The following is a 64,841-nucleotide window of genomic DNA, read 5'->3' on the forward strand; positions in this document are numbered from 1 at the left end:
TGGAAGAGAGAGGAATGTGAGAGTAGAAGGAGATGAGGAAGTGATCCGAGATGGCCTTGTCCACTATGCTGAGGGCGGAAATGTCAAGGCCGTGGGTAATGACGAGGTCGAGGGCATGGCCATGGTTCTGGGTCAGTGAGTTTATGTGAAGGGTGAGGTTTAGGGAGGAGAGGAGGGCAGTGAAGTCAAAAGAGATATTGCAAGGGAAGTTTAGGTGGAGGTTGAAATCGCCCATTATAAACAGGCATTCGGAGCAGAGGGACAGGGAAGAGAGGAGAGTAGAGATGTCTGTGTGGAAGGAGCCAGGGGGCTTAGGGGGACAGTAGACCAGGAGGATTTTGAGTGGGAGAGCGGGGTGGAAGAGGGTGAAGTGTTCAAAGGAGGGGAAACAGCCAGAGGAGTAGAGGGAAAGACCAAGGGAGGCTTTGGAGATGAGGGCCACCCTACCGCCATGTTGGTTTGGACGGGGGTGTGTGGTGGAAGGAGTAGCCTTGAGGGGAGGCTTCAACTAGAGGGACGGGGTCATTGGGGGAGAGCCAGGTTTCTGTGAGCCCAAGAATGTCGAGGTGCTCACCCAGGATGAGGTCATGGATGGTGAGGGCTTTGTTAGAGAGGGAACGGACATTTTGGAGAGAAATGCGGGTGGGTTTTCTGGTGGGAGGAGAGGGAGGAGAGAGTGATGCGGAGAGGATTTTAAGGTGTACAGAAGAGATGGTTGTGATGAATGGTGGGAGTGGAGAGTTGGGGAGAGTAGGTATGAGGGAGGGGGAAGTGGTGTTTGCCTTAAGGAAGCGGTTTGTGCAGAGGGAGTGAATGATTGGACACTTGGGGTTGCTGCTCTGGGACAGCCAGTGCCTGGAGCCACGATGGGCCCGGCGGAGGATGCCCAGGCTGGAGCAGAGGGAAGTAGTGATGAAGTCGAGGAGAACTAGAAGGCGGGGGGCACGGTGAGAGAGAAGGACAGCGTGGGAGTAGGGGATAGAGGGGTGTGTGGGAGGAGATACATTTAGAGTGGAGGGGGAGGTTTGGGTCGGGGCGGCAGCCAAAACGCGCACGCAGAGACTGGGAGCGAGCGATTAGCAGGACGGCATCAGATAGCCATCTGTGTGGTCATGGCTGGGATGGCAGTGACTGGGGCAGCCAGGCCATTATTGTTGTTTTTTTAATTATGACGGCACGCCGACATCACTTTTGTAAATCAGCCCCTCACCTCCCGCACTCTCCTGACTCCGCTCCGATTTTAGAGTGTACAGGAGAGATGGTTGTGGAGAATGGTGGGAGTGGAGAGTTGGGGAGATTCAAAGTTAATCCCTTCTGTGACAGGGAGCCAGTGGGGTTTGGCAAGGACTGGGGTAATAATAAAAATCCTTGCATTTGATATAGCTCTTTTCTCGTCTTCCAGATGTCTCAAAGCTTCACAGAATATACTGTAAAGTGAATTGACTGTATAATTGTGGGAAAAATTGGGGTGCGGAGTTTAGTGTAGGTGAGAATGCGGGTGGCGGAGTTTTGGATGGATTGAATTTTGTGAATAGTGGAGGATGGGAGACCGGCGAGGAGGGCATTAGAGTAGTGCAGCCGAGAGGTGACAAATGCATGGACAACGATTTTGGCAGCTTGTGGAAGTGAGGTATTGTCGGAGACGGGCAATGTGGCGGAGGTGGAGGAAAACAGTCCTGGTCAGGGACTGGATGTGGGGGGAAGGATAACTGGGGATCAATCCCGACACCTAAGTTGCACTTGGGTTCAGAGTGTTTTAAAGATAGATCGGGTAGGTTGATGAGCTCGGAATCCTCTGCACAAACCACCTCCTTAAGAAACTAATGAGAGGAGCCAAAGAGTATGGCTTCTGTCTTGTTGACGTTTAATTGAAAGAAGCGGTGGAGGAGGATGGAGTGATCGACTATGTCGAACGCAGTGGAGAAGTCTAGGAGGATGAGGAGGCAGAGAGAACCCTGGTCACAGATAGAGAGCATATCGTTTGTGATTTTCAGGAGCGCTGTCTCTGTACTGGGGACAGGAGGAAGGGAGAGGTGTGCGCGGAATTGGCAACAATGCATTCCAAAGCTTTGGCTAGTAACTAGGTTTCAGATAGGGCGGTAGTGCCCGAGCTTGGAGGGGTCAAGGGTAGGTTTTTCAAGGAGGGTGTTGATGACAGAGGTTTTGATGGGGAGTGGGACTGATCCTGAGGAGAGGGACTGATTAATGATGTCTGCCAGCAGTTGGCGGAGGAGGGGGAGATGGGTGATCAGCAGCTGTGTGGGGAGGGTTCGAGGTAGCAGCATTTAACTTGTGGAGTCCTGTAGCATAGTGATTAGCATGCTCGCCTCACAAGTGAGATGCCCTGGGTTTGATTCCTGGGCGGGGTGAAATTTTAGGCAAGTTTACTTACTCAACACGCCTGTGTTTACCTAGCAGTAAATTGGAACCCATTTGTTAGTCAATTGGCAAATCACTTTCTGGAGGTGATAATCCCTCCAAAAAATGTAGTCACTCAATCCCTGACTGTTTGCGGGACACTGTTATGCACAAATGGCTGCCAAAATATAGTCAATTCACTTTACAGTATATTCTGTAAAGTGCTTTGAGACATCTCAGCAACATGATAAGGCACTATATCAAATGCAAGGATTATTAGTATTTTCCTTTTCATCCACACTTTCCTCTTTTTTCTTGCAAACCCTTACTTGAGTATTGGTTTGGGATGCTGTCTGACTTGATTAATGAAATTATGAGTGCTGTCTCCAGTACTCTCTCAACCCACACTGTCTCCTCTCCCTCCCTCATGCCTGTGGGCTGACCGCACCTGCTGATTCCTTCACTCTGAGTCTTTCACCCGTCCATGACATGCTGCTACACCTCTGTACTTGTGGCTGCCTTATAACTATGTCCCCAAGTCACTGATTTGACCAATGGAAATAACTTATCCTCATACCTCTTTAAGCTGCTCTATTTCATATTGCTCCTAAGTTCTCCTTTTGCTGTGCTTTTAGCTATCATATCCCTATCAATGGAAATAGCATCTCCCTTTTTAACCTGACAAAATGCCTTAAAAATTTGTACACATCTATTAGATCCACTCCTCAACTTCCTCTGCTCCAATAAAAATTGACCCAGTCTCTCCAACCTTTCCTCAAACTGAAGCCCTTCATCCCTGGAATCATTCTCATAAACCTCCTCTGCATCCCCCCAAAGGCCTTTGCTGTTCCTTGCCCTCCTCACCTTCTCTCCCTCCTGAACCATTCCGTTGTTTGCCTCTGCTCCAGCCTATGCATTTTCCGCTGGGCTCATCGCAGACTCGTGTCCCAGAGCAGTCACCCCGACTGCCCCATCCCCCATTGTTGTCTCTGCAAAGTTCACCATTTCCACCTATTGGGGCAACCCTTTCCTCCCTCGTCCACATCCCTAGCCCATCCAACTCTCTCCCCCACTCTTCCCACAAACTCTACTGTTGATTGTCCCCCGGTTTTGTGCCATCTGCCCTCGCTCGAGGGCAGATGGCACATAACTGGCCTCATGGTTCACCATCAGATCTGGCTTGAGCATCTTCAAACTTACTACCACTCGCTCACAGAAAACAACAACACCTTTTACTCCCAAGCTGTCTTGAAGGCTAAAAATAATACAAAACTGCTGTTTTCCACCACATATCACTTCCCCCGCACAACCCCTCAGGCACTCTCATTCCTCACTTCAAACACCAAGTATAATGAGGTCATGGACTTCTTTTTGTATCAAAGATAGACAACATCTTCTTGGTTGCATTCTCTTCCTCTCCCTGTCCCCCAGCACTTCCTCCCATGTCTTTAAACCCCCTACATTTTCCACCACTGCTTTGTACTGCCCCACCCTTTGCCCCCATTTCTCCCTCCTCCGTCTCAACCATCATCACCCACATGAACTCCACCACCTGCTGTCTCGACCTTTTCTACCCAGTTGCTGGTCACCCAACTACTCCATCTCTTCCTCCTCCTCGGCCCCCTGCTGAAGACACAGTCAACCAGTTGCCCTTCTTAGCCACCATCCCCACTCCCCTCAAAACCACTGTCATCATCCTTTCTCAAAAAATCCACCCTTGATCCTTCTAATGTTGGAAACTTGTAGCCCATCTAAAACGTACCCTCAATTTTCAAAGTCCGAGCATTGTAGCCAACTAACTTTGTTCATACCTTTCCCTCTACTCTCTACTTGAGCCTCTCTAATCTGGTTTCTGCCCTATCCACAGCATAGAGACAGCGTTCGTCAAAGTCACAGATGATGTCCTCTCTCTGTGTGATCCTTCTGCCTCCTTGTCCTTCTGGACCTCTCCACTGCTTTCAACAAGGTCAAACATGCCATCCTCCTCAACTGCCTCTCCTTCCTAAGCCACCTCAATGGGATGGCACTCACCTGATTTGAGTCTTACTATGTTGCCACAAAATACTTTCTTCTTGCCCCAGCATCTATGCCATACTTTTCCTCCTTTTCCTCATTTATATTTTCGCTCTCAGTGATATAATCTGCAGACATGGAGTGAACTTCCAGATGTATGCGCACCACACCCAAATCTACTTTTCCTCCTCTATGCGTGTCCATCGATTTTCTGTCCTCTTGCTTGTCAGACATCAAGGCCTGAATAAGAGCCAACTTTCTGCAGCTGAATGTTGACAAGATGGAATGCATCCTCCTTGGTTCCTATCAACATTTTCTCACATGTGACTCTGATTTTTTTAACCTCTGCCGCCTGCTCCTCAAACTCACTGAAGCTGTGTGCAATCTAGGCATCAGGTTTGATCCTCAGCTGTCCTTCTAATTCCATGATCGCTTTCCTCCACCTCTGCCACATCACCCGCAATTAGTTGCTGCTTTCACCCATTAAATACAGTCAATCCACTTTACAATATATACTGTGAAGCACCTTGAGACGTCTCAACAACCTGATAAAATGCTATATCAAATGCAATGATTATTATTGTTATTACTTATTTACAATCAATTCACAACCTAGCACCTCTCCAACCTGCTTTCACCCCAATTCACTGCCCGCCGCTTTGCTTAGCTGGTTCCGGCCTTCTACATGTCCATCATCCCTCCACTATCAATGGCTGTGCTTTCAGCCACTATCCCCTAAAAGTTCTTTGCCAAAATTGTTCTACTTTGCCCCCTCTTGCCCATTTTCAGATTGTATCTGAAGACCTCCCTCTTTGACTGTGTCTCTTGGTTGAGCCAGGAAGAAAGCCAACTGTTGGCACAGTCAAAGCTCCGCCATTGTTAAGCGCTATGAGATGCTATCCTGCCTAAAGGGTGGTATATAAATGCAAGTTGTTGTTGTTATAAATCAAAGTCTTCCTATCCAGGTGGATGTTAAAGATCATGGCACTATTTGAAAAGAGAAGTGAGTTTTTCCTGGGATCCTGGGCAACACTTCTGCCAATAAAATTGTTTGTTTACTTTGTGCCTCTTTGTGGGTCATTGATGTTCATAAATTAACCGCTGTGTTCATCCACAAATTACAGTCACAACACTTTACAGAAAGAACATCATGTGAAGCGCTTTGAGACATCCTCTTAATGTGAAAAGAGGATGTCTCAGAGCACTTTGAAATAGCACTTATCACATTTCAAAGCGCTTCACAGAATAAAAATAATAATTCTTGTGTTTGATATAGCGTCTTATCACATCTTCGAGATATCTCAAACTGCTTTACAGAGTATAGTGTAAAGTGAATTAACTGTATATTTTGTGGCCGAAACACGGCAGCCAATTGCGCACAGCAGTATCCCACAAACAGTCATGGATTGAGTGACCAATTCATTTTTTTTTAAGGAATTATTACCCCTGGAAAAGTGATCCACCAATTGACTATCAACCGGGTTCCTACTTACTGCTAGGTAAACAGAGGTGTATGGAATAAGGAAACTTGCCCAACGTTTCGCCCGGACGGGAATTTAACCCAGGTTGTGAGGCAAGTGCTCTATCTACTTAACTACAGGATTCCACTATACTGTAAAGTGGACTGACCATGTATTTTGTGGATGAAATGCAGCAGCCAATTGCGTACAGCAGTGTTCCACAAAGAATTGTGGATTGAGTGACTAAATTATTTTTTTTGGAGGGATTATTAACCCAGGGAAGCAATCCGCATAACAACAGTATTCCTAACTTACTGCTAGGTAATCAGAGGCATTTGGAGCAAGGAAGCTTGTTTAAGGTTTCTCCCCGCCTGGGAATCGAACCCGGGTCCTTTCACTTGCAAGTTGAGTGCACCAACTACTATGCTGTGGGGCACTGGTCTTAGTAATAATAATAATAACAACCAGAGATTGGCAATAAATACTGGCTCTACCAGCATTGCTGACATCCCAAGACAGTGCAAAAATGTTAATAATTCTTTCTTTTGTTTCTGTCCTTCAGAATAGACTTTTTTTTGCTGAACGAGACACTCTGTTCCAACATTGGGTTTATACAGTTTCAAGGAGTGAAAGTGTGCTGTCAATAACTGATTGACCAGCAATAATTGGACATCAAAATTGACTGGGCCAATGATATCTGATTTCTATTGTTCAAATAGCTGCTGAATCCACATATATATGTGTGTATTTGTGTGTGTGTGTGGGGGTGTGTCATCACCTGAACTTCAACATACTGGACAACTGAAGGGAGAGAAAGAGAGAGGTAGGAATTGGAATGGAAATTTCTGTTTAAAAATATTAAGTTGCTTTGATTTTTTTAATTGATTTTATTATCGGCACAGGAAAGGATCTTTAGTTTGGAGACACGATGCTTTAAGTATGTGAATGACTTTGGTATTACTTTGAGGTCTGTATCGAAGAGTTAGTGGAGGTTATTATTCATTTTCTTTTCGTCAGGCTAGTGTCTGACATATGCGGAAACCCCTCATCAGGCTTTAGATTACCAAACCAGACTGGGAGTTCCACATATGAGTGTCATCTATGGAAGGTTTCTTCAGTCCGGATGGAATATGTTCTCTCTCCCTGGAGGAATTGCCTTTCCAAGTCCTGCTGATGAAACAGGTTGGCTGTTCTGTCATCAATAATGCCCTGTGACCCATTCTGGCTATGTGGATTGACTTAATTCTGGCATTATGTTGCCAGCCCTGGAGCTAGCTCAGCTCACGTATAGATTATTGGATATTGAAAAATATTAAATAAGTTGCTCAGACTTATTTGAATAAGTTATATAATGAACACTCTCATGAATCCACCCTCAGCATATGTTTGTTTTCTGAAGTCCCCATTCTATTGTATGTTTTCTATAGTCCCCAAAACAATATTCAGCTGCAACCTAGTCAATATTTCACAAACATTCATTATCACTTCCTTGCTTTTCAATTTAATGTCTGCATATAAAACCCCAGAATTTTGTTTATCCTCCAAATACTTCTCCACCTGTATTCCCACTTCTAACAATCTATGTAATCATAGATTCCTCTGTTCCTCCACAAAGTTGTGACCTTCATCACAATAGTATCGTCTATTGTGAGGTTACAAATAGACAATTACTGCACTTCATAGTAAATCCTATTTTTTGGTTAGGCAGGCGACTGACACATGGAGAAACCCATCAAACCAAACTTAGAATTCCATGCATCCCACCTACACATGAAAATCCCAGAGACAGATTGTTAGAATGGCATGCACACTTTCCCCCCTGGAGGGACGCATTCTGCTTACCTATATCCGAAACGTATTAGGCATAGGTAGGCAGGAGCCAAGGCTGGGGGACACAGAGTGTATAATGGAATATTCCTGGAGTCATAAGAACATAAGAATTTGCTAGGCCATCAAGGTCCATCCAGTTCGCCTTCCACCATCCAAAAGTCGCATGCACATGTCATGTCCCAAACTATATATTGTATCCTGAGATATTCACTAAAAGTAGCAACGCAGGTTAATAAGGCCATAAAAAAGCAAACCAGGCATTGAGGTTCATTTCTAAAGGGATAGAAATGAAAAGCAGGAAAGTTATAGTAAACTTGTATAGAACCTTGGTTAGACCACACTTAGAATACTGTGTGCAGTTCTGGTTCCCACATTATAGAAGGGATGTAGAGGCATTGGAGAGGGTGCAAAGGAGATTCACAAGGATGATCCCAGAACTGAGAGGTTTACCTATCAGGAAAGGCTGAACGTACTTGGACCCTTTTCTCTTGAAAAGCAGAGGGTAAAGGGCGACCTGATAGAGGTCTCTAAAATGATGAAAAGTTTTGATAGGGTAGACATAGGAAAGATGTTTCCACTTGTGGGAGAAACCATAAACAGGGGCCATCAATATAAAATAGTCACAAATAGGTCAAATAGGGAAGTTAGAAGAAATTTCTTCCCACTGCGAGTAGTGGGAATGTAGAACATGTTACCACAAGGAGTTGTTGAGGCAAATAGCATAGGTGCATTTAAGGGAAAGCTAGATAGGTACATAGGGGAGAAAGGAATAGAAGAATAGAATAGAGAAAGGAATGTCATAGCTTGACATTGAGAGCACTGTCTGGCTTATTTGAGGAAGCGCAGGAGGAGGCTCATGTGGAGCATAAACACCGGCATAGACCAGTTGGGCCGAATGGCCTGTTTCTGTGCTGTATTCTAATGTATATTATTTCCTAACAGAAATCTATCTAATTTGTTCTTGAAAGAATCAACACTTTCTGCTTCCACCATCTCCCGAGACAGCATGTTCCACGTGTCTACTACTCGCTTACTGAAGTAGTGTTGCCGCAGATTTGTTCTGAATTTGCCCCCTTCATTTGCACACCATGTCCTCTGGTTCTACTGTTCAGTAAAAGAGAAAACATTTTATCATGGTCAACATTATCTTGTCCCTTTAGAATCTTAAAGACCCTAATTATATTGCTTCTCAACCTTCTCTTCTCCAACATGAACATGCCCAGTTTTCTAATCGCTTCTCATAGTCCAGTCCCTCCATCCCCTCAATCAATCCCCTCTGTATCCTCTCAATCGCTACAATATCCTCTTTGTACTGCAATGACCTGAACTGCACACAGTATTCCAACTATGATTTCACCAATGATTTATAAAGTGGCAGGAGTACCCCACTATTTCAGCTCAATTGCCCTTTTAATATAGCCCAGCATCTGATTTGCTTATTCACTGCTACCAAGCACTTTTGCGATAGCTTAAATTTATTATCAATCAGGACCCCCAGGTCCTTTGCATTTTCCATACAAATTATTTTTTTTCCATTTAAATAATAGTCCCTTCCTGGATTTTTTGTCCCCATATGAAGCATTTTGTATTTCTTTACATTCAATTCCATCTGCCATTGATCTGCCCAATTCCCAATGTTCAACTCCTCCTGCAACCTTTTCTGTTCATCTTTGCAGTCTATCATCTTCATTAATTTTATGTCATCTGAAAATGCAGTCACTGTGCTTGTGACTCATAGCTCCAGATCATTTATGAAGATGTTAAATAAAAGAGGTCCCAAAACAAACCCCTGCAGAACTCCATTGGTAACATTCTTCCAGTCTGATGACATTCCCTACAATACCACCCTCTAGGTTCTATCCAGCTAAAACTAACTAAAACCGCATAGCTTGACATTGAGAGCACTGTCTGGCAAGCTTCCCACTGCTTGTCCAGCTAGGACCATCCTATCCATCAGGGCTTTGGCTTGCAGAGTTAGTAGTTGAGTGAGAAGATTTCCTGCATTCCCAAAATGAGATGGACTGAATCAATTGCTTATGTGCTGCAAAATTACATTGTTCTTGCTTTTATTTCAGGTACAGGAAAAGTTCTTCACGCTGTAGCCATGTTGCTTTCAACGTGTGAACATAAAGTATTATTATTGCTTTTGTTTCAGGTGCAGGAAGGGTTCTCCACTCTGCACATACATTCTTTAAATGTTTAAAGTTGCTTTGATATTAACGTTTTTGCTCTTATTTTACGAACAGGAAAGGATTTCTGCACCATCACTCTGCAAACATTATGCATGCTTCCTTCCTCTCCCAGCCTCCACTCAACTTCCTTCCACTCCTTCCACCCTCATCCCTCTCCTTCCTCATCTCCTCATCGCTCCATCTCCCCCATCATCCCTCTCCCCCCTCATCTCCTCATCCCTCTCCTCCTTCATCTCCTCATTCCGCTCCTCCCTCAGCTCCTCAACCATCCATCAACCCCTTATCCCTCTCCTCCCTCATCTGCGGCATGAAACTCCACTTGCTCCCTTGACCCATCCCCCACACCCTTCCTGGCCACCTCACTTCCCATCTTCATTATTCTCTACCTCTCTCCACTGGTTCAATACTCCCACTTTCAAATCAACAACAAAAACAATTTGGATTTATATAGCGCCCTTCACGCAGGGTAGCATCCTGGAGCACTTGACAGTGGTGGGGTCTGTTGCTAAGCCAAAGGATAAGGGAGGGGGCAGGTGACTGTAAGAATGATCAAAAATGAAAGTTTTTAGGCATGATTTGAAAGTGGGGAGGGAGAGAATGAAGGAGAGAGTTCCAGAGTTTTTGGGGAATAGTTGGTGTAGGTACGGCCACCAACGATGGAGCGGAAGGGACAAGGGACAAAGAGGATGCCGGAGGCAGCCAAGCAGAGGCAGCGGGTGGTGGAGTGCGGGGTAAGCAGATCGGATAGGTAGGCTGATGCGAGGGCATGAATGGATTTGAAAATGAGGATCTTGAAATCGATCAATTGCAAATTGGGAACCGGTGGAGCCTGGCAAATACTGCTGTGATGGGGATACAGAGTTTGTGCAAGTGAGTATCCAGGGGGGCGGAGTTTTGGATTAATTATATTTTGTGTATGTTGGAGCTGGAGGCGAGGAGAGCATTGGAATAGTCCAGTCGGGAAGTGATGAAGGCATAGACCAGGGTTTTGTCTATCATCATTACCCCCTCCTTCAAGAAACCTATCACCTGACCCTTCCATTCTTTCCAATTAATGACCCGTTTCCAACTTGACCTTCCTCTCCAATGTGCTGGAATGAGTCAATACCTCACTCGATTTCTCTTCCAATACTCCCTCGTTCAACCTGGTTTCCAATCTACCCATAGAATGAAACTGTCCTGGTCAACGTTATCAGTGACATTCTTCTATCTCACCCTTTTCCCTCCTCTCTCTCCCTGATCACCTGTATCAAACCCACCACTTTTCCTTGACCCATCCCCACTCTGCTGTTTATAGGATATTGGCTGCCCCATTTGCTTACAAAGTACACAGTCACACCACTTTACAGCAATTCCTGTGAAGCATCTTGAGACGTCTCTACAACTTAAGGCCGCTATATCAAATGTAAGGATTATTATTTTTTATTACCTGTGACCAGGGCTGTCTCTGCCACTTGATGACATTATCTGTAGGCATATGGGATCCATTTTCACATGTATGTGGATAATTCCCTCCAGCCAGCTACCATTTTCCCCAAATGGCAGCGGGCTGGAGGCTGGAATCGTGTGGAGGTCACCAACCATGATTGCAAAAATAGGGGAAAAACCCTGTTTCTTGCAATCTTGGTGAGTGGACGCAATCGGAGTCCCATTGAAGCTGAGCAGGGTAGGGCAGGAGTTCTTGGACTTGAGGCCTCCCACAGCGGGCGGCCTGGAACGGGGACCGAGATGACTTCTTATGAGTGATACCTGGAGCAAGACCTAAATCAACGCATGGAGCGCGGTCTCAACTCGACACCTGGAGCAGGGGCCCTGGCTTACATGCGAGCGAGGTCAAGTGGGAACGAGGCCAGCACCGGCCTGGAGTCTGATGCCCTAAATTGGTGTCCTGATCCAACACGGGGACCGAGGCCCACCTAACTGAGATGTGTGCAGCCAACGTGGGATTAGCTGCCTCGGCCATTGTGGCCATCACTGACTCTCCTGATCAACATCCAACCAACTTCTTTCCCCTCTACTCAGTGACATCATAAACCTTTCCCTGTCCACTGGTACTGTTCCCATTCCATCAAAAACCACCATCATCACTCCTATCCTTTAAAAAAAANCCCTGGACTCATCTCTACTCTCAAATTACCACCCCAGCTCTAACCTCCCTTTCCTCTCCCTGGAACAAGTTGTCGCTTCCCAGCTTCGCTCCTTACTCTCCCACCATTCCGTTCACGAATCCCTCCAATTGGCTTTCTGTGCCGCCCACAGCACAGAAACAGCCCTGGTTAAAGTGACAAATGGTTAAAGTGCTCCCTTTACCTCCTCATCCTCCTTCATCTCTCTGCTACCTTCAACACCATCAACCACTCCATCCTCATCTACTGCCTCTCCTCTCATCCTTCACGGCTCTGTCCTTGACTTGTTCAGATGGTATCTCTCACACCGCCTCCACTTCATCTCCACAAACGGTTTCTCCTCTGGCCCCCACATCATCTCATGTGGCATTCCTCAGGGTTCTGTCCTTGTCCCCTCCTCTTCAATATCTACATGCTCCTCTTGGTGACATCATCCGCAGACATGGGGTCAATTTCCATATGTATGCGGATGACACCCAACCTCACTGCCTCCACTCTTGACTCCAGGACCACTGCTGTCCTGACACAATATCTATCAGACATCAAGTCCTAGATGAGAGCTAACTTTCTTCAGTTGAACATCAACAAGACCGAGGCACCTCCTCACCTCAGGTGCTGACAGCATCACCATCATGGATGCACACTCCACCTTACTAAGCCAGTCTGGAACCTTCGTATCTTGTTTGACCCTCAACTATCCTTTATAGTCCACATCTTTGCTGTGACCCGCTCTGCTTTCCTCCATCTCCGCAACATCCCCCGGCTCTGCCATTGTCTCACACTGCAGGCCGCTGAAACACTCATACATCGTTACATCGAGGCTTGACTATGCAAACTACTTGCTTGTTGGCCTCCCAACTCCTCCCTCCCTGCAGATCATGCCGAACCCTCAGCTCGTATCCTCTCCCGCACAAGGCTCCGCGACCCTATCACCCCCATCCTCGCCGACTCCACTGGCTTCCCATCACACAGAGGATACAGTTCAATATCCTGGTCCTCACCTGCAAAGCCTTCCATGGTCTTGCTTCCCACTACCTCTGCGACCTCCTAACCCCTTACCATTCTGCTCGCTCCCTCCGCTCAGCGGATTCCGGCCTGCTTCACATCCCCACCATTAGTCATTCGGTCATCAGCTATTCGATCTCCGCTCTCTGTAACTCCATCCTCTAGTCCTCTGCCTTGTCCCTTTCCCCACAATCTTTGAAGCCCACATTGAAACCTTTCTTTTCAACAGCATTTTCAGCTTTCCTCATGCAACCCTCCACTACTGATTTCAAAGACACTACAAAACTGAAAATATTTGCAATAATAAGACTAATGCTTGCATTTATTACAGTACTTATCACATTGTTGAGACACCTCAAAACGCCTCACAGACTTTATTGTAAAGTGGGTTGAATGTGTATTTTGTGTGTGAAAAGAGGTGGCCAATTGCGCACCGGGGTCTCCCACAAACAGATGTAGATTGAGTGACCCGTTTTTTTGAGGGATTATTGCCCCCAGAAAGTGACTACAACTGGGTTCCTACTTACTGCTAAGTAAACAGAGGCGTGTGGAGTAAGGAAATTTTCCGAAGCTTTCGCCTGCCAAGGAATTGAACCGAGGTACTCTTACTCGCTAACCATTACGCTACGGGACTCCATAGTTGTTTAAACGTGTGAAGTGACTTTGACATAAATGTTATTGTTTTTTTCAGGTCCGGGAAAGGATCTTCACTCTGCAAACATGATGTTTGGGATGGCTCTGCTGCTCAGTGTGTCACTCTTCTTTGATGGTGCATCTTCTATTACACCCAAAAGTATTGATTATAAATGTAGCACAAATTCAAAAAATTGCATTGGAAACAGAATCCAAAAGAGTAGGTAGCCTGGCCAATTTCAGACCTTTTTGAAGAGGTGACAGACCAAACTGACTGTGGGAAGCCATGTGATGCACTTGTGGATTCCCATAGCATAGTGGTTAGTTCGCTTGCCTGGTAAGCAAGAGGACCCAGGTTCAATTCCTAAGCAGGGCGAATCCTTAGCAAGTTTCCTGATGCCACACGCGTCTATTTACTAAACAGTAAGTAGGAACCCGGTCGTTGGCGGATTGGTTTCCGGGGTTAATAATGTCCCAACCTCCCAAAAAAATTGGTTAATCAATCCATGACTATTTGTGGGAACCTACTGTGTGCAATTGGCTGCTGCGTTTCACTCACAAAATACACAGTCAATCTAATTTACAATCTGTTCTGTGAAGCGCTCAATGACATGATAGGATGCTATATCAAATGCAAAGATTATTATTATATCTAGACTTCCAAAGGGCATTTGACAAAGTCAATTATGAAAGAATCCTTCACAAGCTGGGGTCACTGGCTATCAAGGGCAAGAGGTGGACATGGATTTGGAATTGGCTTAAGGGAAGGGCAACTAGGTCAAAATGGGGAAAGGATTAAGTGTGATGCTTCAGGGTCTGTATAGGGACCCTCCTGTTCCTTGTATATATGGATGATTTGCAGATTAAGTGTAAGATAATTAAATTTCAAATGACACCAAAGTTGGAGGGAACCATAGGCCCAGTGGAGGTAGCAAAGATCTAACAAAGAGATCTTGATAGGATATGCTCATGGGCTGATAACTGCCAATGACTATTGATAAATGCAAAGTACTACATATAGGATCTAAGAATAGGAAAGACAAGTACATTCCACGGATGGAATTGAACTTGCCAAGGCAGAACCAGAAAGTGATCTAGATATTAGTTGTCTTGCCACTTACTATATCACAACACTGTGAGGCATCAATAAACAAGGCCATCAGGATGCTGGGCTATATTGCTAAATCTGTTGAGTTCAGATCCCCAAATGTCATACTCAGGCAACATGCTGGTTAAACTGCACCCTAAATACTGGTCACATACAATTCTGGTCACCATGACATAAGGATGCCGTCTAGGCTGTAGTGGTGGTGCAGAGAAGAGCGGCAAGGATGATTCCTAGTGTTCAAGGAATGAGCTACGAACAATAATTAGACAAGCAAGTATTCTTCGGTCTTGAGAGAAGATGATTCGCAGAGGACCTCATCTTAAGGCCTATTCAAAAAAGGAAAATGCGATCAATATTTTAGGATGTATCAAGTCACTGGAACGAGCAGACATATTTAGATCTAGAGTTGTTAAGTGCAATTTCAGGAGAGACACCACAAAGTTTTTCTTTTTTGCGGAGGGTATTCAACAATTTGAATATGGTGGCAAGAAAGGTGGTAGAGGTCAGTATACTGGACTCATTTAAAAAGCAACTTGATGTTGTGATTGCGGGATGGTTGGGTGGGTGTTCTGGAGAAATGAGATTAGATTGGCTGAAGGGATTTACCAATCTGGTGATTTTGTGAACTGCACTGAGGCCTGATTTTAATCCCCCACCCTATCGGCCCCACCATCAACAGGCGGGCTTTCCACTTTTCTGCCGCCACTCTCTGGAACTCCATACTGGAGTCCCTCCAAATCCCTCCCTCCATCACCTCGTTCAAGATCCATCTCAACACTGATTTCGGTGACTGCGCTTTTGTTCATCTTTCCCCTCCCTATTCCACCCCCTCTTTGGGTGCCCAGTCAGTACTGTTAAGCATTTTAGGGCATCCTCCTGACATGAAAGTTACTATGCAATTGGAAATTCATATTGTCTTCCTGTTTAGTATTTTCTCCGATCTTCTCACAAACTTCAGCTCTGATCTTTTACCGAGTCCTCCCCAGTGGGACAATCTATGCATTCCTTCCTTAATGGAATCTAACAAATTTACCACAGTATGTGAGGAATAGGATTGATGAAATTAGCATGAAAATGGACAATTCCTCTCTCTTTCTGTCCTTCACATATTTCACCCTGTCATCCCACATCCACGTTTCTACTAGGATTACAGAACAGAGCAAATTCGGCCCCAACCATCCTTCCTGGCAACCTATGCCAGTTGTTAGTTATACTCTGGAGTAAAGAAAAACTTCCTAGAATCTGTCCTGAAATTGCAATTTACAACTCTTGTTCTACCGTCCTGAGTTTATCAATCCCATTTAAAATTTCATACACTTCCATAAACTCCCCTCTGACTCATTTTGCTCGAGACTGAAGAGCCCTAGCTTGTCTTATCATAGTGTTATTCATAGCTCATTCCTCTAACTCTAAGAAACATCCTTGTTGCCCTCTTCTGCACTGCCTCTTGGGTCTGGACAGCCCTCCTTATGTCACAGTGACCAGAATTACATGGTGTCTGACCAGAGCACTGTGAGGATGTGATAAAGGAGTGGATGTGGGTCTCGGAGGACATTGGAATCAATCCTGGGCTGATCTCTGAATATAGACACCTTTTCAATGTTTGTCCATGAAGCTATTTTTCTCCAGATGTGGTTAATTGGCACTGCTTGAAGCAAACTTAGTTATGGTTGAAATTTCCCTGCATACGAAGATTGATGCCTTGAATTGTGAGGAAACAATGAGATGACTGTGATTTCCGTTTCTGATTATTTCAGCCTCTCTGTCTCATTTTTATTTTCTTTCAATGAAGATATTGACCATGCGTTTCAGAGCAGAACGGAATTAGATTCCTTTGACTGTCCCTCTGAGTGGGCGCCATTGCTTAGCACCAAGAAATGCTACAAATACTTCAGTAACCCAAAGACATGGGCAAGTACTGAAGTAAGACCTGTTTTTTGAGTTCTTAAAACAATTAATCAGTTTCTGTAATTAAAAAAGGAGCAAAAAAATGTGTTCAGATGTTTTTAGGTTTAAATGGTTTCTGGTATGCCACCAAACTGAAGCTGCAAATTGGTCTGTTCAGACCACAAGTTCAGCACAAAGATCAACAGCACCTGGAATGGGTTACAACAAAAGCTGTTAAAGTCAGGACACTTGAGTCATTTAACAACAACAACAAATTGCATTTATATAGCACCTTTCATGTTGGGAGGATGTTGGATGGAGCTGGACAAGTCAAGGGTTAGGGTGATGGGAAAAGGTGAGTGAAGGTGGGAGGATGACCGAAGGCGCAGTCAAAGAGTAAGGTTTTGAAACGGGCCTTGAAGTTTCAAAACCAAGGGAGAGAGCGAGGTGGGGGGATTCCAGGATAGAGTTCCAGAAGGTGGGGGCCAAAAAGCTGAAGGCCTGACCACCGAATGGTCGAGCGGGCAGGACGGGGGACATGGAACAGGCCAGTGTCCACTGAGGAGGGAGCAGGCAGGTCGTGGACGGCTTTAAAAGTAAGGATGAGGATCTTAAACTTGATCTTCTCAGGGATGGGGAGCTAGTGAAGCTGGATAAGGATGAGGGTGATCAGCTAATGGAGCTTGGCGAGGCAGAGGATAGTTTTCTGCAGCTTGCGGAGGGAAGATTTGGGATGTCTGGCTAACAGGGCATTAACATAGTCAAGCCTAGACATGATGGAAGCATGGATGAGGGTGTCAGTGACCTGAGGGCAGAGGCAGTGGCAGAGGTGGGCAATATTGTGAAGGTGGGGGAAGATAGAACAAGTCATGGCATGGAAGTAGGGTTTAAAAGACGTTGAGGATCGAACAAGATACTAAGGCTCCATACTGGCTCGGTGAGGTGCAGAGTGCATCCATGAATAGTGATGCTTCTGATGTGAGGAGGCACTGATGGGAGTCAAGTAGGAGGGCCTCGGTCTTGGCAACATTCAACTTGAGAAAGTAGGCTCTCATCGAGGACTTGATGTCTGCCAGACAATCCATTAGGCTGGCAGGAGTTGAGGGTGGAGATAGAGAGATAGAGTTCGCTGTCATCCACATATATGTAGAATTTGCCTGCGGATGGCATCGCCAAGCGGAACCATTTAATATGCTGCAATGGGATGAAGGTAGCTTGGGTATTCTGTGAGGATGAGATCAATGGGCCAAAGACTTTTGTTCATTTGAGCCTGGAAATGTAGATTGTACCATCCTTGTATCTTGGTTTGTGATTTGCCTTTAACTTAAAACAATGAGAGGCATAAGTGAAGTACATAATTTGTATTTAGAGAGAAATACGATGATATATGACAAGAGATCTTCCACATTCTGAGTTTTTGTTGTGAATTTATTTAAAGTACATTGATTAGAGATTAGTAATAATGGCATTAGAAATGGGATACAACATTGAGGTGGGATGGGAAATGGGATACAACATTGAGAAATGCCAAGAAAGAACAAGTAAAGTGATCATGGTATAAGTTGCTCCTAGATGAACAGTGTAGAAATGGGGAGTACAGTCCAACTGCACAATGGTTGAGCATGGAAGATGAAGCCAAGACTCTTGACTGAGGAGCTGAGCAACTGAGGTGATGGAACTCATACAAAGACTATGGGTTGGTGCTGGGTGTGTGGCTGCCTCACTGGCCAGTCTACCTAACAATGAGGCACTGATCAGGTAAACATACCAGCAGGCCCACACACACAGTTCAGGAGATTTCATTCCAGAAGAAATACCAAGATAAATTATTAAATGGAAAATATCGAAATTTTCAGCTCAAAGAGGCCCATTAAACCCATTGTGTATGTGCCCTTGCTTCTGTTTTTCTAAATCTTCCCTTTTTGTTAATACCACTTTCAACTCTTCCCCCAAAACCCTCAATGTCTGTGCTGTTCAAATGCTTACTCAGTTTCCTTTTGAAGCATTCTACTGATCCAGATACAATTTCCACTTGTGGTCATAAATCCTATACTCAAACTTTCAAGTGAATATGTTCCTTCTTAATCTCTGACACAATTCTTCTGCAAACAATTGGGCCTTTGTTACCTACTATGCAACAAAAGGAAATAATTTTTACCCACCCACTTGGAGTCCTGTAGCTCAGTGGTTAGAGCACTCGCTTTGCAAATGAGAGACCTGAGTTCAATTCCAGGCAGAGGGCGAAACCTTGGCCAAGTTTCCTTACTCCACACCCCTAATAATAATCTCTCCAAAAACAAAAACAATAATAAATTGGTCATTTTTAATCTACGACTGTTTGTGGGACATTGCTGTGCGCAATTGGCTGCCGCGTTCGCCCACAAATATACAGTCAATTCACTTTACAGTTTGTTCTGTCAAGCGCTTTGGGACGTCCTCCCGACATGAAAACCGCTATATCAAATGCAAGGATTATTATTATTATATTTACATTGTCATGCTTCATCAAAAGCTTAAAACAACTCTCAGTCTTTTCTGCTCCATATTTTGTACACTCATGCATTTTTTTTTGCCTCAGGAGAGCTTTCAGTCTCCTCGTCAATCAATCCTGAAAATATTTTGAATTGTTCTATAATAATCCTTGCATTTGATATCACGCCTTATCATGTTGTGGGAGAATTCTCAAAACACTTCACAGGATATATTGTAAAGTGCATATTTTTGTGGCAAATGGTTAAAACAAAAAAAAGTAGGATTGTTTTGTTTACAAAGTTAAAAAGTCCTCAGCTGGAGGGACATTGAAAAGAAGCTGAAAAGGAATAAATCTTGCGAAAATATATGCATGCAAAAATAACACTTGTGAGGCTACATTATGTTTCATTATCAACTCTGCCTTTATTTAAAAAACCTAAGGATAAAAGAATGGAGCAGCATTAATCATGTTGTAAACAGTGACAGAAAAAAAGAGTAAATTTCTATTTTATTTTACTTAAAGCTTGCCTGTAGAGCGATGTTGCCTGGTGGTCACCTTGTCTCCATCCACTCTGATGAAGAAAATAAATTTGTTTCTGAGCTGGTGTATGCAGAAATGCATTCAAAACCTCCAACATGGATTGGACTGAATAATATGCTCAAGGTAAGGTTGACTGACTTAGAATTTGATGTATTATGGATCTATTTGGAATCATTTACGAATCACTAACTAACGGCTGACCAAAAGCACACTCTATTGTAACCGAAGAGACAAGTAGCCACTATTGTTGTTGAAGTCATTGGTGGCTGCTATTGTTGTTGCTCAGTTGTAGAGCTCTCACTTTGAGTCAGAAGGTTGTGGGTTCAAGCCCATGTCGGAACTTGGAATCACATAGTTTAAGATGCCGTGCTTGAGGATGTGTTATTACATTGTCAGAATTGCTGTCCTTGAGATGTTAAACCAAGTTTCCATCTGCATGCTCAGGTGGATGTTAAAAATCCCATGGCATTATTCAAAAAGAGAAGGCAGTTTCTCCTGTTGTCCTGGCCAACAATTTCTCCAAATTAATTTAGTCACTCACCCCTTGGCTGTTTGTTGGACATTGCTATGCACAAATTGGCTGCCCCATTTGCCACAAAATGCACAGTGACTCCACTTTGCTGTCCTATATATCATGTAAAACGTTTGGGACATCCTCCTGACATGAAAGGCGATATACCAAATGTAAGGAATATTATTATAAAAGTCATTGGTGCCTGCCATTGCTAAATTCTCAAGAACCTTCCTTGTTTAGTACTAAATTGTGGGATGTAGTGTGTGGAAAATTGACAGCTGAGTTAATCTACGAAAGACTCATCCACAATAGCTACTATTAAACTAATTATTTTACTGACCTTTACTGTTATCAAATTGCTCACATTATTTCCCACGCAGAAGGAGGTATTCAGGTGGATTGATGGTTCTCAATATGAATTTAAAAACTGGGCCCGAAAAGAAATTAAAGATACTGGAGCTAGAGAAAGCTGCACGTACCTACATTTTCGTAAGTCAATGATTTTTTTTACATGCTCACTTCATGTCCAAAGACTGAGATGGCCATTCAGATCGGAATTACAAGAAGTTCTAAATTATTTAGAAAATAAATTGTAACTGCTTTTCTTTTATTCTTTGCTTTTTTTTGCTGATTCTCACTTGAACTTTCTCTTTATCTTTCAAATTTGCTCTTTTGAACTTTTCTGTATTAATTATATTTGCTATGGCATTTATTTTTATTACCAGTTCTGTAATATTTTTGCTAAAACCTTCTTTTTGAGTTTGAAATTGGTTTTTAATTGCCCTATTTATCCAAGTTGTTTTTCTTTTCTCCTATGTGGCTTATACTGGATTTATACAATTCAGTTCCACTTAAATATTTTCCATTGCTGCTCTATCCTGTTGCAATTTTGTACCAATCTTTCTTTCCATCTGACCAGAGGGAAAATAAATAACCTTTAATTTTGCAATGGTCAAATACATCGGTGCTCAACTTATTTAAGTGGTCCTTGTTTCTCAAATGTTCCCGTGTTTTTAGGTCATTTAAATGCTCTGTTTCATTGAATAGAAAAATGTAAAGTCAGGCTTCTTTCTCTAACTGACATATATGTATTTCAATTCATTTACAGGTGGACACCCAACTTGGAATGTCATGAAATGTGTCAAAAAACGAGGCTATGTTTGTGCCATTGAAGCTCCACCAACACTGATGCACCATAATGCCACCTGATGCGCTGCTTTTATTTGTTTTAAACCTGCAGTTGGTGTACTTGGTTTGAGTCCATTGCTTAACTTGCAATAAATAATAGACAACTGCAATTTGTTCATTCTGCATTTGAAATTAAAAGTCACTGTGCACAAACCCTTAATTGGAGCCAATTAAAGGGTGCATTATGTGTACATGTCCCAATTAATAATAATAATAATTCTTATGTTTGATACAACACCTTATCACATTGTTGGGACGTTTGAAAGAGCTTCAGAGAAATATACTGTTAAGTATAATGACTGTGTAGTACACACAGTAATTTTCCACAAATGAAGGGAATGACCAATTCCATCTGGAGGATTATCGGCCAGGACACTGGGAAAAATTCCCTTCTCTTTTCAAATGTGTCATGGAATGTTTAATATCCACCTGAAAAGACAGACAAGGCCGCTGTTCAACATATCTTACAATACAGTACGTCCCAGAACTGAATTTGGATGTCAACCTCAGTTTGAACTCAAGGTCCTGGACATAGGGCTTGAATTCACAATCGTTTAATACAGAGACAAGAGTGCTAAGCTGAGCCAGGCTTTTAAAAATGACAAAGGGCCCTGCTTTCTATTTGTGCTGCATGATTTCTGTAAGTTGAAAGTGCAAGGCCAAACTTTGTTTTACTGAAAAGTATGTTATTTGTAAAATACTAGGAGCAGCTGATTATGGGAGATAATAAGGGAAATCAACATGTTTGTTCAGTGTGCCTGTGTAATGCTCTGTGGTATCAGTCATGAATACTCCCTAGTTTGGAAATGGAGAGACAATCTCATTTTTCAAAGTAGAGAGCATAAATCTTGTACAGGAAAGCATTGATAAAGATTGCAAAATGGAAGAGGGAGGTGTCTATAGGCACGCTCAAAGAGGTAGGACATAACATGTGATTTAAAGATAAATAAAGAGGAGGTGAGGTGGAGGGATTGAGGCAGGGAGTTCAAGAGTTTAAGGAGTAGTGACTGGAGGCACAGACACCAATAGTGGTGTAGAGGAGTCGGAGGTCACCCAGCAGACCTGAACCAGCTGAGTGAAGCAGGCGGATAGTTGTGTGGAGTATGAGCAGGTTGGAAAGGTAGGAGGTGCTGGGGCATGAAGAGATTTGTATGTGAGGGATCAAGGTATCATTTAAAACTCACTTTTAGTATTTTGACAGTGAGGATAGACAAGCAGCTCAGTCAATGCAAACATCCCTCATTAAAATGAAAGTTTAGAGCACATCACATTCCAGTAGTGTGTCAGATGGTATATATCCTTGGCAGCAAAGATGGTCTCTTGTGGCCGAGGTTGTCCACTTAGTCTTCTTCCAATCCTTCATAGCAAGCTGCACACAGTCGACTGACAAAAGTCACACTCTGCTTGGCTTGGACATTGGCTCCATCATTTTGACAGCTTCTGCCTTCACTTTCCGAAGCCAGAGCAAAGGCTGGACTCCCATTTGTGCCTCCAACCTCCAGCCACCATCAGGAATATTATTACGATCCCAACTCTGGAGCCAGGGCTCTGATAGACCAGAGACACCTGAATATCATTGTGTTTACATGTCCACCTTGGATTTCAAAAGGTAACTGGAACTTTCCATTTGTTCTGCAGCCTCACAAACCCAGACCAACCAGTTCATGTCCACAACAATTCTAGCATCCTAATCATACCAAACTGTTGTCTGCATAGCTGTCCTGATTTCAATTCTTTGACTCTGTCTATAAAAAAGTGTATTTTTGAAAGTGAGCATATCCATAGAAATTAACACAATGTGACATTTATGGCAAAATGTGTAGTTTGCAAAATGTACATACCCAGCAGAAAATTGTGCAAACACTGAACGGTTTGGGGGTGACTGACTGTCTCTATTAAAACTCATTTTTGCCTTTCCTATGGCTGAGAATTTAAGGCAGGTGCACTGAGCTCCTCATATTGACACTGCTCGAGGAGCGAGCGGAAAAGTGAAGCAGAAACGTTTCTCCACTGGGAAGAATAAAGTATTGTGAACAGGGAACACCAACAGACAATTAAAGGGGAAATATTAAAAAAAAGGTCCTTTTATTATTTTTATGAAGTGACATTTTTATAGCACCGATTAGGTTAAAACTCCTCAAAGCACTTCATGGAAAGATTGCTGTTAAGAAAGATTGAACAGGTAGCAGCTTTTCTCCCTGAGTTGAGATGATTGATACAGAATCTTATCGAGGGGTTTAAATAACGAAAGGATTTGATAATGTGGATGTTAATAGTCTGTTTCCCCTTTGTGGTGGATGCAAAACCAAAGGATGACTGAAGGTAATGGCTGAAAGTATACAATCACACCACCTCAAAACTTTGGAACTCTCTCCTTCAGTCCCTCTACCTTGCCCCTCCTTCCCCATATTCAGATCATGCCTGAAAACCTTCCTCTTCTTGCTTATGGTCACCTCACCTTTCCCCTCCCCACGGCTCAGCATCAGGCTCCATTAAGTGCTCCGAGATGCTACCCTATGTGAAAGGCGCTGTATAAATGCAAGTTGTTGTTGTGGATCTAATAGAGAGTTTAGGAGGAATGTCTTCACGTGGAGGGTGGTGAGAATGTGCTGATACATACATGAGGTAGAATTGAATAGTGGGGTATAGGAGAGGGCATAATGAGAAGTGGGAGCTGGTGTAGAGGATAACACTAGCATGGACTAATTAAGCCAAATGGCCTGGGACTGCTTTTGAAGATAAAAGCCACAGCCATTACCGGATCACAAGATTGGTTCTAATGAAGAAGCCCCTTCAGTCCATCATGGTGTCAAGTGTTTTTTCAATAACGTCCAATGTTCAGAGCCCCAACCACTCTTCCTGGCAATCTGTTCCAGTCGAAAGGAATATTTCCGGATCTCTGTCCTGAAATTACCCTTTGTCAGAAGGTTGTGGTTCAAGTCCCAAGTTGGGACATTCCAATGCAGCATTAGGTGGGTGTTGTGGAAAGGTTTCGTCAATTTCCATCTTTCAGATGTTGAGTAATCTCACCATGGAATCTTTCCCCAACTGCAGTGCTAATGAGAAGCATCAAATGACAAAGTGCATCAGTATCAAGGCTGCCTCTGTTAACTTCCTTATTGCTGAGTCCAAAATGACAGAAAAAAGTAGGACTCCACATGTCACATAGTCTGTGAAGTAGTGGCTAGTGCGCTCACCTCGCAAGTGAGAGGACCCAGGTTCGATTCCTAGATGGGGCGAAACCTTATGCAAGTTTCCACACGCCTCTGTTTACCTAGAAGTAGGAACCTGGTTGTTAGTCGATAATCTCTCAAAATAAAAAAAATGGTCACTCAATCCATGACACTGTTGTGCACAATTGGCTGTCCTAACTCGCCCACAAAATACACAGTCAATTCATTTTATAAGATATTTCACCAAAAATTGTGATAGGTCTCAATGAAGTGATAAGGTGCTATATAAAATGCAAGGATTTATTAATATAATTATTAATATTATAATTATTGTTGTTGCCGTTATTGTTATTACTTATATTATAATATCAGGTCACCCTGTCATTTATTCCCTCCTTTTTGCTTATCAAATTCTAGGTACTAGCGCTCCTAACAACAGATGTGTTCCTGTTCTGATAAATCCTCTTTCTTCACAGTTCCAATATTAATTTATACAGTAGTTAGAAACTGGAGCCCAGGACAACTGACAACGCACAAAAGGGACATACTATGCACTAGTAATATTGGCCGCGTCTGTTTGTAGGACACTGCTATGTAGAACACTGCTACCAGTTTCGTCCACAAAATACAGTCAATTTACTTTATAATATATTCTGTAAAGCGCTTTGGGACTCTCAACGACGTTATCAGACGCTATATCAAATGCGAAGATTATTATTATTATTGTTTAATTAAGTGTCTCAGTCTGTGCCTATATTAACATGGGAAAACAGACAAGAATGCATTTCCAGCATTTATGTGCAAGACAATACAAAATTACATTTGTATCGCTCGTACCACATCAAAAGAATGTCTCAAAGCACTTAACATTGCTGGCTGGGCACACGCGGGGAGTGGAGGCTGAAAGTGGTGGGAAGAGATTTCTGAAAGCAGGATCAAAGAGACTGACATTAAACTAGGTAAGGGACGGAATGAGTCGAAGGGACTCCAGGATGGAGTTCAAGAGGGCAAGGTAAATGGCTAAATGCCTATTGGCCCATGGTTGGTAAAATAGAGCAGGGTATATGAAGCTGACCAGTGTTCGATAGGTGAAGGGAGTGGCTGGGTCAGTAGGGTTGAAGGAGGTTGTGATGGTAAGATGGGGTGAAACCATGGATGGATATAAAGGATGGGGAGCTCATGGAGCCTAGCAATGCTGGGGATAATAGGCTTGCTGCAGGAGTGGAAGGGGCACTGATATTTAGCGCTTGGTTTTACCTTATGACAGGCCTTTTGAAATCCCTCATCCTTGGTGTCTTCTGTCTGTATTTAATGGCTTTATACAATGGGGCCTTATAAAAGTCTTGCATCAATTTAGCATCTTTTCCTTGCATCTACAATAAATAAACACAGAATTCTACTTGCCATTTTGTGGGCTTTGCAACCTCCCCTATTAAACATATCTGTATTTCTTTGTTTCTCAATGATCAGAACATTACCGTATTTTCTGACCAGCTGGGTGCTGGCAGACATTTGTCCACTTTGGGAATATTTTGCAAGATAAAGCAATGTGCCCAGTTGGCTGCCTTCGATGTAAAGCTGTTCACATCAAAGTTGATCGAAGATCTGAATATATTTCCAAGGTATTTGACAAGAAACCAAAAGTTGCTGTGATCCTTGCATAAATCGCAAGTGAGGCCACACTTGGAATAAGATATAGTTTGGAGAATACTTATTTCAAAAGGACATTAATTATTTGGAGAGAGATCAGAGACAATCAATTAAGTTGAATCTAGAATTAGGAGGTCTGATTGCTAAGAGAGAGGCTGGTGGAGCTCATCTTGTTTTCATGGGGGGAGGGGTAAGTGGGTCTTCTTGGAGCTGAACTGGCTCCAAAGTTGACATTTTTGGTAACAGAATGTCGTAATCGAGCCAATGTTCTGTGGCGTTATCAGTAGTCTATTCCTGGGCATCATCCTCCAGGGCACTGCTGATGACAGCCCAGCCAGCCGAGCTCAACAGTACGACTTGGAGGCAGAAACTAGTTTTACCAGGTGTAGAGGTTCTTCCCAGCTCCTGTTCGCCCTGCAAACCCAACCTTTTCTAGAGGGGGAGAGACCAGGTAGTGTTATTGTTCAGAGAGATTTAGGTATCTTAGTACACCAGTCACAAAAAGTTAGTATGCAGGTACAGCAAGCAACTAGGAAGGCTAATGCCATGTTGGCGTTCGTTGCAAAAGGGTTAGAGTATAAGAGTAGGGAAGTCTTGCTGCAGTTGTATAGGCCTTGGTGAGACCACACCTAGAATATTGTGTGCAGTTTTGGTCTCCTTATTTAAGAAAGGATATACTCGCCTTAGAGGGGGTGCAGCGTAGATTCACTAGGTTGGTTCCTGGGATGAGGGGGTTGATCTATGAGGATGGGTTGGGTAAACTAGGCCTATATTCTCTAGAATATAGAAGAATTAGAGGTGATCTTATGGAAATCTATAAGATTCTTAAGGGTCTTGACAGGGTAGATGTCGTGAGACTGTTTCCCCTGGTTGGAGAATCTAAAACTAGGGGTTATAGTCTCAACATTAAGTGTCAGCCTTTTTGAACTGAGTTGAGGAAACATTTCTTCATTCAGAAGGCTGTGGATGCTCAGTCATATTCAAGACTGAGATTGATAATTTCTAAAGGATAAAGGGATTAATGGATATGGAGATAGGGCGGGTAAATGGAATTAGGTTAGAAGATCAACTATGATCTTATTAAATGGCGAGGCAGGCTCGAGGGATCGAATGGCCTACTCCTGCTCCTACGTCTTATGGTCTTATAGTCTAAGCAGATAAGGTGGTACTAACTGGACAAGCAGCGGGAATTTCAACAGCAAGTTCTTTCAATGGAGACGACATGAAGGTGGTTTGTTAAGTAGGACTTGAACAGGTGAGAACGGTTCCACTGTGGTGGATGAGGAAGGAGAGATGGTTGATGAGGATGGCGTGTTTGACTGTTTCGTGGCTCTGGCATGTTCAACTGTGTCAAACGTAGCTCGAGGAAGATGAGGAGGCAGACAGATCCCTGATCACAGAGAGAGGATGTAGTTTGTGAACAAAGATTGAACCCCGATGAATGCCACAATTGAGAGGCAGAAGATGAATCCATTGGAAGAAAAACATTGGAAAGGTAGAAGGAAAGCACAACGCCATAGAGATATTCCAGGGAGAACTGACGGTGGTGGAGGATGCAGTGGTTATTATTTCGAAGGTGATGGAGAGATTGAGGAGAACCAGGAAGTACAGGTCACAGTGAGAGATGATGTGATTTGTGACTTTAACCAGGGTGTCATGGGTGATGTGGAAGGTTGGTTGGAAAGGTCCATACAGGTTATGGTGGGAGAGGAAGGAGTCTCTGTCTGTATTCAAAACTGATTTGAAAACTGTGAGATTGCACTACTCCAAGGACTCCATGGCACAAAATCACGTCACAATATCGTGAACATCAAGTCACAAAAAATTGCTTGGTTTTATTGTAGTTGATGGGTTATTATTATTATGTCAAGTATTTTACGGCTCTAACGTTGCATGAATGATCAAATAGTAACTGTGTTTCAGTCTATCATTGATACTACTTCACCTTTATTGTCGTCAACAATTTAAGTTGTTTTTGTTCTCAGGTGATTCAAAAGCCAGAATTCATTTTAAATTATGAGACAATAGTAAACTACAGAGACGGATCCCAGATCCTTGTTATTGCTACACATGACTTAACAAGATAAAATTTGTCAGACCAGGTTAAGAATGTAACCTTGATCCAAATTCCTTTGCATTGATTTAAATGCTTCAGCTGACCAAGTAGGCATCAGGGTGTAAAATTACAGCTTCAGGGAAAAACTCAGTGCGAAACAAAGTGCAGGATTTGGGCAAGGGATTGGATATCAGTAAAAATTATGTAGGTTCCTTGACCAATGGACAACAACAAATTAAATTTGTTTAGTGTCTTTCATGTCAGGAGGTCGCCCCAACGTGCTGCACAGTCAGGAATCCACACCCGAGCTGGTGGTTGGGATCAGGAGGGGTGGAGTGCGGGGAGGGGATGGGTAGGAAGGTGACAAGGGTCTTGAAGGAGGCAAGGAAGGGGGCGAGGCAGAGGTACTGTGGGATGGAGTTCCAGAGGGTGGGGGCAGAGAGCCTGAAGGCCCAGCCATCAATGGTGGGGTGGGCAAGGCAGTGGACGTGAATCAGGCCAGAGCCCGCTAAGCGGAGGGAGCGGACAGGTTGGTAGGGGGGTGGAGGTCACATAGATAGGGAGGAGCAAGACCATGGAGGGCTTTGAAGGTGAGAACTGTATCCTCTGAGTGAAAGGGAGTCAGTGGAGCTGGGTGAGGTTTGGGGTGAGAAGGTCGCGGATCCTGGTGCGAGTGAGGACACAGGCTGCACAGTTCTGCAGCCTGTGGAGGAAGAAGTTGGAGAGGCCGACTAGCAAAGAGCTTACATAGTTAAAGCCTGAACATACCTGGACTCTTTTCTCTTGAAAAGAGGAGGGTAAGGGGTGACCTGATAGAGGTCTTTAAAATGATGGAAGATTTTGATAGGTAGTCATAGGGAAGATGTTTCCACTTGTGAGGGAGACCAAAACCAGAGGCCATCAATACAGTCACAAATAGATCAAATAGGGAAGTTAGAAGAAATTTCTTCACACAGAGAGTAGTGGGAATGTGGAAGATGCTACCACAAGGAGTTATTGAGGCAAATAGGATAAATATATTGAAGGGAAAGCTAGATAAGTACATGAGGGAGAAAGGAATAGAAGGCTACGTTTGAAGGCTCAGTTGTGGAAGGATAGGAGCAGGTTCACGTGGAGCATAAACACCGGCATAGAACAGTTGGGCCGAATGGCCTGTTTCTGTACTGTACATTCTAATGTATTCTAATGTATAATTATAATAAACCTTGCATTTGATCTAGCGCCTTATCACGTCTTCCAGATGTCTCAAAGCGCTTCACAGAATATAAAGTGAATTGACTGTATTTTGTGGGTGAAACGCGACAGCCAATTGTGCACAACAGTATCCCACAAACAGCCGTGGATTGAAGTGACCAATTTATTATTTTTTTTTAAGGAAAAGCGATCCGCCAATCGACTAACAACTCAGTTCCTACTTACTGCTAGGTAAACAGAGGACTGTGGAGTAACAACAATAACAACAAAATTACATTTGAATAGCACCTTTCACCTTGGGAGGATGTCCCAAGGTGCTGGCCAGACAGAGTTATGGACCCGAGCTGAGGGCTGGGGTGGGGGAGGGAGTTCGAAAGCACATTTGAAGAGTAGGGTCTTGAAGGTAGCAAGGGAGGGGGACAGATGGAGGGACTGCCGAATGGAGTTCCAGAGGGTGGGTGCAGGGTAAGGAAACTTGCTTAACATTTTGCTCTGCCGGGAATCAAACCCAGGTCTCTCACTTGCGAGGAGAGTGCTCTAACCACTGAGCTACAGAACTCCACATGTGTGATGTGATATGATGAATACCTGGATGAAGGTCTCTGCTGCCTGCTGTGAGTGGCAGAGACAGAGTGGCAGAGCCGGGCAATGTTGTGGAGGTGGGGAAAGGCGGAGCATGTCATGCCATGTATGTGGGGGATGAAGGACAGTTGTGGGTCGAACAGGTCGCCGAGGTTCCATATTGGCTCCATGAGGTGTAGAGTGACAGAGGGTGATGCTATCAGCGGCTGAGGTATGGAGGCGGGAGCCAAGCGGGAGGGCCTCAGTCTTGTTGACATTTAACTGGAGGAATTTTGCTCTCATCCAGCACTTGATGTCTGACAGGCAATCTGTGAGGATAGCATTGATCCTGGAGTTGAGGGTGGAGAGGTAGAGTTGGATATCATGTGGATACATGTGGAAGTTGACCCCATTTCTATGCATGATATCACCAAGAGGGAGCATGTCAATGTTGAAAAGGAGGGGATCAAGGACAGCGCCCTGAGGGATGCCCGCATGACGGTGCAGGGGCCGGAGGAGAAGCCATTAGTGAAGACAAAGTAGAGATGGTGGGAGAGGTAGAATTTGAACCAGGGAAGGGCAGGTCCATTAAGATTGAGCTGAGAGGAGAGGCGGTGGGGTATGATAGAATGGTCAACAGTAATAATAATAATCCTTGCATTTGATATGGCGCTTTTCATGCATTCTAGACGTCTCAAAATCTTCACAGAAGACTGTAAAGTGAATTGACTGTATATTTGTGGTCGAAACAGTGTTGAAGGCAACAGAGAGGTTGTGGGGGACAAGGAGGCAGAGAAAGCTCTGGGTGCAGATGGACAGAATGCCATTGGTGGCTTTGACCAGGGCTGTTTCCGTGCTGTGGGCAGCAGGGAAATCTGATTGGAAAGGTTCATAGAGGGAATGGCGGGAGAGGAAAGAGAGAAGCTGGACGCGTCAACTTGTTCTAGGGCCTAAGAGAGGAAAGGGAGGTTGGTGATGGGGTGATAGTGATGGGTCCAGGGAAGGTTTTATGAGGACAGTAAATTGAGCAAGTGCCTTTCAAGGACTTGATTTCACGAGAGTGAATGGGGCAAGCCAGTTTAATTGATTCTTGGAACAACAACTTGGATTTATATAGTGCCCTCCACGCCGGACGGTTTCTCAGAGCGCTTCACAGTAACGGATCCCGGGGCTGAGCCAGAGGGAGGGGGAGGAAGGTAACCAAAGACACGGTCAAAAAGAAAGGTCTTCAGCCGAGACCTGAAAATAGTAAGAGAGGGGGCGAGGTGAAGGGAGTCAATTAGTCAAGTGACAATTATTTAGTTACAGTTCATAATAATAATCCTTGCATTTGATAAAGCGCTTTTCAAGTCGGGAGGACGTCCCAAAGCGCTTCACAGAACACACTGTAAAGTGAATTGACTGTATATTTGTGGGCGAACGCGGCAACAACAACAACAACAAGATTCCATTTATAAAGCGCCTTTCACGTCAGGAGGACGTCCCAAGGCGCTGCACAGTTGGGTCATGACCCGAGCATTGGGGGGGAAATGGTCAGGGTGAGGGAAGGGAGGGAGCAAGGAGGGGGAAATGGTCAGGGTGAGGGGAGGGGAGGGAGGGAAGGCAGCCAATTGCGCACAGCAATGTCCCACAAACAGTCGTAGATTGAAAATGACCAATATATTATTGTTTGGGGTTTTGGAGGGATTATTATTAGGCTCTGTGTGGAGTAAGGAAACTTGCCCAAGGTTTCGCCCTCTGCCTGGAATTGAACTCAGGTCTCTCGCTTGCAAAGCGAGTGCTCTAACCACTGAGCTACAGGACTCCACCTGTTTGATTTCTATTTGATTTCTGTCAACAAGGGGAATGTTTTCGATGGCTCCTTAATGCATCCAGAGTCGGGTATGTTCAAAATAAGGCATGAAGTAGGACCAAAGGAGGAAATTTAAGTTTCCTTCAGTAGTAAAGTCGGTTCCCTGGTTTGTGTTGTGCCCCAGATTCCACACATGCGCAGTCGGTTCCCTGGTTTGTGTTGTGCCCCAGATTCCACACATGCGCAGTCGGTTCCCTGGTTTGTGTTGTGCCCCAGATTCCACACATGCGCAGTCGGTTCCCTGGTTTGTGTTGTGCCCCAGATTCCACACATGCGCAGTCGGTTCCCTGGTTTGTGTTGTGCCCCAGATTCCACACATGCGCAGTCGGTTCCCTGGTTTGTGTTGTGCCCCAGATTCCACACATGCGCAGTCGGTTCCTTGTTGTCTGGCGGTGAGTTGGCTATCGCTGATTGGGTAACACGGGCGCCGCGGATTGGCCGGAGTAGTTGTCGTGGCGCGTGTTTCCGGTTTGCTGGGAGGGAAAGGCGGGACCTGGAGCCAGTGACAGGCAAGATGGAGGTGCTGGAGGCTGATAATCTACTGTGGGACACTAAGCTCAGCCACCTCAACATGGGCCTGGAGGCGGCCGACTGCGAGCTGCTGCATAATACAGTGAGTGGTGTTCCTGTCACTTTATTACTGAGGGAAAGGGGTGTCTCTTTATTATCGGGGGAGTCCCTTTATTACTGGGGAGGGGGGGTTGTCCCTTTATTACTTGGGGGGTGTCCCTTTATTACTGAGGGAGGGGGATGTCCCTTTATTATTGAGGGAGGGGGATGTCCCTTTATTACTGAGGGAGGGGGATGTCCCTTTATTACTGAGGGAGGGGGATGTCCCTTTATTACTGAGGGAGGGGGATGTCCCTTTATTACTGAGGGAGGGGGATGTCCCTTTATTACTGTGGGGGAGGGGTATCCCTTTATTACTGTGGGGGAGGGGGTGTCCCTTTATTACTGGGGAAGGGAGGTGGGGTCTGACCCTCTGTTACTGGAGGAGGGGTGGGGGGGTCTGTCACTTTCTTTCTGGGGGATGGGAGGTATCTATTTATTACTGAGGAATGAGGGGATGTCTTCCTCTATTACGGGGTAGTAGGGTTTCTGTCCCTTTGTTACTGGGGGAGGCGTGTGTCTGTCCCGTTATTAGTGGGGGAGAAGGAGCACTTTCCATTTATTGCAGGGGGAGGGGTGCTCTGTCCCTGTATTGCTGGGGGGGGGTGGGCAGTAGCGTGTCTATCCCTTTATTACTGGGGGGGGCGAGAGGGTGCATGGGTGTCTGTTTTTTTATTGTTGGGGTAGGGGGCAGGGTCTGTCCCTTTATTACTAGGGAAGATGGAATCTGTCCCTTTATTACTGGGGGAGGGGCTGTGTCTGTCCCTTTATTACTGGGGTGGGTGTGAGTCTACCCTTTATTATTGAGGGAGGTTAATGTTTTTCCCTTCATTATTGTGGGAGCGGAAGTGTCTTCCTGTATTACTTGGGAAGCAGCGGTGTCTATCCCTTTATTGCTAGGGGAGGGGGCTATCTGTCCCATTATTACTGGGGGAGTGGCGGATGTCTTTCTTTTACTGGGGGATGGGGGGATGCCGCCCTCTATTATGGGGTAGTGGGGTGTCTGTCACTTTGTTACTGGGTGAGATGGGGTGTATGTTCCTTTAATACAAGGGGAAGGGGTGTGTCTGTCCCTTTATTAATGGGGGAAGGGACTGTCTGTCCCTTTATTACTGGGGGAGGATTGGGTGTCTGTCCCTTTATTACTGGGGGAGGGGTGGGTGTCTGTCCCTTTATTACTGGGGGAGCAGAGGAGTCTGTCCCTTTATTACTGGGGGAGCAGAGGTGTCTGTCCATTTATTGGCGGAGGGGGCTGTCTGTCCCTTTATTACTGGGGAAGGGGTGGGTGTCTGTGACTTTATTACTAGGGGAGGTGGTGTCTGTCCCTTTATTACTGGGGTAGGAGGCGGGGTCTGTCCCTTTATTGCTGGGGGATGGGGGTGTCTCTCCCTTTATTATTGGGGGTTGGAGTTTGTCTCTTTATTTGGGGGAGGGGTGTTATTTGTCTCTATTTCTGGGGGAGGGCACGTCTGCCTCTTTATTACTGGGGAGAGTTGGTGTGTCTGTCCCTTTATTACTTGGTGGTGGGGGACTGTTCCTTCATCATTGGGGGAGTATCTGTCCCTTTTGTTGCTGGGGGAGGACCAGGTGTCTGTCTTTTTATTACTGGGTGCGGTGTGTGTGTCTGTTCCTTTTTTACTGGGGAGTGGGCGTGCATTTCCCTCTATTATTGGGGGAATGAGGTGTCTGTCCATTTATCACTGGGGGTAGTCTCTCTTTATTGCTGGGTGTGGGTTGTCTCCCTTTTTTGCTTGGGGTGGTGGGTGTCTCTCCCTTTATTACTGGGGGTTTGTCCCTTTATTACCGTGTCTGTATTTTCCTCTGGGGAATGAGGTGTCTGCCCTTGCAAAGGGAGAGACCTGGGTTGGATTCCTGGCCGGGCAAAATGTCTGGCAAGTTACCCTACTCCATACGTCTCTGTTTACTTAGCAGGAACCCGATTGTTAGTCGATTGTTAGATCGCTTTTCTGGATGTAATAATTCCTTCAAAAAAATATAATAAATTGGTGACTTAATCCACGACTGTTTGTGGGACACAGCTGTGCGCAATTGGCTGACATGTTTTGCCCCCAAAATATACAGTCAATTCACTTTTCAGTATATTCTGTGAAACGTTTTGAGACTTCTCGAAGACGTGATAACAACAACAAGATTCCATTTATAGAGCGCCTTTCACGTCGGGAGGACGTCCCAAGGCGCTGTCCTGTTGGGTCAGGACCCGAGCAAGGGGGAAATGGTCAGGGTGAGAGGTGGGAAGGGAGGGAGCGAGGAGGGGGTAGAGAGTCGAGAGGGGAGCTGAAGGCACGGTCAAAGAGAAAGGTCTTGAGACCGGCCTTGAAGGAGGAAAGGGAGGAAGCAAGGCGAAGGCACTGGGGGATGGAGTTCCAGAGCCTAGGGGTTGAGAGGCTGAAGGCCCGGCCACCGATGGTATCTTGAATTCGATCCTCTGGGGGATGGGGAGCCAGTGGAGGTGAGCGAGGATGGGAGTGATGTGGTCGCGAAGCCTGGTGCAGGACAGTACACGAGCTGCAGAGCTGATAAGATGCCAAATACAAGGATTATTAATATAATATTGTTTGTATTTAATACAATGTCTTTCATGTTGGGAGGTATCTCAAAACACTTCATAGAAGCGTCAATCCATCTTAGTTCCAACCTTCTTGCCTCTTAAATCAGAATGCCAGATTGTGGTTTTGAGCCCCAATGTGAGGACATGGATATCAGGGTCTAGGCTGACACCTAAATGCAGTGCTTGGGGCGTGCTGTTGTCCTTTGGATGAGGTGAACCAAGGTCCCAGCTGCCTATTCAGGTGGATGATCGAGATCTCGTGTCTTGAAAAAAGAATGCAATTCTCCGAACTTCAGGGTAGCAGAAAGATTTCCTCCAGCCTACTTCTGGAGTCCTGTAGCTCAGTGGTTAGAGCACTCGCTTTGCAAGTGAGAGACCTGAGTTCAATTCCAGGCAGGGCGAAACCTTGGGCAAGTTTCCTTACTCCACACGCCTAATAATAATCCCTCCAAAACCATAAACAATTTGGCCATTTTCAATTCACGCCTGTTTGTGGGACATTGCTGTGCGCAATTGGCTGCTGTGTTCGCCCACAAATATATATACAGTCAATTCACTTTACAGTGTGTTCTGTGAAGCGCTTTGGGACGTCCTCCCGACGTGAAAAGCGCTATATCAAATGCAAGGATTATTATTATTATTCTGAAGTCCATTCCCAAACAATGAGGTTGGATTTGTGGTAAACCATAGCAGTGGCTGCAGGGTGGGATCAACCGACACTGATCTGTTGAGCACCATGGAGGGTACATCCAGGCGGGTACATCAGTTTCCCAATGCCCACGCATGAGGACCTTATAAGGTAGTTGGTGCTGAATACGTCTGGTACGTGTTGGGCTTGGACCTTAAAAGGCTGGCACGTCACAAGTTGTCCCGTTAAGGCCCCATCATGCTAATGCCAGATGTCTACAAATAGCTAATAAGGAAACTTTTGAGGCTCATGATGACAGCAGCTGCAAGGAGTTAACGTGGAGTCTGAGTTCTAGAACATGGGGAATTCCAGAGATTTGGGCCTGGTAACTGAAGACACGGCCATCGATGATGGTGGTGTGGGGGTGTTGGGAGATAGCCTGCAGATGGGAGGTATCTCAAAGCTCTTCATAGAATCATCAGCCCAGCTCAGTTGGTAGCACTCTTGCCTCAAAGTCAGAATGTGGGTTCAAGCGCTTGAGTGAAGGGGGTAGACAGAGGAGTTTGGTATGAGCAGGGTAGGAATGTGTGTCTGAGCTGTGGGCAGGAAGATAGTTACAAGGATCCAGTACATTTTGTGCTTAGCCGTTGTGCTGCTCACCATAAAGCTCACAAGGCGTTTCTGGAGCATGCTGTCTACCAAGTAAGGGCTTGTTGGATGCCAAATGATCTACTCATGATTAACCTCCTTGGGTGGGAGGTAAGCAGAGTCAACTTGGAGCTGAGCTGGCTCTAAGGGACGTGCTTGGAATGCAATGTCGGTATTGAGTAACCCTTTGCCAGTCTCAACATCTGGTTTCCATAGTACTCCAGGGCACTGCTGTTGACCAACCAGCCCAGCCTAACTCATTGGCAGGACATGAAGGGGCAGGGCTTCTTCCCCTTGGCTTGAGTTAAGTCTGCATGCTGTAACCCTACTGGTAGGCTGTTCCTGGCTTGACAGGCAGTGAGAAGCTTGCCAATTGTGCTCACTGGCAAGCTAAGTGGTTTGTAAGTTGGTTAAACTCCAGCAGTTACCCCCAACACTCCCACTGGGGACCCCAAGTCTTGGCTCTCACCAACCTGCACCTTATACTCTCCTGAATTAGGTAACAGGGTGTATCCTTCCAGGGGCAAGAGAAATGCAGCAACATGGGTGGGGGGTGAGGTGTCCTTTCCTGGAACTTTGTGTGCAATATTTGGATGTGGGGAAGAGTATTTATTGTTCCTGCATGATCCCGGGAAGAAGTGGTGCCTGTACTTTTACTGTGCTGAGATATGTGTCCTTGGAGGAAGAGATTGCCAGTCCCTGCACTTTACCTGGGGCAGGGTAGTGAGGTTTCCTTACTCTTTGTTTTAGATAGGGGTGTGCCAGCCCTGTTCTGTCCCTTGGGATGAAGGAGAGGGGGAGTTACTATGTTCTGGTGCTTGAATGAAGGGTTGGTTAATAATAAATAATAATAATAATCCTTGCATTTGATAAAGCGCTATATCAAATGCAAGGATTATTATTATTATGTTTTGTCCACAAAATAGTCAAGAGTCAATTCTGTGAAGTGTTTTAAGATGTCTCGACGATGTGATAAGGCGCTATATCAAATGCAAGGATTATTATTATTATTTGACGTCTGACAATCAATATGAAATATATGGGAGAATTGCCACCATCTTCCTGCTACAGCCAATATATTGATGACAAGCATTTGAAAAGTTTGAGGTGATTGACATGGGACTAAGTGGGTGGGGGGCATATCCTTGTCCAACAAGATTTCTGCTTTCTAATTTTTTTCAATCTTCCTCAGCACTTCACAGAGATACTGGATGAATTTTCCCAGGACATGCTGGGTCACCTCTTCAATGATCCCTTTCTGTCTGATAAGAGTGAACTGATGGATGCTGAGCTCTCTCCCGCTCCCCACATCCAGGCTGAGCACAGCTACTCACTGGCAGGAGATTCCCGACCCCAGTCCCCACTTGCACAGATCTCTAATCCAGAGGACTGCACTGAAGGTACAGTTGATGGGATTTCTTCCACGTTTGGTGTTTGATATGTTTCTTTTTTGGAATTAATTTTCATTTTTAGAAATTTAGCGATATAATGACATCCAGCAATAACAATTTGCATGTACCTTGCATCCTTCACGAGGGTAAGTGACTCGGATCACTTGAAGACCCAAATATGCAGTCAACTCACTTTACAGTGTATTCTGTGAAGCGCTTTGGGACGTCCTCCCGACGTGAAAAGCGCTATATCAAATGCAATGAAAAAAAAACAACCCAAACTGGTGTGTAAGGCAATAAATTCTCTGATGCGTACAGAGTTACTGCATTTCGGAGCAAATCCTGGGTAATGCTTAGGGACCTATTGATGAGGGGATAAGGCACTATAAGCCTTGGTTTACCTGGCAGAAACCTGGTTGTTAGACAATTGGTGGTTGCATTCTGGGGGGATTAATGATTTAAAAAATAATAATTTGGTCACGCAATGCACAATTGTTTGTGCGTCACTGCTTTGGGCAATTGGCTGCTGCATTTCGTCCACAAAATATAGTCAGTTCACTTTATAGTATATTCTGTGAAGTGCTTTCAGTTATCTCAACGACATGATAAAGCGCTATATCAAATGCAAGGATTATTATATCCATCCTGATTTAAGTTTATGGGAAGCTTCAAAATGTATTATTGTACATATTCTAGTCCTATTTCGTGGCAACTGTTTCTTCAAGTGAAGATAAATGCCGATAAGAGGTACTGGTAACTGCAGAGGGACTGCCTCTTAGCTCTAATCAACAGAAATCTGGTATTACAAGAATATTGATGTCATGTCACAGCTCAGTTGTTGATGTTACTAATGTCAAGAAAAGGCAAGAATGCGTGGCCGGATGTCTGGTTCTACATTATGGCCTGACATTTTTGTAGCCCTGTTTGTTGTCACCTGGTGTTCACATTCATATTCTGTTAAGTCCTGGTTAGAGCACTTGCCCTGCAAATGAGAGGACCTGGGTTCGATTCCTGGGTGAAGCGAAACCTTAGGCAAATTTCCTTACTACACAAGCCTCTGTTTACCTATCAGTAAGCAGGATCCTGGTTGTTAGTCGATTGGCAGATTGCTTTCTGGGGATAATAATCGCTTCCAAAAGTATATAATTATAATAATTTAGTTGGTCAATCCAAGACTATTTGTGGGACACTGTTGTGCTCATTTCGCTGCCGTATTTTGCCCGACAATGTAAATAAACTTCACAGTGTATTCTGTGAAGCACTTTGAGATGTTTCGAAGACATGATAAGGCACTATATCAAATGCAAGGATTATTATTATACATATTTCTTTTGATTGGGGTGTGACATGTTATTTGAGGGTGAGAAGGGAACAAGGCATCACATAAGTGCTTAGAGTTTGGTGTGAAGATAAAAACTGTACTTAAAATAAAGGAGATGTGCTGACACTCCAGGAAGCTCCAACAAAAACTGAATATTGTGAGTGCGGTAAAAGGAAGGAGAGACCACAGGAAAAACCATCACACTGCAGCGCAGTCGATTCTCAATCTAAGACCTTTGGTCACTGAAGGGAGTATCTGAAAGAAGAGAAAAAGTAGATTTAAGCCTTTACAATTAACAAAAGTTAACTGCTTTTCATCCATTCTCTTTCTGCAGCTATGGAATGTGAAAGCTGGCCAATGAGCTGTGATTTGACGCTGAGCAGACTGAAACATGAAGCACTCCTCTCTGACACAAACTGCCTCACTCCTTCAGTTACTTTAACAAACGGAGCCTCGTCAAACATTGCAGACACTGATCTCAAGTCACCCCAACCAGACACTGTACCTGTGACCATAACAAAGCCGGTTCTCATCCCAGATGACCAGGTGAAACGTTCTTCTCTTTAGCTTGTCGATTTCGATGAATGACAGTAATGTTGGCTATTGCGTATTGGTTACAGCACCCGCCTTGCAAACCAGGGGACCTGGGTTCGATCCCCGGACAGGGCAAAACCTTAGGCAAGTTGCCTTAATCCACACACCTTTGTGAACAAAGCTGTAAGTAGGAACCTGGTTGCTAGCGGATTGGCGGATCGTTTTCTGGGCAAAATAATCCCTTCATAAAATAAATAAGATTAGAAATTTGATCACTCCATCCACGACTGTTTGTGGGACACTGCTGTGTGCAGTAGGCTGCCGTGTTTTGCTCACAAAACACCCAGTCAATCCACTTTACAATGTATTGTTTAGCTTTTTGCAACATCTCAACGACATGAGATGTCGCAAAAAGCTAAACAGAATACATTGTATTACATATCAAATGTAAGTTTTATTATTAACATCTACCTACCACATTCAATTGTGGAATGTAAATGTGAGAAATCTCAGAGAATCTGGATCAACCTATCCGCCCGGTCACTCCCCCCCCCCCCCCCCACACCCTTCTCCTCATGACCACTGCTGCAAAACAATGAATAGTTATTGAGGTGTTCCGCTCAGTCATGAGCACTGTCATTTGTGGTTCAGAACGTTGGCTAGCATTCAATCCAAGTCACATCCGTCTGTTCAGACTGATAATTTAAAAGATGAGAATTTATCCTCCAGATGAATTGGTCTTTCGCTTCCTGGCTGTTTGCAGGGACGGACTTGTGTTAACCACGAAAACTGCCAAGGCTGTCATCTTCAATGTGTTTCAACAGGATCATGCACTGTAAAAATATAAATTCTCATCCTTCGTGGGTGGGTGTGATGTCAGGTTTCAGAAGACTGGGTCCCTTCTGAGGTCCTCCACTTCCAAGGAACAGAGAAGCTGTAAACTTGGTGTAGCTTGAGCGTGTCAACAATTTAACATTTCTATTGCTCCCTTTAATTCAAGAAAACCTGTTGTAGTTCTTCGCAGGGTTTAATAAAAAATGAAGTGACTAAAGGCTACAAAATCAACAAATTGCATTTATTTTACGCCTTTCATGTCAGGAGGACATCGCAACGTACTGGACAATGAGAGTTTGCACTGTAGCTGGGAGTTGGGATCATAGAGGGGTGGAGGAAGGAAGATGACCGAAGGCACGGTTGAAAAGGAAGTTCTCAAGAAGGGCGTTGAAGGAGACAATAGAGGGGCAAGGGGCAGGGGATGGAGTTCCAGAAGGTGGCTGCAATTAATTTGTGCCAGAAATTTCTAACGATGAAGAAGATACAGAGTAGGCATAGGGAAGATGTTTCCACTTGTGGGGGAGATCAAAACCAGGGGCCATCGATACAAAATAGTCACAAATAGATCACGTAGGGAAGTTAGAAGAAATATCTTCACACAGAGATTAGTGTGAATGTGGAACATGCTATCACAAGGGTTTGTTGAGGCAAATAGGATAAATGTATTTAAAGGGAAGCTAGGTAGGTACATGAGGGAGAAGGGAATAGAAGGTCATGCTTGAAGGCTTAGTTGAGGAAGGGCAGGAGGAGGCTCATGTGGAGCATAAACACCGGCATAGACCAGTTGGGCCAAATGGCCTGTTTCTGTGCTGTGTATTCTAATGTGTAAACAGTAAAATAGAATTTGTGGTGAATTTACATTATTAATAATAATAATCCTTGCGTTTGATATAGCGCTTTTTGTCTTCACAACGTCTCAAAGCACTTCACAGAATATAAGAACATAAGAATTAGGAGCAGGAGTAGCTCAATCGGCCCCTCGAGCTTGCCCCGCCATTATGATAAGATCATGGCTGATCTTCAGACTTACCTCTAATTACCTGCCCTATCCACAAATCCCCTAATCCCTCTATTTTTTAAAAAAAATCTATCAGTCTCAGCCTTAGAGATGTTCAAGGACTGAGCATCTACAGCCTTCTGAGGTAGTGAATTCCATAAATTCACTGCCCTCTAAGTGAAGAAAGGTTTCCTCAACTCTGTTCTAAAATGCTGACCCTTGATTTTAAGCCTGTGACCCCTGGTATAGTGTAATGACTATATATTTTGTGGGTGAAACGCGGCAGCTAATTGCACACAGCAGTGTCCCACAAGCAGTTGTGGATTGAGTAACCCAATTTTTTTAAGGGATTATTACCCCCGGAAAAGTGATTCGACAATCGACTTAACACCCGGCTTCCTGTACACTACTAGGCAAACAGAGGCGTGTGGAGGAAGGAAACTTGACCAACGTTTCGCCCTAAGTAATAAGTGAGGGTCACAGAGAAAAACTATTTGAAATAATATGGGTGGTGGGGGGGGGGGTAAGGAGGGAGGGTCTATCCATCTGAAACATGACCCTTATGAAAACTAAATTAATATAATAGAAATTTATATCTTATATTTTCACGTCAGGAGCACATCCCAAAGCACATGATCAGGCTGGCTGTGGTATGGAAACCGAGGGGGTGGAGCGGGAAGGGGAGAATGACTGCAAGTGCGGTCAAAGAACGGTGTGTCTTGAGACAGACCTCAAAGGGCAGAGGTCAGTTGAAGGGACTCCGGAATGGAGTTTCAGCGAGTGGAGCAGCAATGATTGAAAGCCTGCCTGCTGATGGTAGGGTGTCTGGGGCAGAGGGGGAATGAGAACATAAAGCGGGTAAGAACATAAAAAATGCTAGACGAAAAAATTCTAAGGTGCATTCTAATTCGCCATCCACCTTCCTGGCAGCCGCTTTCACATATGTCCCAGGCTACCTATGTACTATATCCCATAGTTTTATTTCCTAAAAGAAAACTATCTAATCTGTGTTTGAAAGAATCAATACTTCCTGCCACAATCAGCTTCCGAGGGAGCCTTTTTAACAGGTTCACTATTCACTCACTGAAATAGTGTTTGCGTAGATCTGTTCTGAATTTATCCCCTTCAATCGCAAGCTGTGTCCTCTGGGCAGACTGGGGACACAATGAGGTGCCAAACAGGCTGTACTTTCAAGATTCCTGGAACTGCAGCAGTTGAAATATGTTCTGGAATTCATTGAATCCTGTGATCTTGAACTGATATTCTCAAACTGAATGTGTTGCTCAATTGCAGTTTCTGGGTGTGGGGAGACATCTTTCAAGGAAAATGGTGATGAAAGCTTCTACCGTTTGGGTTTCGTTTTTTTTTGGAGGTGGCCACGAAAGGGCCTGAAATTGGGACAATTGTCACACAGTTTTAAGTTTTTTTTTAAATGAAAAAGAACCCACTGACTTCGGAATAATTGCAAAAAGTAATTTTGCTTACTTTTAATTAGCCAGAAAAAGACTCAAACAGACCATGACGGCAGTGATAGTTACTTCCACTAATTCCACTGAAGTTACTCTGTCTTTGTAATTGTAATTCATGTAACAAATTGAGGTCTTACACGTCCTGTGAATAATGAAGTAACAAAGCAGGTCCGTCGCATATCACGACCACAGTGAGATTCATTGCATAGAGACTTAGCCCACCACCCTGTTGGCCTATAAAAGAAATTGTGAAACCAGTGCAATTACAAATTTGGTTGACGTTTCCAACCATTATGTTCTGTTTTCAGAATAAATCCACTACACTGAAGGTTAAATTGGAGCCACACGAGGTGGATCAATTCCTCAATCTCTCCCCAAAGGAAGGTAAGATGTTCTACATCTCCAATAACTACCTGAGACTCTTATTTGAATCTTAGTAGGAGGTGAGAAAAATAAAGTTAAGTTGTAATGGTAATGTAGAAAAATATAGAGTAAAAATGTATGACTGACATGGTGCAGGGTGCTACTCAGTCCAGGCATTGAAAAGGGACCCAGTGTAGGACTTGTCCAGATCAGGCACTGAGAGGGGGCACTGTGCAGATCCTGTACATTAGATATCGATGAGAGGGGTCACTGTGAGGATCTTGTATGGTAGGCATTCATGAGAGGGGCCGCTGTGCTGATTCAAAGGCAGCTCGACATGGACTATCCTGTGTTCTAGGAACATGTTTACAACGACTTGTCTCTTCCAATTAGGACTTGATTAGGATTTGTCCACAAGATACAGTGTAGTTTATCTCTCATAAATTGAGTGAAATCTAAGCAGTTGTATGAAAGAGGATGTTTGTAGTTAGATATATCGAGCTCATTGCTGCCTATTACCAGGGTCAGTAATTGAAGCGGTGTCTGGAACAGCTGGTGAGAGCATGCATTGCCAAAGCTTCTCTCCCAAGTATAAAGCCAGGGTACCACCTTGGCTCTATTACACTAGGGCACTCATAATCCACAAGAGACCAAATGATCTGAGAGTGGCCTGTGGTATGGTCTGAAGGTATTTTGGGGCTTTGGGAGGTACCATTCTTGTTGTGAATTGTGACCATTTCTCTTCTTTTCAGCAGGACCAGATGTGGTGCAGCTGCCGCCGACCCCGCCAAGCAGTCATGGGAGCGACTCAGAGGGAGGACAGAGTCCATCACACCGTCGGCAGCCAACTGTCCCTGTCCAACCACAGCAAAGCAAAGCCCCAGTACGGAGTCCTGCTCACTGCAACTCGCCGCTTCTCACTGCGCCATGTGTAAGCCAGCCGATTATTGCACAGGGTCTGTTGTGGCGCCCTGTGTTGCATGTAAGCCAGTCTGGTATTTTTGCATTACAAATAAGCTTTCCAGAATTCAGGTTCTGTATTAGTATCCTGTCCCAACAGATTCCTGAGGGAAGTTCAGTCATTCCCACACAAATTGCTACATACACCTCCTTGTAGCTCCTTCCTGAATAGAAATCATGACTTTAAAATGATTGGTCCTGTTGGCCAGGGTGGGTGAGATTCGAGCTACCTGATTGCACAGAGACTGACACTGAATGGTCACTCAGACCAAGAAGGGCCCAGTTTGGTCCTCGATTGTACCAATTTAGCATGTATCTAAGGATTGTTCTGAGACAATTGACTGCAGTATGAACAAGTCCCAGGAGGAGAAAACTGGAGTCCCATCCTGCTCCATCCCTGTCCAGCTCAAGATGGGTTCTATTTGAAGTGCATATGTGTGGACTTCAGGTGAGCAGATGAAATAATTCATCAATGCTTAGTATCTAAGAAAAGGTACCTTGGGGGAACTTCAGCCAACTCTGCTTTTCCTGCAAAAATGTGAGCAAGTTGTTATCAGACAGTGGGAAATTGTTGTGCGCTAACTAAGTGCAGCCACAAAATACAGTTATTCCACTTTACAGTGTATCCTGTTGAGTGCTTTGAGACGTCTTCCTGATGTGAAAGGTGCTGTATAAAATGTAAGGATTATTATTGCTGTCACTGACTTGCTGGTGTTGCTATCATTCTGGCCAGAGCTTAACCGGAGATGTACTGTGTAATTCAGTCCTACCATAATTGAAAGCCAAACATTTAGAGGCCATGACTGATTGGGATGAGCAGCAGATAGCAGCAAATGAGACCCTGCACTGCCCATGAGGAAATGGCAGCCCCAACCAAGGGAGGGCAGAACTCCCATTTTTCATGCAGTGTTTTTTTCTTATGCAGTTTCATAAGGCTCTTCATTGTCATACTTTGCTTGGTGCTTCTCTATCCCATTGCACTTTAACAATTCAGTGCATGTTTATTTGATTCCTTCCTTATCTCTCTGCCTGATGTGTGTTTTCGAAGTATCAAACCTGTAGTGGGCAGCATGTTGTGGTGGCAGTTCCTGCACAAATCCCACAGTCATTTTTCTCCTGCTTTTCTGGTGGTTGTATATTGGTCTGTTTCTCACAGCTGTTGCCGGGAATCTGTTCCCTGTAATCTGCTGATCCCAATGTGTTAAAAATGAAAAGATAATATTGCACTGATATATAATATATAACATTTTTTTAAATTCAGAAACTACAGGGTCCATCGGGACCTTTGCTTCTAACAGAAGAGGAGAAACGCACGCTGATTGCTGAGGGGTATCCAGTTCCTGTCAAACTGCCACTTACAAAAGGGGAAGAGAAAGCACTGAAGAAAATACGCAGAAAGATCAAGAACAAGGTACAGAGCATTGGCTGATGCCAACAAGACTGGGCTACTTCCCACTTATGGAAGGTGTGACTCCACCCAGTGTCTTTATTTGTTTAGTCAGGTGGGTGTGGAAATCCATCACCATGCTTAAATAGTATCCAAACCAAATAGAGTTCTATGCATACCACCCACACATGGAAATTCCAGAGATATTTGTTGGAATGGAATGCTCACTCTCCCTGAAGGGTTGCTTCCTGCTTACCTCATGGCTGCATGGCTGCTCAAAGACCTTGGCAACAAGACAAGCTTGACCTAGTGTGTATAACAAAGCAGTACATGACAGAATAATTTCACTGCTGTGGCAACGAAACAGTTCCGATTCACCCACTAACTCCCAATGTGACTCTCATTGAACTCCAGATCTCTGCCCAAGAGAGCAGAAGGAAGAAGAAAGAATATATGGATAGTTTGGAAAAAAAGTGAGTTTTTTTTAGATTATGTGTGTTCAGTTTGTTTGAAGCATAAATAACGTAATCAGCAGCTTGGGACATCATCCCAATGTGAAAGGCGCTATATAAATGTTTTTTTTGTTGTTGAAAATCTAGTTTTAAAATGTTGGCATCTGCAAACGTTTGTTGCAAAGATGGGTGGGTGGGTCTCCCCTCAGCATCCATTGGTGGTGTCTGACTGGGGTGGGTGATGTGGGTGTCTCCTCCCGGATACCACATTCCTGATACTCTGGGGTGTGGTCATTCCTCATTCTTGAAGCTAGGGATGGAGAGGCAAAGGGAATCTGGCATGGAGTTCCAGAGAGAGGGACCAGAATGTCAAAGTCCACTCGACGATGGTGGGTCAGATCAAGCGGGCCATGAAGCAGACCAATGTTGGCAGAGTGAGGGAAGTGACTGGAGCGATCAGGTGAGAGGAGGTCACAGGAAGGGTTGAGTGAGATTGTGGAGGGATTTGAACGCAAAGATCTTGAAAAGTTGAGATGAATTGGACAGTCTGTCAGGGAATCACAAAACTGAGCTGATGTATTCTTCATTGATCACCTAGGGTGGAATCCTGTTCAAATGAAAACCATGAACTGCGGAGAAAGGTGGAAACTCTGGAAAAGGCAAACAGGTACTCTGTAATATTATTATTCAAGGCCAGTCTGAAGAATCTCCTCTTCAAACGTGCCTTCGGTCACCCTCCTACCATCTTTGATCGCACCTTCGGTCACTCTCCTACTCTCCCTGCCCTCCACCCCTCCTGATCCCAATCCCCACCTTGTGTGCAAATCCTTGATTGTACAGCGCCTTGGGGAGTCCTCACGGAGTGAAAGGAGCTATATAAATGTAATTTGTTGTTGTTTCCAGGTCCCTCCTTGAGCAGCTACAGGGGCTGCAGGTGCGGGTGGCTGCGAGGGTGCCGACCTCCTGTAAGATGGCTGGTACACAGACGAGCACGTGCTTGATGGTGAGATACGCTGTTTAATGTTCTCTTCGTAAATCGCTTCTGTAGAGCAGTGTGTCCTTTCTGGCACTGAGTATTGTTCACTGTTGGAAGTACCTCGGTGCTGCTGCATTCTGCTTGCGCCACAATGGTCCATTCCTGTCGCGTAGCGGTTAGCGCGTTCCTCTCGTTAGTGACCGTCGATTCCCAAGTGGAGCGGAACTTTAGGCTAGTTTCCTTACTCCACACGCCTCTGTTTACCTAGCAGTAAGTAGGAACCCATTTGTTAGTCAATTGGTGGATCGCTTTCCAGGGGTAATAATAGTTTAAAAAAATACAGAAATAATAATTTAGTCTCTTGATTAATGACTGTTTGTGGGACACTGTTGTGTGCACTTAGCTGCCGCATTTCACCCACAGTCAATCCACTTTATATTATATTCTGTGAAGTGTTTTGACACATTTCAGTGACATAAGGTGCTATGTCAAATACAAGGATCGTATTATTTATTATATTCTCAAAATAGACCACATTGTCTTAAGATCTTGTCATGTTGTTGTTGTTGTCATGTCCCCTGCCCTCACACTTCTTCAAAGAGAGTTAAAATGAACATCAGTGCAAATTCTTCTTTCACTCACTCTGTCTGTGATCTCCCACCCCGGGTGCCTTGTGCCTCTAAGCTATATCGAACACTTGATACACTTAAGGTGTGGAGCAAGCTAACATCATGACTTGGGCCTGCTTCGCACCCTGCTCAAAACAATTGAGTGTTTCATGACAACTGTGGTAGCCACAGTTTTCTGGTTAGCCAGAGGTAACTGATGATATTTTGATCAACAAAATGCAATTTATCTGGGCTTCTGTATGATGGAGTACTACCCACAGCTTAACAAGAACTGAGAATGAATAAACAATTGCCTCCAGTACCACAGTACAGTGCTCCAACCATTGTTGATTGGAGCCTGAATGACTCAGGACTTGAACTCACATAGTCTAAGATGACATGCAATGCTGGGGTGTGTTGCATTGTCAGAAGTGCCATGCTTATGATGTTAAACTGACCCCATATGTTCACGTGGACATCAAAGATCTTGTGACACTTAGAAAAGAGAAGGGATGGTGCTCTCCATGGCTATTTGTGAAACATTACTGTGCTCAAATTGACTGTCACTTTCATCCACAAAACACACAGTTGACCTAGTTTACAAATGTATCCAGTGAAGTGCTTTGGGACATCTTCCTGATGTGAAAGGAGCTATTCCCAAATGCAAGGATTCTTATTGATCTGTCAGAGTGAGTTCCTGAACCCCTTCGCCATTGAAGGAGGTAAACTTGAAGCTGGTGAGAGAACCCAAGTACAGAGCTATAAGTCATGGAGCAGCAGCATTCCATTCTCTGTATCCAGGATATGTATTGTATGTATTTTAGTGAACCACTGTTTCCAAGAGGAGCATTTTATGTAAGACTGATATATATTATATATATATATGTGTGGGTGCGTGCATGCGTGCACCCAGCCTGTATTTGTGCAACTCCAAATACAATTTCAGAGGATTGTGCATGTCAGAGCTGCTGAGTGCATGGTATCTTGTGTGACAGGAGACGTGCTGCAATTGTCTGTTGGTGGTATGATCTCCATTCTCTTGCAGCTGGTGGTCCTGTGCTTCGCCGTTGTATTGGGGAGTTTCGGTAATAGGCTTGATTCCTTCTCATCCTCGGTAACTAAAGCGGTGCTTCCTGCCCAGGAATCCATGCAGGAGTCGTACACGGCCACAGGTAAGCGAGGTTGTTCCATGTCCACTCCAGCTACTTGCACAAACGATGGCAAGTTCACCAAACTTTTTTTTTTTCTGGACCCTTGCTGACCTTCAGAAAAATTGGAGGTTACAAGAAGGAAGTTTTAAGCCAGTGTGAGGCACAGCCACCCTCTCTCATTCCTCCATGTAAGCTGCACTGTAACAGGTTTGCTTCCTGCTGTTTCCACCATTAGAATGAATCCTGTGAAGGCCATTTCCACCAGCACAGAGTGGAAGTGGTGAGCAGTTGGTCATAAAAGAGAGCTGAGACAACCAGTGAGAGAGAGCACGAGTTAAAACTATGAGTTTGTTTCCAGAGTCAGGCCAATTTCTAGAGGTATCTAGTAATGTAATGATTTTCCCAGCTCGGGATCTGATCAGAGTATGACCTTGGAGTATGGAGAGTTGTAAAACGTTAGATCTGAAGTACGTAGTGCAAATAACATACCCCTGCAGGTCTTTTGGCATCCTGCCAGAAGGTATGTCACATAAAAGATAGAGCAGAGTTGCTCTGTTTTCAAAACCAATCTCAAAATCTCTCTGACTGTCTTAGGTCACCTCATCCTTTACCCCTGCTCCTTCTCCCTCTCGGCTTTGTAATGCTTTAAAATGCATTTAACATGCCTTAAGCCGCCCTCCTACTTCTCTGCCCTCCCTCATCCCAACACTGTCTACCTCATGCTTGGGTCCTGATCCCCGACTGTTCAGCGCCTTGGGACGTCCTCCCTATGTGAAAGGCACTTTACAAATAAAATTTTGTTGTCAAGATGTCAATGAAAGATTATGCGTGCAAATTGTTCTCTATTGTTTTGTTCTCTATTGTCATGGTTTAATTTGGTTCTGCTCATAGTTCGCTCAAGACATTTATTATTTTATGAAGAGCACACAGTGTATGATGATCAGTATAGCACTGTCATGTCAAAAGATTACACAAATACCTGGGACAAACTAACAGAATCGGCACGAGAGCGAGCACGTGTGGCGCAATTGCATGGCCCTCAGGATCCAGTCCATCGACAGCAGCCAAAGCAAATGCTCACAGTGTCACAGGAAGCACCAGACCTGCAGCAACCAACCAGCCAGAGCACAAGAAGCTCAGTCCTTATCGAACTTCAGTCTCAACGGTAAGGCAGCGATCAGCATCGTCTGAAAGCGGTCAGGTTAGCCTTGTGTTTACTTGCGATATTGTGTGCTTTTTGGTCAGCCAGGTATTTGACACATGCAGAAACCCATCCCATGCTTAAGAATACCCAAACCAAATTGAGAATTCCATGAATCCTGGAAAGTATCAGGCGTAGGTTGGCAAGAGCCAAGGCTTGGGCTAAGTAACCAAACTGCCCTTGATCTCCAAACCAAGGGTGACACTCCAATGTAGTGCAGAGGTGGGGGTGGGGTGGCAAGCTCAGCCACTGCTACTTGCTTTGAGACATCTTTCCAACGTGAAAGGTGTGATATCAAATTGCAAGGATGATGAATACTATTATTGATTTCACATCTCCTGACACCCATCTCTTTTACATGCCTGTTGCCACTAGATGGGAGTGTTCACAGTCCTGCTGACAAGACTTTGCTTCCAGACGATAAACGTGTAAACAAAGTTTATCTAATGTTTCTCACTTTGAAAAGTGTGCCTTTAAAAGGCAGTGTGTGGAAACCAGTGCATTCCTTATTGTGGTGTAGTACAGAAAAACTCACATAATTATTAATTGTATAAACTCCTTGGCACATTCACCCAAGTCCCTTTCAGTTTCCTATCAAAACCACTTAGATTTCTTTACACTACTCATATTACTCAAATTCATAATCCTGCTCCCCTACCCTCCATTACTCCCGCCCTTACCAGAGGCCTTAAATCATGGGAAATTATGTGTTTACCCATAGATACAGGCACATTTACCGGCCGGCTCCATTGAATCGTGAGAAATGTCGTCTTCATCGATGCATGCGCAGAAGAGATTCATTTCCGCCACAATGTGATTCCAACGTTTGCCGGTAACTGCACATGCAGTGACTGTCAAGACGCATTAAATCACGGGAAATGTAGTCTTAACCTGTCACCACATGCTCACTTACCAAATTCCTGACTGTCTATAGCCTTGGGCCATCCTCCCGAGGTGGACGGCGCTATACAAATGTAATTTGTTGTTGTTACTGGCTGCAATGATGAATTACCATATGCACACTTACCAGCTGCATTAAATTACACAGGCGCAGTGTAGATTATTGATTAAATCAGATTTCCTACAATTTCTACAGTTTTTCTGCAACTCGAACTTTGTATAAATCATTAAATGTTATGGTCCCAACTGATATGACTTATGTGAGTTTTTCTGTATTTTTATTTGTCTCCCTTCTGCCTGTCCCCTCAAACCCATAGTTCTAGTGATGGATATGAGGTGCCTGCAGCACCAGTCAGCTGAAAACCATGAGCTCCTAAGAGTAGTGGTGACAGACCTTGCATCAACGCAAGGTCTGTGGCTCTTCCTGTAGAGCAGTTTCTGTGCACTCAGTATTGGTTGCTTGGTTATCACAATTTTATTCCCTCCTGATCTTTTTGGTGTTTTTTGGGGGTGGGGGCAGCGGGGTGTTCAGATACTAACCTGTGGATTTCTTCTCTGCATTGTTTTCAGGAGCTTTCCCAATTCCGATATGAACGGAACAACCGTGGAAATCGACAGAAGAGTCAACGCAACATGGTAAAGGACCCTGAGGGTTGTTGACCTGATTTGATAATTCAAGTGTCTATCTTATTTCTATAATATATCATATATAAAATATATAATTTTTGTGTGTAAATAATACTCCCACAGGAATGGGCTGTTCCGAGACAGCCAGGAGGATGGCGAAATCTCTTTAATTCTTGTACTTTTGCGAGTTCTTTACCATTGATATTACTTATGGAGTATTTATATAATTGAAACTGTTGTATGTCTTTGATTTCTGTCTAATTTTGTTTTGCTTGCTTAGAAATAGACACTTGGATTGTTGAAACTATGGGCCACATGTCTTTCACAAACAGGTTACTGAACAGATGCACAAAAATGAGAGCACAGATTGCGATCAGATGTTTCTCGGTTCCCCACTGAAATGAACCATTCTAATCTGTATTCCTTGTGTGCATTATTATCATCATCCTCTTCTGTTTGCACTTTGGGACATCCTCCTGATGTGAAAGGCGCTTTACAAATGTAATTTTGTTGCTGTTGTTATCCAATTCCATTTGAAATGCCTTAACAGCCACTTGTGACCAAGCATTCCACATTCTTATCACCGTTTTGTGTGAAGAAAGCTCCCTCTTGACCCTTGTTTCGACATCACAAATGAACTGCGGTGTTAATGACTTGATTTGCAGACTCCCACCCACAACAAGCTTCAATATTGTTTATCATTTTTCTTTTTGCTACTTCAGTCCCTCGTGAGGGGGGAAACCTTCACCCACGTTTTAGTAATTTTTCCATGTTTTGGCCAGTGATGCAGGCAGGCAACTTGGACCTTGTCTTCTCATCCTGATCTGAACCCAATACTATTGTGCCATTCCCCTCCAGTCATAATAGTTGGTGTCTATTGGTGTCCTCCAACAGGCATTTGTTCTGAGAAGCACGGTTCATATTTAGAACTTGGCTGGATAAAGCTCTGAAAGTCCTCTGATTGAGGTAACACTGCCACTTGTGGCACTTGATAAAGGAACAATGTGGTATGTAAATACCACTGGAAATGTTCCAGTCCTGACTATATATTGTATGTAACAAACAATTCTCTCAATCCTGTAATGCTTTAATTTCAGCTAGGCTTTGGAAAGAAGTGTCAAGAAATGCAGCAGCCAGTGTGCATTTGGAAAATTCCAAATCAAACTAAACCCGGGTTATTTGTGTGGCTGCTGAGGTGTCCCTGAGTATGTGTGCACAACAATGTTTGCTAACCTCTGATCCAACTTGCATATAAACTGGGGTTTTTCATTTAAGTCCACCATGTGGAATTCATTTAAGCTTCCCCGTAATGGACTGGATTCACTCTGAGGGCAATGAAATTGACTGGGTTTAGATAGTACAACTCAGAGACAGTACTACCCAAACATTGATATGGTCTTCTGAACCAACTACAATATTTGCATGGGGAAGAACTCCATAAGATCTGCACAACAAATTCCAGTCAAATAATCATAATGAACTCCCAGCATTTGCTCAACGATTGAACTGTTGTGTTTTGGTGACTTGGATTTATTCCTGCTTAAATCCAACATTTAATTGCACCAGTATTGGATCTGCACTATGCTCGTGAAGATGAGAAGTTTGAGGAACTGAAAATGGGTTTTGGGACCTTGTAAACTGGGGGTCAACCCTCCCTGCTGCTTCCCTGCAGGGAATACCAGAATTCATAAGCATTGTAATTGTCTAAAAGGGATAGAAATTTGTTTTTTTATTCAACACAAAAACATTTTCATAATTTAAAGCTTTGAAAGCTGACTGTATTGCAAAAAATTCTATGTTATGCTTTCTACTGCAAATAAATATTTTCCTTAGTAAAATTGCTGCGATAAAACTGTTCTTTCCAGTCTCTTCAGAATCCACATCAGGAGCAGGGTTTTAGCAGAGAAAGTTAATGTGGACCTGGCATTGCCTCTGTCGCAGTGAGGAGAACTCAGAGATCAAATTGTCACAGAAAGGGAGAGGAGAGAAAGTAGGCTTGAACCAGACAGGTAAGAGATAAGAAAAGCATAGCGTAGTGCAGGCACTAAGAGAAGAGTGAGTGAGCATTGGTTTAGGAAGTGAAAACTTGGTGAGTGGGCTACAAATAGCTTCTTTTACCAGAGGAGCTGCTTGGGCCTAAGGGTAATTTAGTAATAACAATAATCCTTGCATTTGGTATAACGTTTTATCACGTCAGAAGGACGTCTCACAGGAATTACTGTGAAATGGAGTGAGTATTTGCAGGCAAATATGACAGCACAGTCGTGTACAGCAATGTCCCACAAACAGCCATGAAACGAATGACCAATTTTATTTGGAGGATTATTGGCCAGGACACTGGGTGAAACTCCCTAGTGAATAGTGGCATGGGATCTTTAACGTCCATCTGAACAGACAGATGGGACATGGGTTTAACGTCTCATCCAAAGGACAGCACTTCCGACAATGCAACACCCTTCCCCCTCCCCCCGCCCCCCCCGTGTCATCTATGTGAGCTCCCGATGTGGGGAACCCACAATCTTCTGACTCTGAGGCAAGAATGCTACCACTGAACCAAGGTGACATACAATTAAATTACTTGGTGACTTTCATTTTTTTTAAAAAAAAGCCATGGTTTGAAGCAATAATTAAATTGAGCTAAAGTCAGAATGACACTTAAATGCTGGTAAGGAGAATTACTGTGTGCTACTGCTCCAGGGAGACGAGCAGTGGCACACAGTGATTTGGTTTTGTGCACAGCAACACAAATGGCAATTAAGTGAATAACCAATTTTATTTAGGGGTTTGTTGGCCAGGACACAGGGAAAAACTGTGTTCTTTGAGTAGTGCCATGGGATCTTTAAAGTCCACCTGAACAGGCAGAAGGTGCCTTGATTTAACATTTCATCTGAAGGACAGTACTTCCTACAACGGAGTGCTTCCCTCGCCATTGCGTTGGAGTGTCAGCTTGGACTACATGAATTCCAAATTCCATTTTGAGTAACGTTTTCTTCACTGAGGTTTGGTTTCTCTACTTGCTAGGGAGAATCAGTAAGAAATTAATTCATACTGGTTCTCATAATTTCTGACTATCTGTGGGGCAGTTAATTCAGACACACTCGTCATCTTTAATTTTGCAATAACAACAGCATGTCTGGTCCTCACCTCCTGACTATTTCAACACATCAGGAGTTTGCAAGTTCTAAAAAGTGGAACAGTTAGAGAATGAAACCGGTTCTCCCATCACCCACTTTCTTCCGACAGTTGCAATATGGAACCAAACTGTGTCCCTAAATCTTCAGCAGGATATCAAGTGACTGACATGTGACCATCCTCAGGTGAGAGTTAAGCAGGGCCTCCTGAGAGGTGAACTGGATACAGGGTGATGCGCTCCGTAACAGTGTAGATATCGAGCTGGACCTCTGTCGTAGTCTCCAGTCCAGTTCCTGAGCCAGGCTGGTCCGCATTATTCTAGAGCACTGCTGGTCACAGCACAGCCAGCCTGGCTCATCAGCAGGACTAGGAGGAGCAGACTAGTCGCTGGAGGCAGGAGGTCATCCAACTCAGCTCCTGTTAACCTTGCAAGCCAAAAGCCTGAACAGTGGTCCAAGCTGGAGAAGTAGCGGAAACGCATGCCAGATGATGCTTTTAATGGTAAGCTACGTGGTTTGAGGTGGATCAACTCCACAAGTATTTCCTCAACACAAACTCCAGGCTTAGGCTCTTGCCAACCATCGCCTAATACACCCCAGAATAAGGTAAGCAGTGTGAATCTCCAAGTTGAGTGTTAATTTTATTATACACAAGAATTTTCACCTTTGGGTGGCATCCGTTGAACTGGTATGGATACTCATAAGCATGGTGATGAACTTTTGCCTGTGTCAGATATCTGTCTTGACTAAAGAAAATCAGCCAAAGATTCTCGTAGCCCGAATAGTGTAGCCCGAATCATTAACAAAGGCAACCATCGAGTTGCTCATAATTCATTCATCACAAACTTCCAATCAATCAGTCTCACTCTTGTCATTTTCAGGCTTCATTGATGCACATTTTCTTTTCCTCCCCAGAAATGTCAAAACTTTAAATATTTTTATTTCTTTCAAAGAATGGTTTGCTGTCCTGTGATCCAGAGCTCAGCTTCCAATGGAAATGCATATCTTGTACTATACCAGTCACCATATAGATACAGAAATGTCCATATACATTGCTGACAAGTAGCCAAAAATATGAAACTGGACCCTCAGATGTCTTTGGGAGAACATCTTCAAAGTTTTTAAGAGATAATATTGTAATGTCAGGGGACTGTAACACTGCATTTATACCTGCTCTAAAAACTGGGTAGCCCTTTTTTTTTGGTGGGGTGAGGGGAAATACCAGTGAGACTACAGGAGCTTACCACCTCCTCCCTCTCAGGGCCAGCACAATGCACAGATACAGTGACAGAGACCCAGAGAGAGAGAGACACAGACAGAGGGAGACAGGCACAGAGAGAGACATACACTCAGAGTCACAGACACAGAGAGAGAGAGACAGGTACACTCACAGACACAGAGAGAGATGCACATTCAACAACAACAAATTGCATTTGTACAGCACCTTTCACATCGGGAGGACTACTTCCCAAGGTAGTGTTTCGGACCTAAGCCAGGGGCTGGGATTGGGGAGGGTAGAGGGCAGGTGGGGAATGAGGGTGACCGAAGGTACGGTTAAAGAGGAAGGACTTGTGATGGTCTGAAAGAGCCAAGGGAGGGGGCAAGGTGGAGGGACTGTGGGATGGAGTTTCGGAGGGTGGGGGCAGAGTGACTGAAGGCTTGCCTGTGAATGGGGGCCGGGGGACGTGAAGCAGGCCAGAGCTCGCTGAGCGGAGGGAGCGGGCAGGGTGGTAAAGTGTTAGGAGGTTGCAGAGGTAGGGGAGAGCAGGCCATGGAGGGCTTTGAAGGTAAGGGCCAGGATCTTGAACTGTATTCACACAGAGACACATAAACATACATATAGAAGAGAGGCATCAGACACACTCACAAACAGACTCAAATACAGAAGAGAGAAACACACAAACACTTACAGAGTCACACATACTCAGACAAGCACAATATCCAACTGAAGCCCATTTCTTGCTTGTGCTGCACCGCATGAGTGAACAGTAGGGCCTGAAACCAGAAACTAATTTTTTTTTTTTAGTGGGTTTGTAGCGGAAAGTTTGTTTACAGGGGATTCCACCCTTTCCTATTTGCCCAGCTCATTTGTAGCATAAAGACCAAGACAGACCAGTTGGGTTGGATGGCCTGTTTCAGCATTGAATAATCTTCATTCATTCTATGTGTCATCTGGGTTCATTTTAGGAGGTACTTTCTTTCTGATGAGAGATTAAACCGAGGTCCCATCTGCCTGTTCAGGTGGACGTTAAAGATCCCTCTCCACTATTCGAAAAGAGACGGGAGTTTCTGTCTCCTGGTGTCCTGGCCAACAATCCCCCCAAATAAAATTGGTCATTCGTTTAATGGCTGTGTGTGGGACATTGCTGTGCACAACTGGTTCCTCCGTTTCACCCACAAAATACACAGTCGATCCACTTTACAATATACCCTGTGAAGCGTTTTGAGATATCTCATTGACACGAAAGGTTCTACATCAAATGCAAGGATTATTATTATGTATATCATCTTTTGTTCTGTTGGACTGGCTTGCTGTTCCTGCCTTTCACCTTTCAGCATTTTGGGATATTCTCTTGACTGAAACCTCCCAGTGATCCCATCCCCCTCAATGAAGGATCCCCGCCTGCCTATATCTTCCACCCTTACCCCAACCAACAACTGTGTCTCAACTCTGTCTCACAGATCACTTCACATCGCCTTCGCACAATGTCAGCTAAGAGATTCATCTCTCAGTTGTATTTCTCAGCACCAGCTAACAGATCCTTCTCTCACTTTATGCAGTACACATCTCTCAACTCTCATTCACAGCTTCATATCATAGTTTCTCCGCTCTCTCTTATTGTTCTGTCTCAACAACAATTTATGTTTATTTTGTGCCTTTCATGTCAGGACAATGTTTCAAAGTGCTTCATACAGCTGACTGAAAGCCCAAATTGTGGGTGTGTATTTGTGTGATTGGGGATGGGGTTTGTGTGTGTGTGTGTATGTGTGTGTTTTGGAGGGGGGCGGGGGAACATGGTCAAAAAGTAAGATCTTGAAGTGGATTTTGATCTTGAAGTGGATTTTGAAAGTGTGTCTTGGCTCTGTCACTCAGCACTAACTCACAGCTTCATATGACAGTTTAACAGTTTTGTCTAACCTCGGCCTCTTAGGTCCAACTCTCAGCTCTATCTTGTGGCTCCATCTCGGATCTCCATCTCAGCTGCGAGAGACCTGAGTTCAATTCCAGGCAGGGTGAAACCTTGGGCATGTTTCCTTACTCCACACGCCTAATAATAATCCCTCCAAAAACAATAATAAATTGGTTATTTTCAATCTACGACTGTTTGTGGGACATTGCTGTGCGCGATTGGCTGCCGTGTTCGCCCATAAATATACAGTCAATTCACTTTACAGTGTGTTCTGTGAAGCGCTTTGAGACATTCTTCCGACGTGAAAAGCGCTATATCAAATGCAAGGATTATTATTATAACAATAGAGCCTTATCAATGATGATATTGAAACGTTGTGTTCTCTAAACATGCTTTATTGTTCGCAGCTGAAGTTTTCCAGAAGAAAACAAATCCATGCCTCTAGCGATTTTTCTTTGGTCAATTCAAGCAGCCCAGAATTCTGGGATTGCTTGCAGTCAGAGGAATAGGGGAACAGAGACATTTTAGAGATGGGGGCCACTTCGCCACCATGTTGGTTGCGGCATGGGTGGAAGCAGTGATGCTTCAATGAGGGGCATGGGGTCACTGGAGGACAGACAGGTTTCAGTGAGCCCAAGAATGTCAATGTGCTGCTCTTCCAGGATGAGGTCATGGATCATGAGCGCTTTTGTTATGTTCTCAACAGTCAATGAGTGGAAAACTCTTTTATTCTCAGTTCACAAGTTACAAATCAAACAATCCAACTAAAACCCCTTGAGTCAGTTCTAGCTCCAGCTTTTCTACCTCCAGCTTTTTTTCCAGCTTTTCTACCTCCTGATCCCCTTTCATTGGTCCTAGTTAATTGGTCCTTATTTTCTTAAAAAGTATCCAACAGCTTTATTGGAGACCTTTCTCTTTGACTGCTTCTTTGGTCATCTTCCCACCCAACCCTTGGACTCCATCCCTCCTGAATCAAACTCCCAGTTTAGGTACACATCCTGAATTGTCCATCACCTTTGGACATCCCCCTAGTGCAAAAGGGAGAAATATAAATGTAATTTGTTGTTGAACTTCTCAGTGTCTGTTAAAATGCTCTTTATAAACCTGAATCTGTGTTCTCTTGTTCTGCTGCTGCCAACTCCCACCCAAAGGGTCTGATCATTGCTTTGAGGTTCTACCTTGTTGCTATACAACCTTTAAAGCCTAAGCAGTTCTTAACATAACTGCACATAGTACTCATTACTTAATATTTGGAATCCTCAAAACTTTATCACACATTATCCCAGGCCCAATAATAAGTTGTATCGGTCATGGAGAGAATGGGCCCTCGCTGAGGGATTGTGCTGGATCAGTACCGACTGTTAGGTCGTGAAATACACAAGAGAAAGATGAAGCTTATTTGTTGAAGTGTTATCAAATTGATTTTCCTCAGGCTTAGCTAAGAAGTAAACTGATTTTTAATGGCCTTGTTCAAGAAGCTGTTCCATCTTATTTCCAACACAGCACTCACCGCTGTACCCTGCCTTGCTTCCCTCAAGGTTCATCTCAAGACCATCCCTTACAACCGTGCCTTCAATCTTCCCTCCTCCACTCATCTCTGATCCCAACCCTCAGTTCAGGTGTGAACTCCTCATTGTCCAGCGCCTTGGGAAGTCCTCTTGACATTATTGGCACTATATAAACACAATTTGTTGTAATAGCTTTCTTCTACATGTGCTCGTATAATTCTTTAAAGTTCCCCAGTGAACAAACGGCCACACCTGGCAAATAATTCCATATCCTGGCAACCCTCTGTATCAAGTCGTAATCTCTCCCTTTACTTTAAATCTCCTTCCGTGACTTAAACAGAAATTCAACAATTACTTTTAAGAAAACACAACAGTATTTTATTGGTCCTAACAACGCTAAGCCTGATAAGCACTATCCCATAATTTATAAACAGTTGCAAGTTTTATAAAAGATTGCAGATCAAAACCATTGACTAACAGCCCTAAAGAGGGCAGAGATCAGGATGTTATGGAGCATTTTTTGGATGCCAAAGTTCTTCTGCACTCTGACTCTATTATTCTGACAGTTTCCATTAAAAAAAAGTTTTACTCTGAAATCATCAGAGAATAGAACAAACCACTAAACAGCAGCTTGAGGTGGTCTAAACTAGTGGGCTACTTCTTGCCAAACCATCAAGTAAGTTGTACCTCATTTCAACTCCAGAAGAGATCAGTCACTATAGAACTCCTGTGCCTCTGAACTCCCATCTCTACCATTGCTGGGCAGTTCTCACCCCCTAAATATATACCCGTGTTATGTAACCCACATGGTGTATTAGGTGACCTCTGTGTAGATCCTTCTCTGTGATGTGCAAGTTTCCTCACTATGTGAAACTTCACTATGTGAGAATTAACACAATGGCAGGTTGTCCCAATGTCTTACAGCCCAACAATGGAATGCTTCAGTCAGAATCCTAATTTGCTAATAGACAATGACCTAAGCTTTAACCTGTGTGTGTTTCTGCCTCCCTCCTTGACTTGAACAGAAATTTGAGAAGCACTTTAAAGAAAACACAACAGTATTTTGTTGGCTCTAACAACACTAAGCCTGACAAACACTATTGAATAATATATAAGCAGTCGCAAAGATAAGAAATAGAAAAACACTGACACCTTAACTGTATCACTGGCAGCTTTATCTCAAGTTAATAGACTAAGAAAATCAATGGTGACCTGGAGGAACTCCTCCCAAGTTAGGCACGTACCTCATTGATGACACTAAGGGTGAGGAGCAACCCCAAATCTAATGAACCCCTTTTTATACATTTTTAACACCTCCCCTTCCACTGGTTTCTAGGGCCCACCTGACCCTTTACAATGTATCTCTCGATACCATTTCCTGCCAATCTTATGCAACACTCATCCAGGTCAAAAATTTTGTGTATTGAAGGCAGTACATTTTAAATTTAACACTTTAATATCAAGAATTTGTGATATCCTAGAGGTAATATTGATCGCAGTATGCAAATACATTCTGATTGGTAGAATTTCTAACAGGAGTCATGTCTCTAGGTCAGATGCTCAATGTGACATGTTGATAAGAGAGAGAAGCAAATTTAACAATTAGATATACAGTACATTTTCTTTCTCGTTTAATCTTTTTCAGGATCTCCTATCATTGATGGGCCATATTAAAAGATATATTAAAAAATAGTATTCTGCAACAAAGTAGTGACAGAGGTCACACATCCTTCTAGAGCAGGGGTGGGCAAAATACAGCCCACAGGCCATATCCCGCTGGCCAAATGATTCTATCTGGTCCGTCATTGTGTCTAGCAATAGAAGAATTATAGTTTGTTTAGTCCCAGAAAGTCGCACAAATTTCACATTTGAATCAGACTGGGAACATCAGCCAGTCACGCTGCTTAGTTATGCGCACGCTCCCTTAAGTGTTGAATCAGGCTGACCTCAGAAATGTATTGATCGACAAACGGCAACCGCAGCAATACTTTTCACTGAAGAGGACATTAATTCGAAATGAGTTTCATCAAAGAAGCGGAAAGTGGACGCTGAAGGCCAAATATTCAAGAAAGAATGGACTTCTAATTTTTTTTTACCAGTGTGGATGGAAAATAAAACATAAAATAAAAATAAATTAAAAAATAAAATAAAGAAAATAAAAACAATGTGCAGTTACAAAATAAAGTAAGAAATTTTGCATGTTTTCACTGGCACTCGATGAGAATTGTGATGTCAAAGACACAGCCCAGTTGATAATTTTTATTCGAGGTATCACCCAAAAATTTAGCTCACAGAAGAATTGGCATCAGTGCAGTCAGTGAAAGATAGGACAACTGGAGAAGACTTTTTGGAGGCAGTAAATAAGTATTTTAAAATTAAGAGTGGAATGGAAAAAATTGGTGAATGTGACCACCGATGGAAGCCCAAATCTGACGGGCAAAAATGTTGGATTACTGAAAAGAATTCAAGATCAAGTCAAAGAAACAAATCCAGAATAGAATGTTGTTTTTCTACACTGCATTATCCACCAAGAGGTCGTCAGTAAGAGTGTTCTAAAACTAAGCAGTGTCGTGGACACAGTTACGAAAGTGGTCAACTACATTCGAGCAAGGAGATTAAAAGCCTTAAAAAGTATACTTCGTCACTACTTGACTTGCATGCTGAATTTTCTCGCTGATTCCAGGATTTCAATTTGATCGAAAATGACCTGTCTGTCTCTTCACCTTTCTCATTTGTTGACAAAGCCCCATTTGACCTCCAACTCGAGCTTATTGACCTACAATGTGATCCATTGCTTGCCGAGCAATTCAAATCAGTGCCGCTTCCCAGTTTTTATACCTCTCTTAATGAATATACCTTTCAAAAAATAAAGGCTCATGCTTGTGCTGTTTGGATCAACATACATATGCGAGGAGACATTTTCCTTGATGAAATTCAATAAATCAAAACATAGATCTGCGATGACTGATGACCACCTTGCAGCAGTACTCCGTATTGCAAGAACGGAGACGATGTCTGACTTCAATTGTTTGGTTAATGCACATCAGCGCTTTCCAGTGAGTGAGCTTCTCACATTCTCATCAATATGTGAGTAAATGAATAAATATCAAATAAATGTCTGCTCAATGAGTTGTTTTTATTTAACCTAATTTTAATGAATGTCAGTTCAATAGACTTTATTTTATGCAGGGACGAGAGTAAGACTTGATTTTGAGCTGTTATTAAGCATTTGCATCTATATTACCAAAACTTGTGAAGTGGCCCGCCAGCCAAAATAATTACCCATCCCTGTTCTAGAGAGATACATCTATTAAAGATGAAATGTCTGTCTAACCGATTGATATAGAGACACCAACAGAGCTTCCCAACCAAAAGTACGCCCACAGGAGTCCTCCCACTGAGGCCTCTAACTGAGTCTCTCAACAGGAGTCCTCCCACAGGAGTCCTCCCAAAAGATATGTGTGAAAATATGTGAACAAGTGATTATAATGAGTTCAATAGCACATTTGCTTAATCGTAAGGGATGAAAGATGCCTAAGAAGCCAAGATCAAGCCTTTCAAGGACAGATAAAAATACTAGATGGAAGAGAAAAGGCCAACCAAAAGAAACTGGTTGAAAGTGTAGCTCGAATGGGTACAGCTGGTTCTCTATAACACACACATTCACCGAGGTGCTATTCTATACTATACCCACAGTGGGGTGCTACTCTCTAACACACACACAGGCGTCTACTGAATATAATATCCACAGGGGGCGCTATTCTCTAACATACAAAGAGGCTGCTACTGAATACAATACCCACAAGGGTGGGGGGAGGGGTACTATTCTGCAGATGGAGGCGAGTGGAAAAAAAAGGTTTGGGAAGTGAGTAAAAAGCGCTGCACGTTTAGGTCAAATGCGGACTCAGGCAGAAAGCGGGTGTCAGTTTGTTATTTCTTGCAGATGAGCATTTGTACCAAACAAATCGGTCAGGAGACTCCGGGCCACTCTTCATGCATTCTGCTAAAAAAAAGGCCTTTCTGTCCTCAGGTGCATGTTGACAACAGTTGCCGGCTGTTTTGCTGGAGGTGTCAACACCTGACCGAACTTGTCAATTACAGTCACATAGAGCGTCTTCTTCTGCTTCTTCTTTTTCTTCTGCTACTTCTGCTTCTTCTTCATCTGCTTCTTCAACTTCTGCTTTTTTTTCTGCTTTTTTTTCTGCTTCTTTTTCTTTTTCTGCTGCTTCTCCTTCTACTTCTTTTGCTGCTGCTTCTTCATCTGCTTTTTCGTCTTCTGTTTCGTCTTCATCGTCTTCATCTTCTGCTTTTTTTTCTGCTTCTCCTTTTTCTTCTGCTTCCTCTGCTTCTCTTTCTGCTTTTCTTCTGCTTCTTCTTTTGCTTCAGCTTCGTCTGCTCCTTTTTATTCTGCTGTTTCTTTGGCTTCTCCTTTTTCTTCTTCTGCTTCTTCTTGTGCTGAAATGTCTGTCTGTGTGTCTGTCTAACCGATTGATATAGAGATACCAACAGAGTCCTCCCAACGAAGAGTACGCCCACAGGAGTCTTTCAGGTTAAATACTGGCTCAGGCAGAAAGCGGATGTCAGCTTGTTATTTCTTGCAAACAAGGATTTGTACCAGACAAATCGCTCAGGAGACTCTGGGCAACTCTTCATGCAGACTGCTAAAAAAAAAGAGGCCTTTTTGTCCTCAGTTGCCGGCTGTTTTGCTGGAGGTGTCAATATCTGACCGAACATGTCAATTACAGTCACATGGAGCTTCTTCTTCTATTTCTTCTTCTGCGTCTTCTGCTGCGTCTTCTTCTGCTGCTGTGTCTTCTTCATCTGCTTCTTCTGTTTCTTCTTCATCTTTTTCATCTTCTGCTTCTCTTTTTTCTCCTTTCCTGCTTCTCTTCTTTTTCTTCTTCTGCTTCTTCTGATTCCTCTTTTTCTTCTGCTTCTTTTTCTTCTTTTTCTTCTGCTTCTTCTCCTGCTTCTTCTGCGTCTTCTTGTTTTTCTTCTTCTGCTGCTTCTTCATCTTCTGTTTCTTCTGTTGTTTTCCATCTTCTTCATCTTCTGCTTCTTTTTCTTCTGCTTCTGCTCCTTCTGCTTCTTATTCTGCTGCTTCTTTGGCTTCTCCTTTTCTTCTTCTGCTTCTTGTGCTGAAATGAAATGTCTGTCTGTGTGTCTGTCTAACCAATTGATATAGAGATACCAACAGAGTCCTCCCAACCAAGAGTACGCCCACAGAAGTCTTTCAGGTCAAATACTGGCTCAGGCAGAAAGCGGGTGTCAGCTTGCTATTTCTTGCAGACAAGTAGCATTTGTACCAGACAAATCGCTCATGAGACTTCGGGTCACTCTTTATGCAGACTGCTAAAAAAAAAGGTCTTTTTGTCCTCAGGTGCATGTTGACAGCAATTGCCGGCTCTTTTGCTGGAGGTATCAACACCTGACTGAATATATAATAATAATAATCCTTGCATCTGATATAGTGTCTTCTGGACGTCTCAAAGCGCTTTACAGAATAGACTGTAAAGTGAATTGACTGTTTATTTGTGAGTGAAACATAATATGTATTATATGTAATATGAATTACAGTCACATGGAGCTTCTCCTTCTTCTGCTTTTCCTCCTCCCTGTGTTGCTCAAATTTC

General features: G+C 43.9%; 1 protein-coding gene across 4 annotated transcripts; it reads left to right on the forward strand.

Annotated features, from left to right (window-relative positions):
• Nucleotides 1-32,291: 32,291 nt before the first annotated feature.
• LOC103181867 (cAMP responsive element binding protein 3-like 2) lies at nucleotides 32,292-53,447 on the forward strand. 4 transcript variants are annotated; one of them, XM_007898623.2, is made up of 13 exons: nucleotides 32,292-32,426; nucleotides 37,460-37,667; nucleotides 39,314-39,525; nucleotides 43,122-43,197; nucleotides 43,929-44,158; nucleotides 45,398-45,547; nucleotides 45,938-45,996; nucleotides 46,574-46,642; nucleotides 46,879-46,978; nucleotides 48,605-48,731; nucleotides 49,602-49,875; nucleotides 51,382-51,447; nucleotides 53,304-53,447. In XM_007898623.2, exons 1-13 carry the CDS (start codon nucleotides 32,328-32,330, stop codon nucleotides 53,380-53,382), a joined length of 1,749 nt encoding a protein of 582 aa, XP_007896814.1. In that variant the 5' UTR covers nucleotides 32,292-32,327; the 3' UTR covers nucleotides 53,383-53,447. The 4 variants fall into 4 exon arrangements, with proteins under 4 accessions (XP_007896814.1, XP_042191516.1, XP_042191515.1 ...); XM_042335582.1 differs by having other exon boundaries at nucleotides 43,929-44,107; XM_042335581.1 differs by having other exon boundaries at nucleotides 43,932-44,158.
• The last annotated feature ends 11,394 nt before the right edge of the window (nucleotides 53,448-64,841 follow it).

This window comes from Callorhinchus milii, unplaced genomic scaffold, assembly GCF_018977255.1.
Source record: "Callorhinchus milii isolate IMCB2004 unplaced genomic scaffold, IMCB_Cmil_1.0 Scaffold5, whole genome shotgun sequence".
Lineage (NCBI taxonomy): Eukaryota > Metazoa > Chordata > Chondrichthyes > Chimaeriformes > Callorhinchidae > Callorhinchus > Callorhinchus milii.

Coding starts and splice junctions, on each gene's coding strand:
- LOC103181867 (XM_007898623.2), top strand. CDS start 32,328: ATGGAGGTGCTGGAGGCTGATAATCTACTGTGGGACACTAAGCTCAGC. Junction 37,668..39,313: donor TCCAGAGGACTGCACTGAAG/GTACAGTTGATG, acceptor CTCTTTCTGCAG/CTATGGAATGTGAAAGCTGG. Junction 46,979..48,604: donor AGACGAGCACGTGCTTGATG/GTGAGATACGCT, acceptor ATTCTCTTGCAG/CTGGTGGTCCTGTGCTTCGC.